General features: G+C 40.1%; 1 protein-coding gene across 1 annotated transcript; it reads right to left on the bottom strand.

Annotated features, from left to right (window-relative positions):
• Positions 1-1112: 1112 nt before the first annotated feature.
• Positions 1113-44179, bottom strand: LOC133592304 (B-cell receptor CD22). The gene is made up of 19 exons (XM_061944889.1): positions 44100-44179; positions 43930-43989; positions 39878-39976; positions 39616-39727; positions 34705-34850; positions 34464-34584; positions 34259-34395; positions 22838-22960; positions 21538-21684; positions 16509-16614; positions 16153-16316; positions 11252-11401; positions 11039-11170; positions 5913-5994; positions 4634-4682; positions 4462-4548; positions 3247-3380; positions 2884-2993; positions 1113-1477 (listed from the first exon to the last, which is right to left on the bottom strand). The coding sequence occupies exons 2-18, from the start codon at positions 43976-43978 to the stop codon at positions 2885-2887; spliced, it is 1947 nt and encodes a 648-aa protein (XP_061800873.1). The 5' UTR covers positions 43979-43989; positions 44100-44179; the 3' UTR covers positions 1113-1477; position 2884.
• Between the last annotated feature and the right edge of the window lie 27910 nt (positions 44180-72089).

Below are 72089 nucleotides of genomic sequence, written 5' to 3' on the forward strand. Positions count from 1 at the left end.
CACTGGCTCTCCACCTCCTTCTGCCCCATTGTTCTCGGCTGTCGCTCTTTTACACACTGAGAGAGGATTACTTAATTGTGCCAAGCCAGGCGATTCCCGCACCTGAGGTTCGCGGCGTCGAACCCGGCTCGCTCGCCGTCGAACCCGGCTCGCTGCCATCTTGGAGCGGGCTCCGGTGTGCCCTGCCTCGCTGTCGGACTGCCGGTCGGCCCCGGCGGGTCACTCCTTGCTGTCGGTCTGCCGGCCCCGCCTCCCCACAGTGGGTTACAGTATGTCTCTTAAGTTTTCATTTTGTTTGCTTGCTGTTGCTCAACAACATTTGGCCCGGTGTGGGTTACATACAACGCATCTGGAAAGTATTCGCAGCGCTTTACTTTTTCCACATTTTGTTATGATACAGATACTGAGTTCTCTGAGTGCCCTGGAGCAGATTTTCATCCAGGATGTCTCTGTACATCGCTGCATTTATATTTCCCTCTACTCTGACAGTAGAGGGAAATATTCAGCGCCAGTTCCTGCCGCTGAAAAACATCCCCACACCCTGATGCTAAATTTTGAGGAAAACATGAATTTATTCCATTTTGAAATAAGGCTGTAACACAAAAAATAATGGAAAAGTAAAGCTCTGTAAATACTTTCCGGATGCACTGTACTTAATATGAGTTCATCAATGACTACCTTTGCTGCACGCTTTTCAACCAGATTTGCTGTTGGTGAATGATAACCTGACACAGGTCAGACTAACCTGATTTTCTGTTGTCTAATCTGATTTGGAAAACAGGCTCAACTGTTGTGTAATGCTGACTGTTGCTTTGTCTCTCACTTTAATAGTTACTATTTGTCTCGTGTATGTGCATGTGTTGGGGTATTACACTAAAACTGATTTTATTTTTATGTAATTTAAATATTTAGACTCAAATATTTGCCATTTTGACAGTTATATTTTGGTAGCTGAAAACAACATACCACTCAACAGCATTGTGGGTAGTCAACAAATTAAACTGTAGCTTAGCTTTAAAGAGTACTTGTTTAACTGCTGAAAGGTTTCAGCAACTCACCCTTGTGCAATAACACACACACACACAACTAAACAGTATTAAGTATTTCTCACAAGTATTTATTCCCTTGGTAAACAAATGTAAACACACAGCATGTAATCTGAGTCCTAAACCATTGACTATAAGGGTGTGTGACTAAAACATAACAAAATGATTCAACATCTATTGGAGTAAAAGCAGCATCATTGTTAAAGCAACCAGTTGTGTCGTGCCTTTTGCTGTTTATTGATTTCATTGACGTGGTGCAGCTCTAAAAAGCAGCAGGAGGCACAGTGGAAGGGGTGGAAAGCTATCTTTTTTGCACTGTAGGTTTGTAGGGATCGGTGATATAGAAAGTTAGCAGCAGGACCACACCGTGGTTATTATAACACGATGAGCATGTGGTTGTGTTTACAAGTTATTGATCCCAACTGGAAACACTGTCAACAGAGGGAAAGAAAGAAACCAACTCAACACAACTGGAGAGTAATAGTCAAACAAACATCCAGTGCCCATTGACAATGTATGCGTATTGATAAACATACACAACATTATTGCCAGAAGTATTTGGCCACCTGCCTTGACTCACATATGAACTTGAAGTGCCATCCCATTCCTAACCCATAAGGTTCAATATGGTTGGTCCACTTTTTGCAGCTATTTTGCTGCTAAGGCTGTCCACAAGGTTGCGGAGTGTGTTTATAAGAATTTTCCACCATCCTTCCAAAAGCGCATTGGTGAGGTCACACACTGATGTTGGTCGAGAAGGCCTGGCTCTCAGTCTCCGTTCTAATTCATCCCAAAGGTGTTCTATCGGGTTCAGGTCACGACTCTGTGCAGGCCAGTCAAGTTCATCCACACCAGACTCTGTCATCCATGTCTTTATTAACCTTGCTTGGTGCACTGGTGCACAGTCATGTTGGAAGAGGAAGGTTCCTGCTCCGAATTGTTCCCACAAGGTTGGGAGCATGGAATTATCCAAAATGTTTTGGTATCCTGGAGCATTCAACGTTCCTTTCACTGGTACTGAGGGGCCACGCCCAACTCCATAACCATAATTCCTCCTACACCAAATTGCACAATGTAGTCCAAAATGTACCGTTCTCCTGGCAACCTCTGAACCCAGAGTCGTCCATCAGATTGCCAGATGGACAAGCATGATTCATCAGTCCAGAGAAGGCGTCTCCACTGCTCTAGAGTCCAGTGGCGACGTGCTTTAGTCTACACCACTGCATCCGACACTTTGCATTGGACTTGGTGATGTATGGCTTGGATGCAGCTGCTCGGCCATGGAAACCCATTCCATGAGGCTCTCTGCGTACTGTACGTGGGCTAATTGGAAGGTCACATGAAGTTTGGAGCTCTGTAGCAACTGACTGTGCAGAAAGTAGACAACCTCTTTGCACTATGCTCTTCAGCATCCGCTGACCCCTCTCTGTCCGTTTACGTGGCCTACCACTTCGTGGCTGAGTTGCTGTTGTTCCCAAACTCTTCCATTTTCTTATAATAAAGCCGACAGTTGACTTTGGAATATTTAGGAGCGAGGACATTTCACGACTGGATTTGTTGCACAGGTGGCATACTATGACAGTTCTACGCTGGAAATCACTGAGCTCCTGAGAGCAGCCCATTCTTTCACAAATGTTTGTAGAAACAGTCTCCATGCCTAAGTGCTTGATTTTATTCACCTGTGGCGGGGCCGAGTGATTAGGACACCTGATTCTGATCATTTGGATGGGTGGACAAATGCTTTTGGCAATATAGTGTATATTGATATGTTTCAAAACTCCATAAAATAAGACCGATACGTTGTATTACTGATAGAATAGAAATATGTATGTCATACCTCAGTGATGAGGATGGTGGGGGTGCAGCAGAGTGTAAACAACATTTGTAGAATCATTTGCTTTCTGGTCGCCCCCCAGTGGAAAGTTGTGGACCTGCACCTGCTCTCCTCTTCGCAGCATCAGAAACGAAAAGGCTTAATGAGAACATCTGAGTCACATCATCATTACTTTTCCCTTTAGCACTGAAATCTGTGAGCAGTTTCACTTTCTTCCAATAAACAGAAAGTCTGGACGAGGAGCAGGAGGAGTGGGTGCAGATAGGAGAATAATGATGTACTTGGAATATCAGCGTGTCTACAGTTCTGCTGTCAGCAGCTGAGATGGGTAAGAGGAATAATTAATAATATAGTGAAAAGATTTACCTTGATCGTTTAGAGTAGTGCACGGTGACATATTGAGAGGCGAAGCTGTGAATGTCAGCTTCTCTGATTGGAGGAGCATCCTTAAGAGGAACAATAGCAGGGTGGGAGCTGTCACTCAAGTCTTCAGGTTCCTCCTGCACATACATACCATGTGTGGGCCCCTTTATTATTTCTATGTGCGTGCTTGTGTGTGTGTATGTTCTTGTATTTCTACCCTTCTTGAGACATCAACAAGGAAAAGTACAAGTTAGGACCAAAATCATGGTCCCAATACGGAATCCATTGCATCTAATAGAGAATGTCTCATTTGCACCCCTGGTGGTGAAATCTATCAAAATTAGGGTGGTCCCAAAAAGGAGGGATTTTTCAAATTGACTGTGTGTCGGTTTTAAAAGTGCTCCCCCTCTGGTCAACATATGAAAAAACAAGTGTGTGTAAGAAATTGAAGTACTCCCCCTCTGGCCAACATATGTAATAACAAGTGTGTGTAAGAAATTGAAATGCGCCCCCTTAGCCAAAATGAATACAAATACATTTTAAAAACTGTATATAGAGACATACTGTAATAACTTGAAGTAAATAATGAAGATTAAAAAACAATTACAAACAAAAAAATTCCCCTGACTTATACTCAGGAGCGACTTATGTGTGAAATTATTAACACATTGCCGTAAAATATCAAATAATATTATTTAGCTCATTCACGTAAGAGACTAGACGTATAAGATTTCATGGGATTTAGCGATTAGGAGTGACAGATTGTTTGGTAAACGTATAGCATGTTCTATATGTTATAGTTATTTGAATGACTCTTACCATAATATGTTACGTTAACATACCAGGCACGTTCTCAGTTGGTTATTTATGCCTCATATAACGTACACTTATTCAGCCTGTTGTTCACTATTCTTTATTTATTTTAAATTGCCTTTCAAATGTCTATTCTTGGTGTTGGGTTTTATCAAATAAATGTCCCCAAAAAATGCAACTTATATATGTTTTTTTCCTTCTTTATTATGCCTTTTTGGCCGGTGCGACTTATACTCCGGAGCGACTTATACTCCGAAAAATACGGTATATATTATTAATGTTGTAAATACAAATCTTTATATATCTAGAAAGGGTGGTCCTAAAGAGGTCGGCATTTTTCGGAGGTCTCAAGAAGGTAACAGTTACAAGAATGTGTGTGTGTATGTGTGTGTGTATGTTGCTCACTGGTATGTCCGACATTAAGGCTTCTCTCTTCGGGACCAAAGGCAGAGTGGTCTCATGGAACGCAGTGTCAGCCGTCACAGAAGGCCGCTGAAACACAACACAATGTTGCAGAAGCTGCCGGGAAGTTGAGAAAGTGCACACATGATCATCAGAGGAGTCTAAAAGGCCATACCTTGGTGGCTACATCCGCTGATTCCATGTCAACTCTGTGCATGTTTTTACTGTGGACAATTCAGTGCCATCATCAGTATGTTGGAAATGAATAGTTTTTAACTTAAGAGCTACAACAGGTGTTATAAATGACAAAAAAGATTATTAAAGTGGTACCTCGGTTTTTGTTAGGAGCCTAATCCAGGGGTGTCAAACGTACGGCCTGCGGGATGAGTTTGCTAAGTATAAAAACGAGCTGAAATTTTGAAATGAAAGAAACCGCTGTTCTAAATGTGTCCTCTAGATGTCGCAATAGCAATTATTTGTATCTTTGTAGATTATATTACGTATGAAAAAAAAATTGACCACATGATGTCAGTACATCAGTCAAGGAAAATTAGCAAACGACATAAATAACATACTGTAATTTGATTTTGATAATATTTTTTTATCTTGATGGATTGGAAATCAACACCAATGAGTTGTCTGACAAACATTGTCACATAATTTATTCAGAAAGTATAAATAACAACAAATAAAGATAGAATACAATTAACTGCAACATACAAGTGTAAAAAACCCCAACAACATTATGATTTGTACAATTTCAGAATGTGCTTGTTCTATTTTTAAACAAAGAAAACAATCTGAAGTTGTCTTTATTTTTAAGTTATCGTGTCGTGATTTTACCAGTCCGGCCCACATGGGAGTAGATTTTTCTCCATGCGGCCCCCGATCTAAAATGAGTTTGACACCCCTGGCCTAATCCGTTCCAAAAAGGCATATTTTTTTAATCATTATTTTTGCTTAATTATTTATTCACTTATTGATAGATTTTTTCTTTTTTTCGTTATATTTGATTAGCTTGTTTTGTGCGTCTTAGATACTTTTTTTTTTTCATTTTCTAACATGCTTTATTGAGCATCACCAGTGCAGTACAACACATCCATCCATCCATTTTCTACCGCTTGTCTCTTTTTGGGGTCGCGGGGGTTGCTTGAGCCTATCTCAGCTGCACAGTGCATGGATAAACAAAAGTTATGCTTCCATTTTTTTTATAGTGAAATCTCCCTCAACCCACCCACCCCCGCAAGAAACATGAGTGAGGGATAACGCTTGAAAAAAAATTAATCAAAAAACAAAACCTGAAATTTTGCCAAACAAAACCAAGGCACCACGTTATTGTTTCATAATTAAAGAAGCGAATCCACTTATTTGTTATCTATTAAGCTGCAGTTGTCACATTCTACTGCGTTCCGTTTCAATGCAAAGTCAACATTGTTAATAAAAAAACATGTCACCTAATCATAATGGCCACTGTCAGAGTGATGAGGCCGGCAGACACGCCCACTGCCGACGCCAAAGCGATGGCCTTTAGGCGACCTGGTGGAGGAGATGTTTGCCATGAAATAGCTTGTGATCCAAATACTCGAGTGTGTCGTACAAACAGAAAGTAACAAGATATGGAAAAAAAGAGCTGTGCATCGTTTTTGCCAGCGTCTCGACTTGTGCCTCGGGTTTCCAAAAGGCTTCTTCAGCTGTCTAGCTTTAAATAGTCATTTTCCACAACACCTCATCTCCTCCTCGCTCATAAGCACCACGGCTTTACATGACTCACCGTGACTCATAGAAACAGATGCAACCAAAGGACTTGAACTCGTCCTTTCAAACACAAAAAAATTAAACCAGTTTGTATTTTAGTCATTTTTTTCTGTTATTTACTCATATAGAAATGATCAGCGAGGACACACCTCATCCTATTGTTCTCACTTTTGAATATGAATGTGACTCGCACACAACCTTTATATACAGTGCATCCAGAAAGTATTCACAGCGCTTCACTTTTTCCACATTTATGTTACAGCCTTATTTCAAAATGGAATAAATCCATTTTTGTCCTGAAAATTCTCCAGACAATACTCCATAATGACAATGTAAAAAGTTTTTATTTTTATTTTGCTAATTTATTAAAAAAAAACAAAAAAACACATGTACATGAGTATTCACAGCCTTTGCTCAATACTTTGTTGATGCACCTTTGGCAGCAATCACAGCCTCAAGTCTTTTTGAATACAATGCCACAAGCTTGGCACACCTATCTTTGTGCAGTTTTGCCCATTCCTTTTTGCAGCACCTCTCCAGCTCTATTAGGTTGGATGGGAATCATTGGTTTTCATCCAGGATTCCTCAGTACATTGCTGCATTCATCTTAGTCCAGTCAGGGAGGTGACCAAGAACTCTGTCAGAGCTACAGCATTCCTTTGTGGGGAGAAGACAACCTTCCAGAAGGACAACCATCTCTGCAGCAATCCACCAATCAGGCCTGTAATTTATAGTGACTAGACAGACTTCATTTCTTAGTCAAAAGTTTGCCAAAATGCACCTGGAATACTCCCAAACCATGAGAAAAAAATTATGTGGTCAGATGAGACAAATATTGAACTCTATGGCGTGATTGCCAGGCGTCATGTTTGGAGGACGCCAGGCACCGCTCATCACCAGACCAATAATATATCTACGGTGAAGCATAGTGGTGGCAGCATCATGCTCTGGGGATGTTTTTCAGTGGCAGGAACTGAGAGACCAGTCACGATAGAGGGAAATATGAATGCAGCAACGTACAGAGACATCCTGGATGAAATCCAACACTTCCCATCCATCGTGATGGAGCTAGGGAGGTGCTGCAAATGAGAACGGGGGAAACTAACCCAAAGATAGGTGTGCCAAGTTTGTGGCATTGTATTAAAAAAGACTTGAGGCTGTAATTGCTGCCAAAGGTGCATCAATGTACTGAGCAGATGCTGTGAATACTTTAAAACAGTTTTTTTTAATAAATGTGCAACATTTTAAACATTTTCACATTGTCATTAGGGGTATTGTCTGTAGAATTCTGAGGACATGTATTTATTGTATTGTGAAATAAGGCTGTAACATAAGAAAATGTGTAAAAAGTAAAGCTATTACGTCTTCGACGCATGGCTGCGATTGTTGTGTTGCCCTACAACGCAGGAAACAAGCAGGAGTAGCGTGCAGGTAAGATTAAAGTTTTTAATAAATTAAAGGCAGGACAAAAATACAAAACTGAGGACGCTAGAAAGCGTGGAGCTAAACAAAACCAAAATGTCACCAAGGGTGAAAAAATGAGGACAGCTAGACTGCACAAAAATCACTACAGCGAGGAGAAAAAACAGGAGAACGTAAATGTTGCCCACAGCAAACATTGACCCAGCAACTACTGCTGGGTGACAGGAACCTAGAAAGAGCCATCAATCTGTCAATCTTTTCCGTGTCCGGGCCAGGTAAGGGGAGTGATTAACCAAAACACCTGGTGGGAACACTAATTGCAAAACTAAGACAGGTGAGGAGAATCAGTGCCCATGGAAACCAACAGAAAACAAGGAAAGAGGGTGCACCCAGGAAACAGACTAAAATAGAAAAACTACCAAACATAAATCATGCCATGACCCGGGTAACGGATCATGACAAAAGCACTGTGAATAACTTTCAGATGCACTGTAAATTCAGCTGTAACTCTCGGTCAGATGGTTTTTTGAAACAATCAGCACGGAGCCTTTTTGCTTTCCATACGACTGTCAAAATCACAAATTTCAATACGAGTACCAAATGCTAACAATGGCAACGTCACGATGTTGCCTGTGCTTTCATATCCCTTGTTGCTCTGCAGATTTCACAGAGCTCAATTACAACCTTGTAACGGGAACTTGCATGGCTGTAGTTGGCGTGACCCCGAGATGCAGAAACAGGAGGCAAAGCAATCCAAAACAACAACACACTAAACACAAACAGTAAACAATGCACCAGCGGCACCGGCATTAAAAGCACTCCAATGCGGATAGGCCACAGGTGCATGTCCATAACAGACCAAATGAAGGCAAGTATACCGGATGGAAGACACTCGTGGTAAAGTAAAGCTTCACTTTTCCAAAATGTTTTAGTTCGATGCTTTACAATGCCACTACTGATTAGCATTAGCAATTTTACATGATTTTAACACCTCCAAATTTGTTAATGAAAACTACAACTAAAATGCACGTGAGATCCAAAAACCAAGTGTGCTCTAAATACAATACATACAGTATAAGCACTTTGTAGGACTCAACATAAGGCTATACTGACACATTCAGCTTCATGGCAAAGACTGCTTTCTAATTAGGCAACACACCTAAATAGCCTATAGCAGGGGTCGGCAACCTTTACCACTCAAAGAGCCATTTTGACCCGTTTCACAAATTAAAGAAAACAATGGGAGCCACAAAACTGTTTTGAAATTTAAAATGAAATAACACTGCATACAAAGCTTTTTTTTGCTTTGTGCTATGTATAAACCAGCGGTCTCAGACACGCGGCCCGTGAGACGTTATTTTGCAGCCCGCACCTTAATATGAAAATGTAATATTAGTGCGGCCCGCGAGTTTTATATGAATGGCGCTCGACAGCATCATACATGCCAACCTTCCCGATTTTGCAATTCCCGTAATTCAGGGCTACTATCCTTCCGTATGCCTACTGATTTTCACCCAGACAACACTAACAAGGGTGTGCCGTGATGGCACTGCCATCAGCGCCCTCTATAGCCTGTACTAACAGCGTGCCAGCTCGGTTACATGTTGTAAGCGGTCTCTGCCTGAACACGTAGGTGACTGCAAGGTATACTTGTTCAACAGCCATACAGGTTACACTGAGGGTGGTGATATAAACAACTTTAACACTCTTACTAATATGCGCTACAATGGGAACCCACACCAAACAAGAATGACAAACACATTTTGGGAGAACATCCGCACCGTAACACAACATAAACACAACAGAACAAATACCCAGAATCCCATGCATCCCTATTTGTTGTTTGGTGTGGGTTCACATTGTGGCGCATATTAGTAAGAGTGTTAAAGTTGTTTAAATCGCCACCCTCAGTGTAACCTGTATGGCAGTTGACCAAGTATGCCTTGCAGTCACTTACTTGTGTAGGCAGAAATCCCTTGCAACATGTGACTGGGCCGCCACGCAGACAGTATGGTGAAAAAAGCTGACGCGACGACGTTAAAGGCAGTGCCATCACTATTGTTGTCCTGGTGAAAATCGGAGAATGGTTACCCCGGGAGATTATCAGGAGAGGCACTGAAATTCGGAAATCTCCCGGGGTCGGCAAGTAAGCAGCTGAGCCGCATCAGAGTGATCATAGAGCTGCATGCGGCTCCGAAGCCGCTGGTTGCCGACCCCTGGCCTATACACTACTGCAGGCCCGGGCAATTATTTTGACTCTGGGGCCACATTTAGAGAAAAAAATGTGTCTGAGGGCTGGTATATCTATTTTTAGGAACACTAATACAAAACCTCACAATAGTTTGAGCAAAATTCTAATACAAAACCTCACAATAGTTTGAGCAAAATTCGATTTTTTCTATGAACGATAAAACACTGAATATTGACAAAATATGAACGTCACACCCCCTTTCGATCGACATATTTTACAATCAAGTGAAACGCAACAAAAATGCAACAAACAGTGAAATATGAACGCGAAGGGTACAAAATAAACCCACCTACAATCTGATATATCTGATACATCACTAAGCTTTAGAACTTTGTTGTGAAAATCTCCTTCCGCGTCTGTGGAAACGCTTCCTGCCCACACTGCTTGGTGCCTCGTCTGAGCTGCTGTGACGTAGATGACCATAGTAACTAATTAGATTACCATAGTAACTAATTAGATTACTATAGTAACTGGTACATCATCCATAAGTGCAGATTCCAAGCATTGAAAGACTTAGTATAGTTGAAGACTTACGGTCATTAGAAAACATGACTGCACATCATAATGGCAGCTGCACTTTACATCTTATAGATCTAAAAAAATTATTTGGGAATGTCCGGCGGGCCAGATTGAAAAGCTTAACGGGCCGCATGTGGCCCCCGGAGCTTAATTTGCCCAGGTCTCCACTACTGCCATCTGATTGCAACTACATGCACAGTATACCAAAAATACTTGCAAATTAGACTTCAAAGTGTGAGAAAACAATGTATAACATCTGGGCAGCACAATTTGCATAATCCGTCAGTGTTAAATATGAAATTTAAAAAAATATTAATTATTAAACAATTAACATTTATTAACATATAAACACACACAAAAGTACCGAAAATCAAGTACAGTTATCAATTCCCAGGAAATGAGGGAAATTGTTAATGCTTTTATAAATTCATGTAAAACTATTTAAACGGGAGGGTGCTTTCTCTGGAAAGACAAGATGGTTGATAAGTATAAGCAGTTCTGAGGCTCCCATTCTGGTGAAAGGAAAATAATTTAAATAATTTTCAGTTTTAATTAGTAGAATTTTCTTTTACAACGGAAATTAATCACGATGTCTGTTTTTGTATACCGAATTATAAATGAATTTTTTTGTACCTCTGACTCTTACTGTGAGGACAGGAGAGCTGTGGACTCCGATGCGGTTCCTGGCCTCACAGTAGTACTGACCGCTCTCTCCGGGCCCCACCTCTGAGAAAGCGAACACCGGCCCGCTACGGCTGCCCCATGCTGGGGGAGGGAGCACAAAAAATAGGGCGATGTGCTACGATGATCCTCGTGTGGAAAACAGTAAATTGTCATGATGCTGACATTGTACAGACGCCCCGTTGGTTGTTAAACGATGCCAAGTGAAGTTGTCCACGGCTGGGTTGGCCTGGCTGCTGCAGGTTAGGGTCAAAGGTCGGCCGGCATCCACCACACTGGACGGACGAGCCAGCACTGAAGTGTTCTTGGGAGGGTCTGTCAAATAAATATTTCTGTATGATGGGTCCAGATAATAATATTTAGACGTTTGTTTATTAACTACATTTTTAATTTGTTCCTTGCCATAATGATTGGAGTATAGTTTAATACATATATTAGTGCATTTCAATATACTACAAACCCCGTTTCCATATGAGTTGATAAATTGTGTTAGATGTAAATATAAACGGAATACAATGATTTGCAAATCCTTTTCAACCCATATTCAGTTGAATGCACTACAAAGACAAGATATTTGATGTTCAAACTCATAAACTTAACTTTTTTTGGGCAAATAATAATTAACTTAGAATTTCATGGCTGCAACACGTGCCAAAGTAGTTGGGAAAGGGCATGTTCACCACTGTGTTACATGGCCTTTCCTTTTAACAACACTCAGTAAACGTTTGGGAACTGAGAAGACACATTTTTTAAGCTTCTCAGGTGGAATTATTTCCCATTTTTGCTTGATGTACAGCTTAAGTTGTTCAACAGTCCGGGGGTCTCCATTGTCGTACTTTAGGCTTCATAATGCGCCACACATTTTCAATGGGAGACAGGTCTGGACTACAGGCAGGCCAGTCTAGTACCCGCACTCTTTTACTATGAAGCCACGTTGATGTAACACGTGGCTTGGCATTGTCTTGATGAAATAAGCAGGGGCGTCCATGGTAACGTTGCTTGGATGGCAACATATGTTGCTCCAAAACCTATATGTACCTATTAGCCAGGGCCGTCCCGTGGCATAGGCCGTATAGGCAAATGCTAAGGGCGCCGTCCATCAGGGGGCGCCACGCCAGTGCCACAAATGTTGGAGAAAAAAAAAAGTTGGTACTATTATTTCTAAATACAAAAAATAATCCCACGTTAATTAAAATGCAAAGTAAAGCCTATTTAATAGAAATATTATTTGTTACAACATTACGCCCCCCCGCACGGTGCGCCCCCTCCCTTCCCGTATCATGACTCTTTTTGGACGTCACCACATCAAAAAATCAACACAAGATGTCAAAACGGCCAAAACTGTCAGGTGCCCAGGGAAGAAAAAAGAGAAAAGAAGAGGAGGAGAAACGAGAAAAGACAGAGGTAGCAGGTAGGTAACGTTAGCCTACATGAAATTATTTGTCTGTTACAGAATATGATAGTAGCTGGCTTTTTAGCATTAAGCTAATGTTACATGATTCGGCAATTGCTAATCAATAAATAGCTAGTTCTGTTTTAACGTCGGGTTAATTTTGTGGAGGGGGCTAAATTGTTATGGAAAATAATAATGTAACGTTAGGTAATTACAGTACTCCCACCTTACATTCCTCAGGGACATTTGTATTAGATCTTTTAAGCAGGTGTTTTTTGTTTACATTGTTATTGCCTTCTGGTTAGCTAATGTTTGCCCTGCAGGTAATAGTCACTTTTCCACCCCTTTATATATTAGGTATAGTTGTAAGTAAAAAAAAAAAGGTCAAAGACAAAGCTATTCAGTTTCTTGTGAGTATATACACTTCACTGCCGATGTGGGGGGGGGGGGGGGGGGCGCCACCTAAAATCTTGCCTAGGGCGCCAGATTGGTTAGGGCCGGGCCTGCTATTAGCATTAATGGTGCCTTCACAGATGTGTAAGTTACCCATGTCTTGGGCACTAATACACCCCCATACCATCACAGATGCTGGCTTTTCAACTTTGCGCCTATAACAATCCGGATGGTTCTTTTCCTTTTTGGTCTGGAGGACACGATGTCCACAGTTTCCTTGCATAGGAGAGTTTTAACTTGCACTTACAGATGTAGCGACCAACTGTAGTTACTGACAGTGGGTTTCTGAAGTGTTCCTGAGCCCATGTGGTGATATCCTTTACACACTGATGTCGCTTGTTGATGCAGTACAGCCTGAGGGATCGAAGGTCACGGGCTTAGCTGCTTACGTGCAGTGATTTCTCCATATTCTCTGAACCTGTTGATGATATTACGGACCGTAGATGGTGAAATCCCTACATTCCTTGCAATAGCTGGTTGAGAAAGGTTTTTCTTAAACTGTTCAACAATTTGCTCATGCATTTGTTGACAAAGGGGTGACCCTCGCCCCATCTTTGTTTGTGAATGACTGAGCATTTCATGGAATCTACTTTTATACGCCTGGGTTCCCTCCGGGTACTCCGGCTTCTTCCCACTTCCAAAGACATGCACCTGGGGATAAGTTGATTGGCAACACTAAATTGGCCCTAGTGTGTGAATGTGAGTGTGAATGTTGTCTGTCTATCTGTGTTGGCCCTGCGATGAGGTGGCGACTTGTCCAGGGTGTACCCCGCCTTCCGCCCGATTGTAGCTGAGATAGGCTCCAGTGCCCCCCGCGACCCCCAAAGGGAATAAGCGGTAGAAAATGGATGGATGGATGGATACTTTTATACCCAATCATGGCACCCACCTGTTCCCAATTTTTCTGTTCACCTGTGGGATGTTCCAAATAAGTGTTTGATGAGCATTCCTCAACTTTATCAGTATTTATTGCCACCTTTCCCAACTTCTTTGTCACCTGTTACTGGCATCAAATTCTAAAGTTAATGATTATTTGCAAAAAAAAAAAAAGTTTATCAGTTTGAACATCAAATATGTTGTCTTTGTAGCATATTCAACTGAATATGGGTTGTAAATGATTTGCAAATCATTGTATTCCGTTTATATTTACATCTAACACAATTTCCCAACTCATATGGAAATGGGGTTTGTATAATATAGCAGTGATTCTCAAACATATTAGTGTACCATATAAGATCATCTGGGGAGCGCAGAACTTGATCCAAGTTCACCCGAACTGTTCTAAAAAATGATTTTATTTATACAAATAATGCAACTTTGTACATAGTGACAGGCAGAACAAATAAATATTTTTCCACTAGATGGCAGAAAGGACATCATTAACCTGTGTATGCAGCTGTTGCCATACACGCAACAGAGTAAGTCAAAATAAGGCTTGCAGCCTTGATTTCTCTCATGTAAAATATGTGCTTCGGGAACACTGTAAACGATTATATAATACAATAGTTATTATAAAGTATTTCTGATTCTGATTAGGCATTCGACATTTACAATAATTATGTTTTTGTGGCCTTGGGGCTGGACCTAGACAACATTGTGGGTTGTACTGAAAACAAATTTGGTTGTACTTTTTAAGTGCAGTGGTTAAAAAAAAGTTCCATTCCACAACACCAGAATAGTGGAAGTTTCAAAAGTAGGGGTGTCCCGATCCAACACGATATCGATATTGGCAGATTATTACTTTAGGCCGATATCGTCATTGATGCAATACCATATCAACACGAACAATACATACTTTTATTATTCTGTGGTCTGGAATGTTAGGAAAGGCTTGATCAAGATACATTACTCAAACAGAGAACAATAGTAGGTATGAAAAACACTAACCTATTTATGATTAACCATTAGTTATGTGAACCTTACAACATGATTATAAATATTCTAAATTCTAAATATACAGTACAGGTCAAAAGTTTGGACACACCTTCTCAATGAATGCGTTTTCTTTGTATATTGTTACTGAAGGCATCAAAACTATGAATGAACACATGTGGAGCTATGTACAAAAACAGGTGAAATAACTGAAAATATGTTTTATATTCTAGTGTCTTCTGCACACTCTTGGCATTCTCTCGATGAGCTTCAAGAGGTAGTCACCTGAAATGGTTTTCACTTCACAGGTGTCATAGTTTTGATGCCTTCAGTGACCATCTACAACATAAATAGTCATGAAAATAAAGAAAACGCATTGAAATGAGAAGGTGTGTCCAAACTTTTGGCCTGTACTGTATATATTCGATTTTTTAAAATTATAAATTGATTTAGAATCATAAATAAGAATCTTGATTTAGATGTAAATACTTTTTTGGAGCACCCCGATACACCGTCTGGAATGGATTTACGCTGTCTTTAAGTTAAAGTGGATTGGTATTTTTCTAGTGGCCACAATATTAAACTAGTTTAAGCTCTTGATGCAGTAAGTTGAATGAGGCGGACATGTTTGTTACTGGACACTTTCTAATACGATTCTGCCTTGGAGACTTTGCACCTACAAGCTAAATGCAACTGACTAAATGTTGTGTTTTAAAATGAAATATTGTTCAATTAAGGACATTTATTTCGTATGTCTAGCTCGTGTGCAACCATGTGCTTAGCTGTAGTGTCGTTGCTAGCTCTTAGTAGCCTATCGCATACCAAGTTGCTTTTGTAAACGACTTCACTAAAATGCAAGAAAATACCATTTTTGTGTGTTTTTTGGAGGGCATTTAGATTGTAACTGGCCTCCAGGTTTGCACAAGTAAACGCGCTGAATGACTGCTCGTAGCTTATATCGGAGATTTTAGATGTAAGCCGATATCATTCGATACTTTAAAAAATAATAATAATTCTGATATCAGACTGATCGGGGCACTCCTGCTCCAGAAAGGGGACACATTTCAGATCTATAGAATCCTGATGCGTTTTTTCCATATCTATATCAGCTATGTATTATGTTGCAAATAAATAAAGTGGGGGTATTAAAAGAAAGGATGTTAGCGGACAACAAGAAGAGACTGTTGGACAGGCAAATAGGGAGAGAGAGACAGGAAGCCTGCCTATAAAGTGGTGGAGGAGAGGAGACAGAGCCACAATCTGACAAGTGACACGTCATCCCCAGCTTGTCTTTGACAGTTAACAAGCATGGTTTGAGTCAAAGTTAGACCTGAGAAAAGTGACTCACACAGCACAGTGAGAGCGGCGGTCTGAGAGCTTTGGCGTCCTAATCGATTCCATGCCGTGCAGTAGTACTGACCCGAGTGGTGAGCACGCACTGCGGGGAACGTCAGGTTCTGGACACTTCCTTTGGACAACACCTGGTCACCTAGGATACAATACCAAGCATGCCTGTCGAAAGATGGTAAGAATAAAAAGGCTTCATAGGACTTTTCCATTAAAAGCCCCTAAAACATTATCATTTGTAATTGTGGAACATTAACTAATTGTTGTAATTACTATGGAAGACTAAACAAAGTGACAAAAAAAGACAATGACGATGATGATAATAGGAGTGCATAATTAATCACGATAAAATTCCACCTGGTGGCAGGAGGGTTGGCATGGCTGACACAGCTGAGATTCACGTTGGAGCCCTCTCGGGTTTCGCCAGCCGGTATCAACACCACACGGGTGTTTTTTGGAGAGTCTAAACAACAGGGAAGAAAAACACTCATAGTAAAAAAAAAAACATTTTTCATAGACTAATATATTTATAGATTTTATGCTAAAACATTGTTTTAATCCTGCAGGGTTTCTGTGTTGCTTGTAGCAGAATATTTAGGCATACATGTAATATTAATTATAATCCATTTTATTTGCAAGTGTTTGTTTATCACTCAACCTTCAAAGAGCCCCTCTATGCTGACAACATTGGCACATAGTTCTAGACCTAAAGATGGTGTCTACTAGAGATGCGCGGTTTGCGGAGACAACCGCCCGATCCGCGGATTATCCGCGGATCGGGCGGATGAAATAAAAAAAAATTAGATTTTATCCGCGGGTCGGGTCGGGCGGTTGAAATAAAAAAAATTAGATTTTAAATAGATTCAGGCGGGTGGCAGTTAAACCAATTCGGAAATATATATACATAGTTAAATGTTGTTACCCACATACGAAAAACGAGCAGGCACCTGCTGCATATGCCACAACAGAAGAAAAAAAAAAAAGAGATGGACACTTTTACGGAGCGGAGAAGGGACGCCTCGCCGGGGTCCGGGACCGAGGCCCCTTCCCCCGAGAGGGCCCCACCGGGAGCCGTAGCTGAGGCGATCCGCGAGAAGGGCCCGACGCACGTCCAGGGTCACCACCGCGCCCACCGCACCGACACCCCGCCTCGTCCGCCTTCGCCGCGGCCGGCGTCACGCGCAGCAGGTAAGCAGCTTACCTGCCCGCCACCCCCGTGGCCGGGGGCTCGTAACAGGGGTCACTCCGCGCGCTCCGCCCGCGCAGCTTACCTGCCCGCCACCCCTGTTGCCGGGGTCGCGTAACGGGGGTCACTCCGCGTGCAGTGCGCTCACGAAAGGGTTGGGGCTCACCCTGGTTGATATAGACAGCAGGACGGTGGCCATGGAAGTCGGAACCCGCTAAGGAGTGTGTAACAACCCACCTGCCGAATCAACTAGCCCTGAAAATGGATGGCGCTGGAGCGTCGGGCCCATACCCGGCCGTCGCCGGCAGCGAGACGCGCTTGGAGGTGCGCTCAGCGCGGCTCCCATATGATTGCGCACTGGTGTGCGTCTGGGTCGTGACAGCGTGGCACGCGAATGTCTGTGCTGCATTGGATCAGTCTCCTTTCTTTAACAGGCAAAAGCTTTATAACCTCACTAATGCCTTGCATCGTCTATATTAGATATATAACAACGGGCGGGTGCGGGCGGGTGCGGTTCTGATCAAATGTTAGGTCGGGTGGATGGCGGATGGTTGACGACTTTCTGATGCGGTTGCGGATGAAATAATTGCCTATCCGCGCATCTCTAGTGTCTACAGATAAAATCCCCCCCAAATAGACACAGTAGTGATTTTAGGCTTGTGTTCCGATGAGTTTCAGCACATTTAGGAATACCTACTTTTAGCTCCAAAATGTGGGCGGGCCTGCATCAGTGTGCTGGCATCACCGTCAGAAGACTAAAAGGTGATTTAATATTGTGTAGTATCTCATCCCGGACACCGGCCGAGAGTTGGTGGGCAGCCGAGGGTGGAGTCGGCTCCCTCGGTTGCTTTGTTGGGTTTGCTCCTGTCTCTGGCCATGCTCCCCCCATCCCAGCAGACGATGGCGCGGAACACCGCAGAGGCCACCACACTCTATATGTTTTTTGTTGTTGTTGTTGTTGTTGTTGTTGTTTTACTTTTGTGGCTGTGTGTAGATGTGGCTGGTTGCATCAGCTCTGCTCTTTTAATGTCTTTAATGTCCTTTGATGTTTCCCTCTTACACACATGTTTATGTGTGCCATGGCTATGAATTTTTTTTTCTTTTTTTCCTTGGCCTCAGTCTGGACCCCCTCTCCGGGGGCCCAGGCTTAGACTGAATTCCCCCCCCCCCCCCCCCAGCGTTTACCTGTTTCTCACCTTTATTTGTAAGGGGCGCCGGAAGTTGGCAGACCCATCAGTGATCCTGTTCTGTCTCCCTGTAATGTTTGTCTGGTGTAGAATGGGATTGTGCTGAAAATCTTAATTTCCCCTCGGGGATTATGAAAGTATTTGTCACGTGGGGGTTGCAGCTTGCTGCGGTTCGTTCTTTCAGTGCAAAAGACGGCTCCGGACGACAGCGTGAAGGTAGGCTTGGATTTATTAAACATAAATCATCCAAACTACCACAAACACAAACAATACAACAAAAAAAAGGCAAGTGTGCCTAAAACACAGGTGAAGCTACTACTTAGCAGAAGCTATGGCCTGGACAAGGACAAAACTTACTTGGCATGACGAGACGTAAACAGTATGACATAATCAACGAAGCCAGGCCGACTGACTGGCAAAGGTAACTTAAATAATGCCTCTGATTAGTGCTCGGGAAGCAGGTGAGCACTAATCAGAGACAGGTGAACACAATAAGTCGCCATGGTTACAAAAGCAAACAAGGAAGCCTAAACGGGAACTAAAGAAGTCCAAAACTAACAGAACATAACTAAACAAAACATGATCCGGACCACGGATCATCACAGTATTTCTGATTCTGATTCTGATCCCGAATTATAATATTTACATTCAGAATTTGAAGGAATGTTAAAATATGGCCGCCAGATGCATTGATGCAGGTTGTAGAAATACATCTAAAGAAAGGGTCCGCCTGCATACATTTCAGGGATTTTAGTATTTTTGATTCAATAAATAAGGGGTTTGTATGTTTTATATATGCAACATTATGTATTATTCTAACTGATCTTTTTTGTAAGACCGTCAATGAATGAAGTGTACTTTTGTAGTTATTTCCCCATACACAATAACTCAGATATGGTAACACTAGCGAGCAGTAGAGAATATGAAGGGATTTTTGGTCTAGAGCATGTTTTGCTTTATTCATTATTGACGTGTTTCTTGCTATTTTATGTTTTATATTTTTTACATGAGATCTCTTTCCTTTGTGAAAGAGATATTGATCCCTTGTGAAAGAGATCTTGATCTCAATGGGTTTCTTATCTGGTTAAATAAAGGTTCTAATCTTCTAATTTCCAATTCAATTTATCATCAATCATTACACCTAGAAATTTGGTTTGATTTCCTCTTTCAATTTCTATTCCGTCTATTTGTATTTGTGTTTAACATTCTCTTCTACTGTTAACAAATAGCATTATTTTTGTTTTACTGAGATTCAAAGATAGTCTGTTTTTGTCACACCATCTTTTTAATTTGTTCATTTCTTCTTATATTTGTATTAGCTTCTGTGTGTTTTCTCCTGAACAAAACGTTGTTGAATCATCCGCAAATAATACTAACTTTTAATCTTTTGTAACTTTACAAATGTCATTTATATAGAGATTGAACAATTTTGGTCCTAGTATTGATCCCTGGGGTACACCACAGGATATATTTAGCGTTGTACATGTGTGTTTGCCTTGCTTCACGTATTGTTTCCTGTTCGTTAAATAACTTCTAATCCAGTTTAAGACCAACCCTCTGATGCCATATGGTTCTAGTTTTTTGATTAAAATATATATGGAGCAACTATGTGGCAAATTATTGCAAACTTTTGACCACAAACTTTGGCACTGCATGGTGACATTCGTCTTCCCTGGCCGAGTGGTACTCTTCCCTGCCGCGGTGAATGCAGACGTGAACTAGAGTCAATACTGCCCGCCTCCAAACAATTCAGAATATGTCTCCTCTTTCTTATCTAAATGAGATGGCATTCATTTCAAGTTAACAGGTTATAGCGCTATCGTTGTAAGCGGCATTAGTACCTGTTGTATTTACGTCAGATGACTGCTACTGCGGCGTGGTTAAAAAATGTGACATTCATTTATAGTTAAATGTCTCAGCATATTGCTTGTATGTCCTCCTTTTGATGAAATAGCAACCTTGGAATTATTAAAAGTAGTGCTGTTGCAATCTTTTCTCGTAAAATGTCGGAAAAACTTCAGCTCACTTCTTTTGCCCGGGCGCCAGCTACGTTGATGTCTGACGTCACTACACATGTTGTGTGATGACGTCATCCCCACCCGGAAGAACCGTTAAGAGGATCGTTTGAAAAAATGGCAAACAATTCCAAGGAATTGATACACTGGGAACCGGCTCTGAACAAGAACCGGGTTTCGATTCCCATCCCTACTATGGCGTTAATGGAAGAGGAGATGGAAGAGCAGGGAAGTCCGTAAAAGGCGATTCTTTCATTTATTTTTTTCCTCATGATGTTAACCATATTAGTTTTGAAGTAATCATGGACCAGAGTGACAAAAACACAACATTTATTGATCAAAATAATAGTTTTACATGCCTTTATCCACACTGTCTATGCAGGCAAATGAGCTCCAGTTCTGTAGATGATGTCACACCAAGAGAAGACAACTATACTTAAGTATAGTTAGTTATCTACTGATTACTCAAAAACGAATTAATATTATGGGAAATGACTGCCAGATACATTTTCAGGAGCTAAAAATACATAAAGAGAACTTGGTAGTGAAATTTTGGTCATCTGGCCGTAACGGGTCCTGTATGCCTCTGAAAATAAAATTGAGACAACATTTTCACCTTCCTCTGTAGCCCACAATTTCCTGTTTTTAAAATTGTTATTTTATTTTATTTTATTTTATTTCATTTTTTATTTTTTATTTTTTATTTTTTATTTTTTATTTTTTATTTTTTATTTTTTATTTTTTATTTTTTATTTTTTTTTGTCCTGTCCAGCTTTTCAGGCAAATCATATAGTTGATGTAGATGCCCATGTCGGCTGTTCAGATTTACTTTACAAAAGAGAAGTGTGGGATACTTCTCTTGTTGCCTTATTTGTATTTGACTTTATTAAATGTATTTATATTATCATTTGGTGCAGCCGGGCCAGAGCAGGAGGGGATAGAAGGAGAAAAAAAAAGAAGACAGAGGGGGAAATTGTGGGGACACAATTTACACTTACACGTCACGTTGAGAAGAAGTGGTTTGGATCGGCCAGTTCCAAGTGCGTTACGAGCCACACAGAAGTATTCTCCTCTGTCTGTGTATTTGAGGGGAGAAATGTGGAGTTGAGGCCGGAAATTGTCCGGGATGCTGGCAGTGTCCATGTCTGTGGGCACAGGACATGTACTGTGAACACATCCTATGCAGTTCCTTTTAATCTGAGGAGTAAGGATTATGTTGACTGTACCAGCCAAACCGGCAGCAGAAATATTGTGCTGAAAGACACAACCATCCCATCTGTCGGCATCCCAGTGAGAGGGAACATTGTAAGTCACTGTTTTATTAAGTTCTTATTTTGTATTTCTTTTTTTGCACTTATTATTATTGTTGCTATTGAGCAATAGTGCTACATAAAGGTTAGTGTTTCACTTTAGGTGAATCTGCTTATCAACAAGCTTCTAAAACTTGTTAGTTCATCCTCTTTATATGCAAGATAAAACATATGAGGCTCTGGATCATCATTTGTTGGTTCTCATGAAGTCTGCCATGATTAGTAGTAGCAAACACAGAAAGTGCTCTCTATGTTGTTGTTGTTGACATAAGAAGCGATTGTTGCTATGCACTCTGTAGAAAGATTAAAATGACCAAAATACTGTGAATATTACCTGCTATCATGAATCTACCTGTTACTTTATGGTTATAGAATTTATATAAAATAGCTTTATAAGCGGAATTAGGGCTGGGCGGTACACCGGTATTACAGTAATACCGATATATTTTAGGAAGACATATATATTTAAGACAATACTGTCATACTGGTATCTTTTGATGTGCTTAGGCGCACAGCCGATGTGCCTGCACCGTGGCTGTAGCTGCTGGGGCGGGTCGTGGCTCATCTTTATCCACAACAGGTAACACAAGCCGATGAAAAGATTCAACAGAACAGCTGTCAGAGCCGACAATCTGCCTCTGCTAACTGTTAAAGCTAATAATTACAGTTCAGCTGAAACCCTCGCTGACGTCACATATATATCGCGATTCTGCCTAAAAATACGGGGATACCAGTTTTGGTCCATATCGCCCAGCCCTAGGCAAAATAGCTGAATCCCCATTTTCTGTATTGTTAGCCACCGAGTACTAGCAGTTATTTACTATTTAAAACAGACAAAAGAGGGAAAGACATGTGTGTTCATATCTCACATAGGGATTGTGGATGATGTAAATTCCCCTAAAAAGTGTAGTTTTCTTTCAAGTTTCAAGCTGAATAATAATAATAATCTTACAGTAAATAGACCATAAAGTTAGAAAATATGCTGTACCTTTGAACCATGCAAAGCTCTCTACAGGTGGCGCTGCTTCACTACTGCAGGTGAGAGTGACGGACCCTCCCTCTGAAAATTCCCCTACAGGAGAAACCTTTATGGAGGTAGAACGAGGAGCATCTGTTAGAGAAAAACAAAGGAGGCATAAGAGTTGTATGCTCAAAAATACACATTACAGGTGCCTATAGGTCAGGGTTCGGGAACCTTTTTGGCTGAGAGAGCCATGAAAGCCCATCCATCAATCCATTTTCTACCGCTTGTCCCTTTCGGGGTCGCGGGGGGTGCTGTAGCCTATCTCAGCTGCATTCGGGCGGAAGGCGGCGTACACCTTGGACAAGTCGCCACCTCATCGCCAAATATTTTAAAATGTATTTCCGTTAGAGCCATATAATATTTTTTAATATTATAAATACAACTAAATGCGTGCATTTTTAAGTAAAACCAATATTTTTAGATTATAATAAGTCTCTTATTCTTTATAATAACGTTGTTATTCTGAAGCTAACCAATAACAAACAAAATACTTCTTACCATTAATGCGACCCTCCTGTACCCCGAAAGACAGCAGGGATTGGCTGAGCCACCCGCAACCTTGAACAGGTGCGGTAGTAAACGCATGGATGGATTAAAATGAATGAGAATGTTTTATATTTTGAACGTTATTTTTTAACACTGTGATTACCAGCGGAATTATTCATTACTTATCGTGTTAAGCAATGTCAGCTCAGATTTATCTGAGAGCCAGATGCAGTCATCAAAAGAGCCACATCTGGCTCGCGAGTCATAGGTTCCCTACCCCTGCTATAGGTGATTAAAAGGACACATTTATTATTTTGTTGTATTTCTACTGCTTAGCCTGTTTAAGATCACTGATGAGCAGGGGCCTTTCATAGCTGACTGTAGACTATTCCGACTCACATTCACACTTTTGGACAATTTATATCATCCATCCATCTTCTTCCGCTTATCCGAGGTTGGGTCGCGGGGGCAGCAGCCTAAGCAGGGAAGCCCAGACTTTCCTCTCCCCAGCCACTTCGTCCAGCTCCTCCCGGGGGATCCCGAGGCGTTCCCAGGCCAGCCGGGAGACATAGTCTTCCCAACGTGTCCTGGGTCTTCCCCGTGGCCGGTCGGACGTGCCCTAAACACCTCCCGAGGGAGACGTTCGGGTGGCATCCTGACCAGATGCCCGAACCACCTCATCTGGCTCCTCTCGATGTGGAGGAGCAGTGGCTTTACTTTGAGCTCCCCCCGGATGGCAGAGCTTCTCACCCTATCTCTATGGGAGAGCCCCGCCACCCGGCGGAGGAAACTCATTTCGGCCGCCTGTACCCGTGATCTTGTCCTTTCGGTCACAACCCAAAGCTCATGACCATAGGTGAGGATGGGAATGTAAATCGACCGGTAAATTGAGAGCTTTGCCTCAGAGAGTATGGGGTTTCGGACTGTCTGATTGTGGCAATTTATATCACATTTATTCAAATCTTCTTCTAATTATAATGAATGGTAAGCAGACCTGCTTTGTTGGTCTAGTATATATATATTTTGCATCAAACATTGTTCAGCATATTTTGACCTAAACTATTGGTTTCAGAGTTAACTATCGACGTCGCCTATAAAGGGATTCTGATTTTTGGCTAAGGTATTGAAAAATGCAACCCATCCCATTTTACACTTTGAAAGACTTTCAAAATTATAGAGTCTAGAAAGCAATGACTGCTTTGTTTTGAGTTGTGGCCGTAATCCCAGGACCTGCTGGTGGACACCAGTGATGAGGGATGCCATCAAGCTGATGAAGGAGTCGTATCGGGTTCTTTTGGCTCATAGGACTCCGGAAGGAGCGGCGAAGTACCGAAAAGTGGCTTGGTGTGTGGCTTTGGCGGTTGCAGAGGCAAAAACTCGGACATGGGACGAGTTCGGGGAAGTCACAAAGAACCAGTTCCGGATGGCTTGGAAGCGTTTCTGGACTAACATCCTCCGCCTGAGGGCGGGGAAGTGGTGCACTGTCAACACGTGTATGGTTGGCATGGTGTGCTGCTGACATCAACTGGGCATGTTGTGGATCGGCAGAAGGAATACTTCAAAGACCTCCTTCATCCCTCCTGTGGTGGGCTCTTATTTCTTGGCCTGAGGTTGTCGAGGTAGTTAAGAAGCTCCTCGGTGGCAGAGTCCGGGGGTGGATGAGATCCGCTGAAGTTTCTCAACACTCTAGATGCTGTGGGGCTGTCGTGGTGGACAGGATTGGCAAGCCAGGGTGGTTCATATATATATATATATATATATATATATATATATATATATATATATATATATATATATATATATATATATATATATATATATATGTATGTGTGGGAAAAAATCACAAGACTACTTCATCTCTACAGGCCTGTTTCATGAGGGGTTCCCTCAATCATCAGGAGATTGAGGGAACCCCTCATGAAACAGGCCTGTAGAGATGAAGTAGTCTTGTGATTTTTTCCCACACATACATATATTGCGCTCTACTACGGTATCGAGCACTATTTTTTGGATAACCTTATTAAGACATATATATATATATATATATATATATATATATATATATATATGAACCACCCTGGCTTGCCAATATATTTATATATATATATATATATATATATATATATATATATATATATATATATATATATATATATATATATATATATATATATATATATATGTATATATATATATATATATATATATATGAACCACCCTGGCTTGCCAATCCTGTCTACCACGACAGCCCCACAGCATCTAGAGTGTTGAGAAACTTCAGCGGATCTCATCCACCATATATATACTCCGCTCCAAATTGACATTTGTTGAGCACTGTACGACGATCAGAAATGGAAAAATTCAACATCGACTACTCCACGAAGAACATTCCCATACCCGCGCAGAATGACTACAAGCTAAGGCTCATAGAAAAGACGGAACACTTCCTAAGAAGGATGCGGTGGAAAGCACATTTTTTCCTCCACCCTGAAACAAAAGGAATGCAAAAGGAAACTTACGGATTCAAATCTACCAAGAACCCACCCACAGTTGAGGAACTAAAGGATTTTGAGAACGACATGCTCAAAATGATACAATCAGTCAAATTCAAGCCAATCCGCAACCCACTCCTCACCAAGCTGAAAAATGACAAGGAGCGCATCAAGAAAGTAAACAACCTCATCATAGCTGCCGATAAAACCACAAACTTCTACAGAATGGACATACCAGAACACCACACCTTACTGGACAGAAGCATCACCAAATCATACAAAAAAGCGCAACCCAACACCTTACAGAACATCCACCTGGAAAATAAAAGGATCGCGGCTGAACTGGACATTGAGGACAGGGTGGACGCCACAGCCAACAAGGAAGCCTTCATCACATTGAAGGACCACAAACCCAACTTCGCAAATAACCCAACATGCCGACTAATAAACCCAACTAAATCTGAAATAGGAAAAATCAGCAAAATAATCCTGGACAGAGTCAACACAAAAATCAAGGACAAAACACCACTCAACCAATGGAGAAATACAGCAGCAGTAATCAAATGGTTCAACAACATCCAAGACAAACAACAGCACAACTTTATCTCCTTTGATATCGAGGAATTTTACCCTTCCATCACGCAAGACCTACTGACTCAAGCACTAGACTTCGCCTCAGACTACGACTCAATCACAGGCAACGAAAGAAACATCATCATCCACGCAAAAAACTCCATTCTCATCCACAACAGTACACCATGTCAAAAAAAGAACAATGCAACATTTGACGTCACTATGGGAAGTTTTGACGGAGCAGAAACGTGTGAACTCGTTGGGAGTTTCCTCCTCTCCCAGCTCGCTAGCCTCAATCTGAACCTTGGTATTTACCGTGATGACGGACTGGCAGTGTGTCGCGCCTCGCCAAGGAGCAGCGAGAATACCAAGAAGCGCATATGCCAAATTTTCAAAGAGAACGGCCTACGGATCACGATTGAAGCCAACAAGCAAACCGTCAACTTCCTTGACGTCACTTTCAACCTGAGAAATAACAGCTACCAACCATTCACGAAACCCAACACAACACTCCAATACGTGCACCATGACAGCAACCACCCACCCACCACCACAAAAAGAATACCTACCGGAATCAATAAAAGGCTATCGATGCTGTCATCTAGCAAAGCTGAATTTGACCAAGCAACCCCCCCGTACCAAAAAGCCCTTGATGAAAGCGGATACAATTTCACCCTCACCTATGAACCCACGCCAGGAAACCAGCCAAAAAAGAACAGAAAACGGAACGACATCATCTGGTACAACCCCCCATACAGCAAAAACGTCTCAACGAACATTGGACACAAATTCCTCAATCTGATTGACAAACACTTTCCCAAAGACAACATCCTAAGAAAAGTATTCAACAAGAACAACATTAAATTGAGCTACAGCTGCATGAACAATATACGACAAATCATCTCAAACCACAACAAAACAATCGCAAATGAGCCGTCGGCCCTCAGACAGAGCGACTCCAAAACCAACAAAGGATGTAATTGTCGAAAGAAACCTGATTGCCCTCTCAACGGGGGGTGCTTACAAACATCAGTTGTCTACCAATCTAAGGTAATACGCAAGGACATTAACACATCCGACACATATGTAGGATTAACCGAGGGAGAATTCAAAACCAGATGGAACAATCACAAGGCTTCTTTCAGGAACAAAAACCTGCGAAATACCACAGAACTCAGCAAACACATTTGGGACCTCAAAGACAATAATGTTGAATATTCAATAACATGGCAAATTCTTGCATCTAGCACACCTTACAATAGTGGTAATAAAAGATGCAACCTATGCTTGAAAGAGAAACTGTTTATTATTTACCGTCCAGACCTGTCATCCCTCAACAAGCGCAGCGAAATTGTAACAACATGCCGCCATAGACGGAAACACCTCCTAGGTAACACATGAGCCAATCACCACGCCCCTAGGCCAGCCTGTACCCACCCACTCTGTGCCCTATATAAACCATGGTATGCGAATGCTCCCATTAAAATCTCCTGACGATTGAGGGTACCCCCCCCTCATGAAACAGGCCTGTAGAGATGAAATAGTCTTGTGATTTTTTTCCCACACATACATATATATATATATATATATATATATATATATATATATATAAATATATATATATATATGAACCACCCTGGCTTGCCAATCCTGTCTACCACGACAGCCCCACAGCATCTAGAGTGTTGAGAAACTTCAGCGGATCTCATCCACCCCTGTGTATATCCATCCATTTTCTACCGCTTATTATTCCCTTTTGGGGTCGCGGGGGGCGCTGGAGCCTATCTCAGCTACAATCGTGCGGAAGGCGGGGTACACCCTGGACAAGTCGCCAGCTCATCGCAGGGCCAACACAGATAGACAGACAACATTCACACTCAAATTCACACACTAGGGCCAATTTAGTGTTGCCAATCAACTTATCCCCAGGTGCATGTCTTTGGAAGTGGGAGGAAGCCGGAGTACCCGGAGGGAACCCACGCAGTCACGGGGAGAACATGCAAACTCCACACAGAAAGATCCCGAGCCCGGGATTGAACCCAAGGCTACTCTGGACCTTCGTATTGTGAGGCAGACGCACTAACCCCTCTTCCACCGTGCTGCCCGCATTATATGTATATATGTATATATATATATATATGTATATACACACACAAACACACACATTATATATATATATATGTGATAGGCTCCAGCACCCCCGCAACCCCGAAAGGGACAAGCGGTAGAAAATGGATATATATATATATATATATATATTATATATATATTTTTTATTTATTTTATTTTATATATATATATATATATATATATATATATATATATATATATATATATATATATATATATATATATATATATATATATATATATATATATATATATATATATGTATATATATATATATGTATGTGTGGGAAAAAAATCACAAGACTATTTCATCTCTACAGGCCTGTTTCATGAGGGGGGGGTACCCTCAATCGTCAGGAGATTTTAATGGGAGCATTCGCGTACCATGGTTTATATAGGGCACAGAGTGGGTGGGTACAGGCTGGCCTAGGGGCGTGGTGATTGGCTCATGTGTTACCTAGGAGGTGTTTCCGTCTATGGCGGCATGTTGTTACAATTTCGCTGCGCTTGTTGAGGGATGACAGGTCTGGACGGTAAATAATAAACAGTTTCTCTTTCAAGCATAGGTTGCATCTTTTATTACCACTATTGTAAGGTGTGCTGGATGCAAGAATTTGCCATGTTATTGAATATTCAACATTATTGTCTTTGAGGTCCCAAATGTGTTTGCTGAGTTCTGTGGTATTTCGCAGGTTTTTGTTCCTGAAAGAAGCCTTGTGATTGTTCCATCTGGTTTTGAATTCTCCCTCGGTTAATCCTACATATGTGTCGGATGTGTTAATGTCCTTGCGTATTACCTTAGATTGGTAGACAACTGATGTTTGTAAGCACCCCCCGTTGAGAGGGCAATCAGGTTTCTTTCGACAATTACATCCTTTGTTGGTTTTGGAGTCGCTCTGTCTGAGGGCCGACGGCTCATTTGCGATTGTTTTGTTGTGGTTTGAGATGATTTGTCGTATATTGTTCATGCAGCTGTAGCTCAATTTAATGTTGTTCTTGTTGAATACTTTTCTTAGGATGTTGTCTTTGGGAAAGTGTTTGTCAATCAGATTGAGGAATTTGTGTCCAATGTTCGTTGAGACGTTTTTGCTGTATGGGGGGTTGTACCAGATGATGTCGTTCCGTTTTCTGTTCTTTTTTGGCTGGTTTCCTGGCGTGGGTTCATAGGTGAGGGTGAAATTGTATCCGCTTTCATCAAGGGCTTTTTGGTACGGGGGGGTTGCTTGGTCAAATTCAGCTATATATATATATATATATATATATATATATATATATATATATATATATATATATATATATTGCCCTCTCAACGGGGGGTGCTTACAAACATCAGTTGTCTACCAATCTAAGGTAATACGCAAGGACATTAACACATCCGACACATATGTAGGATTAACCGAGGGAGAATTCAAAACCAGATGGAACAATCACAAGGCTTCTTTCAGGAACAAAAACCTGCGAAATACCACAGAACTCAGCAAACACATTTGGGACCTCAAAGACAATAATGTTGAATATTCAATAACATGGCAAATTCTTGCATCCAGCACACCTTACAATAGTGGTAATAAAAGATGCAACCTATGCTTGAAAGAGAAACTGTTTATTATTTACCGTCCAGACCTGTCATCCCTCAACAAGCGCAGCGAAATTGTCACAGCATGCCGCCATAGACGGAAACACCTCCTAGGTAACACATGAGCCAATCACCACGCCCCTAGGCCAGCCTGTACCCACCCACTCTGTGCCCTATATAAACCATGGTATGCGAATGCTCCCATTAAAATCTCCTGACGATTGAGGGTACCCCCCCTCATGAAACAGGCCTGTAGAGATGAAATAGTCTTGTGATTTTTTTTCCCACACATACATATATTGCGCTCTACTACGGTATCGAGCACTATTTTTTGGATAACCTTATTAAGACATATACTCCGCTCCAAATTGACATTTGTTGAGCACTGTACGACGATCAGAAATGGAAAAATTCAACATCGACTACTCCACGAAGAACATTCCCATACCCGCGCAGAATCACTACAAGCTAAGGCTCATAGAAAAGACAGAACACTTCCTAAGAAGGATGCGGTGGAAAGCACATTTTTTCCTCCACCCTGAAACAAAAGGAACGCAAAAGGAAACTTACGGATTCAAATCTACCAAGAACCCACCCACAGTTGAGGAACTAAAGGATTTTGAGAACGACATGCTCAAAATGATACAATCAGTCAAATTCAAGCCAATCCGCAACCCACTCCTCACCAAGCTGAAAAATGACAAGGAGCGCATCAAGAAAGTAAACAACCTCATCATAGCTGCCGATAAAACCACAAACTTCTACAGAATGGACATACCAGAACACCACACCTTACTGGACAGAAGCATCACCAAATCATACAAAAAAGCGCAACCCAACACCTTACAGAACATCCACCTGGAAAATAAAAGGATCGCGGCTGAACTGGACATTGAGGACAGGGTGGACGCCACAGCCAACAAGGAAGCCTTCATCACATTGAAGGACCCAAACCCAACTTTGCAAATAACCCAACATGCCGACTAATAAACCCAACTAAATCTGAAATAGGAAAAATCAGCAAAATAATCCTGGACAGAGTCAACACAAAAATCAAGGACAAAACACCACTCAACCAATGGAGAAATACAGCAGCAGTAATCAAATGGTTCAACAACATCCAAGACAAACAACAGCACAACTTTATCTCCTTTGATATCGAGGAATTTTACCCTTCCATCACGCAAGACCTACTGACTCAAGCACTAGACTTCGCCTCAGACTACGACTCAATCACAGGCAACGAAAGAAACATCATCATCCACGCAAAAAACTCCATTCTCATCCACAACAGTACACCATGTCAAAAAAAGAACAATGCAACATTTGACGTCACTATGGGAAGTTTTGACGGAGCAGAAACGTGTGAACTCGTTGGGAGTTTCCTCCTCTCCCAGCTCGCTAGCCTCAATCTGAACCTTGGTATTTACCGTGATGACGGACTGGCAGTGTGTCACGCCTCGCCAAGGAGCAGCGAGAATACCAAGAAGCGCATATGCCAAATTTTCAAAGAGAACGGCCTACGGATCACGATTGAAGCCAACAAGCAAACCGTCAACTTCCTTGACGTCACTTTCAACCTGAGAAATAACAGCTACCAACCATTCACGAAACCCAACACAACACTCCAATACGTGCACCATGACAGCAACCACCCACCCACCACCACGAAAAGAATACCTACCGGAATCAATAAAAGGCTATCGATGCTGTCATCTAGCAAAGCTGAATTTGACCAAGCAACCCCCCCGTACCAAAAAGCCCTTGATGAAAGCGGATACAATTTCACCCTCACCTATGAACCCACGCCAGGAAACCAGCCAAAAAAGAACAGAAAACGAAACGACATCATCTGGTACAACCCCCCATACAGCAAAAACGTCTCAACTAACATTGGACACAAATTCCTCAATCTGATTGACAAACACTTTCCCAAAGACAACACCCTAAGAAAAGTATTCAACAAGAACAACATTAAATTGAGCTACAGCTGCATGAACAATATACGACAAATCATCTCAAACCACAACAAAACAATTGCAAATGAGCCGTCGGCCCCCAGACAGAGCGACTCCTAAGGCTGTAACTGTCGAAAGAAACCTGATTGCCCTCTCAACGGGGGGTGCTTACAAACATCAGTTGTCTACCAATCTAAGGTAATACGCAAGGACATTAACACATCCGACACATATGTAGGATTAACCGAGGGAGAATTCAAAACCAGATGGAACAATCACAAGGCTTCTTTCAGGAACAAAAACCTGCGAAATACCACAGAACTCAGCAAACACATTTGGGACCTCAAAGACAATAATGTTGAATATTCAATAACATGGCAAATTCTTGCATCCAGCACACCTTACAATAGTGGTAATAAAAGATGCAACCTATGCTTGAAAGAGAAACTGTTTATTATTTACCGTCCAGACCTGTCATCCCTCAACAAGCGCAGCGAAATTGTCACAGCATGCCGCCATAGACGGAAACACATGAGCCAATCACCACGCCCCTAGGCCAGCCTGTACCCACCCACTCTGTGCCCTATACAAACCATGGTATGCGAATGCTCCCATTAAAATCTCCTGACGATTGAGGGTACCCCCCCTCATGAAACAGGCCTGTAGAGATGAAATAGTCTTGTGATTTTTTTTCCCACACATACATATATTGCGCTCTACTACGGTATCGAGCACTATTTTTTGGATAACCTTATTAAGACATATATATATATATATATATATATATATCCAGTTCTGACGTATGTGTGCTTATATAGATATTACATAAATGTGTTATGTAACTCAATAAGCATCTACAATTTTTTTTAAATTGAAATCATTACATTAACTTCAGTTGTTTTTTATTATTATTTATTACAACTGTGTGTGCTGTCTCAGAGTGATCTGTGATCACGTTTATACAGCTGGTTTTACACATAATCTGCGATCGCAGTGCTTTAGATCTGCATATTAATTTCATACCAAACATGTAAAATTACAGTACAACCTGCAGTAAAGCCACATTTTTTAGGGTAATTGCAAATAAGCTGTTATTAGAATGCACACACACACACACACACACACACACACCCCACACACACACACGCTTACACACTTTACAAGGCTTTTTTTTGCCACGCAGCAAAGCGTTGATGGAGACGTAACAACAATCATTTGTACCAAAATAACACTTCAGTTTGCATTGATTAAAGCAAGCTATAACAAACAGAACACACACATATATATATTCCAGCCCTGTTCAAAGGATGGACAGACCAACATTTAAAGAAAACAATATGATTGGCAACCAGAAACAGGTGTGTACCGATTGCCAATCAGGAACAGATGGGGAAGTCAGTGTTCAGTGGCAGATAAGAGTAACACACAGTAGGTGGAAATTAAAAATAACAGAGCTGGAACTGAGATAACACCAAAACATGAAAAAAAAAACAACCTAACTTGTTAATACTAATGCTGTCAAACGATTAATTTCTTAAAATTAGATTAATCACACTTTTAAATGTGGATTTTTCAACAAGTAATCACAGGTTAATACTCACTTGCATAATTTAAATGAACTTAAAAAAAGACCCCAATATTTGGACACAAATTGTCAGAATGTCATCCAGGAACATTTTCAAAGGTTTTACTTTAATGTATGTCATCTGTTGTTTAAAATATCTACTAAAAGTATTTTTTTAAAAGTCCCATCAAGGTTTATTTGCCACACAAAACACTAGACTTAAACTCTTTATTAATATTTGCACTGACGTATGCATTGACCTGATGAATGACCATGTAAGAACCTGAGCCGCATTTCAGGTAAACAAAGTAAAGGAACATGTGCAGTCAAAATAGAGTGTGTGATTAATCTGCATATATATATACATACTGTATATACATGCAATATTTTTTGTGATTAATCACATGCGTTAATGCATTCAATTTGACAGTCCTAGTTAATATCCCATGTCAAAATGAAATAAATATGTGAAGTTGTACTGAAAGAAAAGAAACAAACTGAGGCAACCCTGGACTTAATTATTCTGTATTTGGTCCTTTGGGGAAAAAAAGGTTTTGACAGCCCTGCTTTTGGGGATTCATTAGAAAAATCAGCAAAATTACTTACGGCCCAGTGCCAATGAGAGGGGCGGAGACTGCACATTCTGCGGTGGGATTGGTCGACAGATGTACTTTCCCGTGTGCACAAGGTCAAAGCGTTTAATAGTCATCCATTTGTCATAGGAACCTAGGTTTAGTCCATTCCTGTGCGTAATGAACGGCATAAGGACTTCATTATTCTGACTTATAAACGAGAAGCATATTGCGCTCACCTGTACAAAGCTAGGCTCCTTCCGGTAGCAGCACATCCACTGGCCTGGCAGCCGACAAACACAGTCTCTCCAAAGCCAAACATGTTGGCTGACCTGGTTGGATGCAGCTGGACCTGGAGGTCTGACAAATGCACACACACACATACAAAAATCCAACCTTCGTGTGAATACCTGGCCGACTGCTTCCTGTATTTCCTCAGTAGTATCTATCACAGCTGATTCAGCACTGGCAAGAAGGAACCTGTTACGTCCAGAGCGATGGTGTCTGGAGAGGTCCATCTTCCTAGCGGCTGGTCTGTCTCGAACCTGAAATGGTACTGGCCCGCATCACTCAGCTTGACAGCTCGAATTTGGACCGAACAGCTGGAGTAGCTCCCGCCGATGTAGCTGCAATTCATTATGAATGTGTCAGAATTATACTGTATGGACTAAGTAATGTGACGCCTGGCCAGGACACCCACAGGAAGTGAAAATAGAACTCGAATGTTCTGCGGGCGGAGCGTAGGGCCATAAACACAGCGGTGCCTCAACTTAAGAGTGTATGCGATAAGAGCTGCCCCTCGGACAATTGTTATGCTTTAAGTTGCATGCAAAAACTTGAGTGACAAGCATTCCCGCCATTGGTTGGTGTAGCAAATGTCACAGTAAACCCTGTAAGATCCCAGCAAAACATCAGATTTTTCTTGCTAACAATAGCTTATAGCTAGGGATCGATGTAACTTTGTCTTCCAAGCATGGTAAGGAAACATGTGAGTGTGAAGGACAGTGCTGAGAAGAAGTGGATGATATTCAGTCAATGAAAGAAAGAAATCATCAAAAACATGACAGCGCATGTTGCCAACTTGGCGAAACATTTCGAGCCTATCACTGCGAGTCTGCACCATACTGAAGCACGATGAGTCTAACGCCAGCTGAGAATGTTGAAATGATATCTAAACGGCGGAGATGTAGCCGTAAAAATAGGGAAAAGCTGCTGATACTGTGTTTGACAGAGAAGCAGCTGGAAGTCCACTCTCCAATGCTGTACATTATTATTACATTACTTCAATAAACTATGTCGTTGTTTGTTGTGCATTTTATACAATATATTTTTTTTAATCTAAAAGTTAGTTTTTCTTTTTAAAAGGCATGTTCCTCTACATGTTAAAACGCCAATGCAATTGATTTTAATTCATTTCAATGGGCACCCTTGAATTGAGGTAAGAGCTTCGTCACAGAACAAATTATGTGTGTAATATGAGGTTCTACAGTGTATAGTGTGTGTAAGTTATTCAACACCAAACTCATCTAAGCATGCCTTTATAGTTTTTGATTATGTACACTAGGCCACTGATTCTTAAGGGTCGGGGCCCATTGTTGGGCCGCAGGCGTCCCCTAGTCGGCCGCCAAAAAATATCTGTTTCTCAGCTGTTGTCCTTATGAGCTGCAGCCATACACAGTTGTTATACACTTTTACACCACTTGTGGCAGTAATGCCAATCTCAAACAATCAGCGCAAAAAATTATGACTAATAATTAGGGATGTCTGATAATGGCTTTTTGCCGATATCCAATATTCCGATATTGTCCAACTCTTAATTACCGATACCGATATCAACCGATACCGATATCAACCGATACCGATATATACAGTCGTGGAATTAACACATTATTATGCCTAATTTGGACAACCAGGTATGGTGAAGATAAGGTCCTTTTTTAAAAAAATAAATAAAATAAAGTAAGATGAATAAATTAAAAACATTTTCTTGAATAAAAAAGAAAGTAAAACAATATAAAAACAGTTACATAGAAACTAGTAATTAATGAAAATGACTATAATTATCTGTTAAAGGTTAGTACTATTAGTGGACCAGCAGCACGCACAATCATGTGTGCTTACGGACTGTATCCCTTGCAGACTGTATTGATATATATTGATATTTAATGTAGGAACCAGAATATTAATAACAGAAAGAAACAACCCTTTTGTGTGAATGAGTGTAAATGGGGGAGGGAGGTTTTTTGGGTTAGTGTACTAATTGTAAGTGTATCTTTTGTTTTTTATGTTGATTTAATAAAAACAAAACAAAAAAAACCACACAAAAAAACCCGATACCGATAATAAAAAAAAACCGATACCGATATTTCCGATATTACATTAAAGCATTTATCCGCCGATATTATCGGACATCTCTACTAATAATTGACTAACGATAAGTGATGAAGCTGTATTTTATTGATAGTTTAGTTAAGAAACCTATTAATTATTAATTTAGTTCATTTAATTTAGCACAACACAATTATATGTACATATATTTTTCGTTAGTAGTGTATGAGTCCCTTCTCACGCAGTATATTTGGTTAGTACTTATTTTTCTAGTTAGACTGACCTTAGCCTTAGCTTAGGTTTATGTGTCAAAGTACCAGTAGAATGTAAACTCAACATGCCTTTATATTGAAGCTATTACCATATGATTTATGACACCAAAAGACTTACAAAGTTTGCGAGTAAATATATATGATCAAAACAGTATCAATAGTATCAGCCATTTTGAGAGTTAATGAGCAAGCCAGTCACGTGATCCGTGACGCACAGTACCTTGGGGAAAATTATGATCTAGAACCTTATATTTTTGAGGCTAAATGCAAGGTGGGAGAGCAATAAGTTTTAGAAGCCGAGTGCTAAACGAATGTAGCTTTACTAAAACACTATAGCGTCAGCAGCATTGCTAGGTGCAAAACATAAAAACTAACCATAATAAAGCAAACACTTACTGTACAATTTCCACTCGATTATGCTCACATGATCCCGTTTGGATGAAGAATCAATCACAATGCTCACGAAGGGTTAAAACAAAAGTTGCAGCAACTAGCGTCTTCTTCGCCACCTCTGGGACGTGAAAGTCAACCAGCCTGTCAGACCATGGCCACATTTGTCTACTACCAGGTGAGAGACGCATGAATTATAATCTAGAATGTACTTTTAGCAAGTTTGAGACAAAGCAGAAGCAGCCCCTCGGCTTATGTGGCAACAACAACAGCGTATGATAGCATTAGCTCATTGCTATTAATCTAAAATAGGCAGTCTGCGTTAGCACCTATAATATAAATACAGCGCATATTTGGTTAATTTTCAAGTTATGACATGTAAATGGAGTATTGTTGGCGGTTAGTGCAGAAGCGTTCCTCCAGTGACATCATGTGGCCCCAAATCTATGGAAATAGCCGAAGATGTTTTGAGTGGAATATTCAAAATGGCTGACTGAATTTGTGGCATTTGTGATGTTGAGGCGGTATTTTTACATACTTTGCCGATTGTAAATTTAAGTTAAAGTTAAAGTACCAATGATTGTCACACACACACTAGGTGTGGTGAAATTTGTCCTCTGCATTTGACCCATCCCCTTGATCACCCCCTGGGATGTGAGGGGAGCAGTGGACAGCAGCGGTGCTGCGCCCGGGAATCATTTTTGGTACAACTGGATATGGTTTAATGGATACAATGAAACACAAATAAAGCATATAAAGTCAACTTGTTTTTCCATTATACTGGTACTGTAAATCAATAATAGTCTTTGTGATTAACATTTAGTTTCATATCATTTTACAAGGTTGTAAACTGTATGTAGGTTAGATATAATTCCATCCATCCATCCATCCATTTTCTACCGCTTATTCCCTTTGGAGTCGCGGGGGGTGCTGGAGCCTATCTCAGCTACAATCGGGCGGAAGGCGGGGTACACCCTGGACAAGTCGCCACCTCATCGCAGGGCCAACACAGATAGACAGACAACATTCACACTCACATTCACACTCTAGGGCCAATTTAGTGTTGCCAATCAACCTATCCCCAGGTGCCTGTCTTTGGAAGTGGGAAGAAGCTGGAGTACCCGGAGGGAACCCACGCAGTCACGGGGAGGACATGCAAACTCCACACAGAAACATCCCGAGCCCGGGATTGAACCCAGGACTACTCAGGACCTTTGTATTGTGATGCAGACGCACTAACCCCTCTTCCACCGTGCTGCCCTGTTAGATATAATTATTGAATATAATTAAAATCAAGAGTAAGATTACTAATTTAGGGTTAATGTTTGAGGGGGCTCCGGAACCTTCGGTAGTAGAAAAGTTGGGCCCTGAGATCAAAAAGGTTAAGAACCTCTGTACTAGGGAACAGAAAGCAACCTTCCCTGCACATTTGAATACACAGAAATTCACAGAATGTCTTAGTATGATTGAACAATTAGCCCAGGAGGAATGGAGCAGTCAAAGCCCAATAAATTCAAAGATGTGTGCCAGTATTTTTACCTTTGCAGTTTTACCTCTGTTTTCATCCACCTCGGTTTTCTTACAATGTCTTGGTTATCGGCCAAACTCTATACTGGTACGGTACGGTACCAATTGGTAACAGTGTTAACTGTAAAAATGTTTGCTACATGTGTTCATGTATGAATAAATGTTAATTTGTTTAACAATAAAATCGACCAATCTTTATTTATTTAACATTAAACATCAAGCTGATAATGATAACTGTGCAATCAATTTGTTATATCTTGTTTTCTTGTACTTCTCTGTCTCATCTGTAAGTATGCATTTATTTTAGTGGTTCCAAGGTGCGTGTGTATCGATCTAGCGCATTTTGAAAAGTGGAGCCTTACTCTTGAGCACTTTCTATTAGGAACACTTGCTTTGTTGGCATGGACCATTGCAACATCACTTACAGTACTCTAGAATCCGACCATTGTTTGTCCGCCAAGTGCTTGAACCGTGTCTGCTCATAGAAATATGGTATCATTGGATTTTATGAGAATCAGTACTCAGTAGTACTGACAGAATTAGGTTGGTAGCTATAAAAGTACCAAATTTGGTACCAATCCCGAAAAAAAAGCGCCACACTTCCACTTATTGCAGCGTTCACCAACAAGTGATGTCAAATGTTAATTTGTTGTTTATATTTATTTTGCATTGTTTCCTGCATGAAAAACTATGACTACGCCCTATTTTAGTTTGGATGTTGGAACAAATTAATTGGATTTACATGACTTTTTATGGGAAAAATTGCTTCGATTTTCGCACACTTCTGTTCTTGCCTGTTTTTGTGGAAAGGATCACAAATGAAAAGCGAGATTTCATTACATGCTGTAGTGCCTGTGATTCCAAATTGTCTTACCGCGTGCGTCCACGGTAGGACAGGCTAACTTGGTTTGGATCAGAGTGATGGACGAACTCCCTTCGACCATCAGATGACACACGAAACCACATGACCCACTTCACTGTGTGACCTGTGAAGATGATGATAAAAATATGTGACAATGCTATGTCATTGCAAAGTGTATTGCAATAGAAATAACCTAGGTTGCATAGAAATGAAACCTTTATCTGATTTTTTCATCCATACTGAGGTGTGAATAGGAAAACAATTGCTACGCTACCTGATGGATAGTCATAGCGGCAAGGCAGAGTTACGGTGGTTCCTGCCCACACACAAATCTCTCTTCGTGAGAATGACACACTCCACCTGCTCTGGACCCCTGCAGCAAATAACAAAATGCCAACATTGTTAAGCAATTGTAATGACTAAAATCAAATTGTTAACAAAAGGGGGAAACACATCATTTTTGTGTTTGTGTTTGTGGAGGGAGGTGTGGCCAGCGCTGCCTGCAGGAGCGGAGGTCACCGTCTCTGTCCATGGTGCTGAGGACAGAGCACCATCAGATGGGGGCGTGGCAGTGCCGACGGCGAGACACAGCTGAACAGGGTGATTAGATCTCCCAGGTGGTACGAGTTATCAAATCACATGTTGTCTTTAACAGTAACGGCCGGGAACAGGAGAGGAGGAGGATTTGGAGTGACTGAAAAGTCACGACCTGCTGAAAAACATTTGATTAAATTGATGAACATTAAAACTCTGTTAAAAACTGCACGCCTGGCTCCTGTGACGTGTGTAACAGTGGAACTGCTAGGAAGTGACTTCCACAGTGTTTATGTTTTAGAAAAATACTTTCTGGTTCGTGTAGAATGATGAACAGACAAGTGGTAAAACCTGACCATGGTAAATTAATTTCTGCAAAGTAGGATTATTATCAATAAATCTAATATTTTCACAAATAGAGCATATAAACTGTTTGTAACCTTCTTAATATGTTTTTTTTAGCATTATTAGAGCCCTCTAAACATGAAATAACACCAATGCAGTCTTCCTTACACTCATTTCACCTAATATAGTGGCCCTTAGTGTGCTCACTGGTAGCCCAGAAGGTTTTTCATTGATTGATTGAAACTTTTATTAGTAGATTGCACAGTACAGTACATATTCCGTACAATTGACCCCTAAATGGTAGCACCCGAATAAGTTTTTCAACTTGTCCAGTCGGGCGGGGTCCACGTAAATCAATTCATGGTACAAATATATACTATCATCATAATACAGTCATCCCACAAGTTAATCATCAGAGTATATACATTGAATTATTTACATTATGTACAATATTTACAATCCGGGGGGTAGGATGAGGAGGGTTTAGCTGATATCAGCACTTCAGTCATCAACAATTGCATCATCAGAGAAATGGACATTGAAACAGTGTAGGTCTGACTTGGTAGGATATGTACAGCGAGCAGAGAACTTAGTGAGTTCAGAAAGCATAAGAACAAGTATATACATTTGATTATTTACATTTGGTTATTTACAATCCGGGGAGGTGGGATGTGGAAGGGGGAGGGTGTTCGTCAAGGATTGAGGTTGACTGGAGGTTCCAGTTGATTTTGGGTAAGCAATCCATTTCTGTTGGCATAGCTTGGCTCCAAGCTCCACATTTACGCCACCAAGTCACACCGAACTAAGTCTCTTCCTTCTGCTCCAATATTTCACTCTGTCTGGGTGCTCGTCTCTATAAGCAGAAGTTCATCCTCTGTATATTCAGCTTCAAAAAGATAAGGTTGTCAATCCTTATTTGTCCAATTTTTGAAGCTTTTCAGGCGGAATTCTTTCCCATTTTCGCTTGATGTACAGCTTAAGTTGTTCAACAGTCCGGGGTCTCCGTTGTGGTGTTTTAGGCTTCATAATGCGCCACACATTTTCAATGGGAGACAGGTCTGGACTACAGGCAGGCCAGTCTAGTACCCGCACTCTTTTACTACGAGGCCACGCTGTTGTAACACGTGGCTTGACATTGTCTTGCTGAAATAAGCATGATAACATTGCTTGGATGACAACATATGTTGCTCCAAAACCTGTATGCACCTTTCAGCATTAATGGTGCCTTCACAGATGTGTAAGTTACCCATGCCTTGGGCACTAATACACCCCCATACCATCACAGATGCTGGCTTTTGAACTTTGCGCCTATAACAATCCGGATGGTTCTTTTCCTCTTTGTTCCGGAGGACACGACGTCCACGGTTTCCAAAAACAATTTGAAATGTGGACTCGTCAGACCACAGAACACTTTTCCACTTTGCATCAGTCCATCTTAGATGAGCTTGGGCCCAGAGAAGCCGTCGCTGTTTCTGGGTGTTGTTGATGAATGACTTTCGCTTTGCATAGAAGAGTTTTAACTTGCACTTACAGATGTAGCGACGAACAGTAGTTACTGTCAGTAGTTTTCTGAAGTGTTCCTGAGCCCATGTGGTGATATCCTTTACACACTGATGTCGGTTTTTGATGCAGTACCACCTGAGGGATCGAAAGTCACGGGTTTAGCCGCTTACGTGCAGTGATTTCTCCAGATTCTATGAACCTTTTGATGATATTACAGACCGTAGATGGTGAAATCCCTAAATTCCTTGCAATAGCTCATTGAGAAATGTTGTTCTTAAACTGTTCGACAATTTGCTCACGCATTTGTTCACAAAGTGGTGACTTTTGCCCCATCCTTGTTGTACATTTCATGGAAGCTGCTTTTATACCCAATCATGGTACCCACCTGTTCCCAATTAGCCTGTTCATCTGTGGGATGTTCCAAATAAGTGATTGATGAGCATTCCTCAACTTTCTCAGTCTTTTTTGCCATTTGTGCCAGCTTTTTTAAAACATGTTGCAGGCATCAAATACCAAATTAGCTAATATTTGCAAAAAATAAAGCTTTCCTGTTCGAACATTATGTATCTTGTCTTTGCAGTCTATTCAATTGAATATAGATTGAAAATGATTAGCAAATCATTGTATTCTGTTTTTATTTACAATTTACACAACATGCCAACTTCACTGGTTTTAGGTTTTGTAGTAGAATATGCATGTAGTAGCAATTCCCAAACTTTAGATGGCAGTAGTGTATAGACTACGGTGTGACGCCATAGCCAGGAAGTAGTCTTTGCCATGTTCCAGATTTGTATTTTGTTGCGCCCTACAAGGTGTTTAAACTGTAAGTATTATATTTATTACCAGTATTGATTGTCCAGAATTTTAACGGTCCACTTGGACCGACCCAATTAGGGACAGGTACCTAAAGATACCAGTACTCGGTATACATCCCTAATTGTATGAGTTGCTGGCACAAGCATTCTGCATGCAATCATGACTGTATAAATAGATTATTAATAAAATGAGCTGAGTAAACATCTGCAACAACTTATAAGAAATTGCATGGCAATTTTATGAATTTTATTAATATGAAAAACAGTTACAGATTACTTTCAGCACTGCTGCCACCTAGCTGGAAGTGTGTGTGTTGTTCAAGCATGAATAAAGACACTAAGAGACCTCACTATTAGAGAAGTAGTGTGTGGTCCACATTATGGAGCACATTAATAACAAACAGAACATGTTCATGTTCATCATGCCAGTCACCAACACATACCAAGAAGATTGATGAAGATCTTCAGATCATGTAATTCCTGGATGCCAATTGAACACTGCACACATTTTTCTTTGCGAGAAAAATGTGCCTTTTGCTGGTTTTTGGTTTGGAATAAAGCTTTCAGAGAGGAAAGGGAAGAATTATTTCCAAAGCACACAAGTAAAAAAAATATTACTCCTTGGAGAATGAAGTGTCAAACTGCATCAAATAAAATGGAGTCAGTGAGAAATAGCCTTCATGGTGACATTCTGCGCCGCTAACAAAGCCTGCCTGGGGTGACCAGCTTGCACAAAAAGACAATCGATACTTATAAATAACCCCAAGTGTGAAGGCAAGGGCACCTGGCTGCAGAACGTTACAAAACTCATACATGACTCTTTAATCACTTTTATTTGGACTTAACACTGATTGCACACAGCTCAGCTATTATAAATGCAGAAATATATAAGTAAATATTTATCAATGTAAACACAAATGATGTCAAAAATATCCTAACTTGTAAAATCTAATATATTACACACACACACACACACACACACACACACACACACACACACACACACACACACACACACACACACACACACACACACACACACACACACACCTTGCACAAAAAGGCTATATATATATATATATATATATATATATATATACATACATACACATACACGTTTTTGACCAACCTGGTAAAGCTGTAAGGATTGTGCCCAGAAGCAATGCACCTGCCAACATCTCCGCTGACTCTAATGTCACCAGAAGAGGAGGAAATAACACAGGTGAACACGCAGAATTTCATACAACAAAATAGCAAGTAGTTTAAACAATCAATAAATAAAAATTAAAAAAATCTCACCATTTAAAGTATCGTCATTTAGCTCAGGTGGGCGATTTTCACGGCGTTGAAAGTTGCTTGATGATCACAATCATGTCAGGAGAGAAGAGGTGAAGGAAGAGGAGGAGGAGGAGGAGGAGGAAGGTGCTGAGGGAGGCGGAAGGTGATCTTTTGGATATTTCACCAGCAACTCTTGTGAGTAATGTCAGGTGACTGTGAAAGTAGGACATTGCATTGACTCTTTTAATGAGGGATATTATTTAAAGAATAAGAAAAGTATGGGCACAGTCATTGATGGAATGCATTTGTGGGTTGGGGTTTGTGGTGAGCTGTGTTTACAGGCTTGGATTACATTTGGGTCAGTCAGTCATTAGACAGATGTGCAACACAAGAACACGTCACAATTCGGAGAAAATACAAACGAAAATGTCGTTTAAAAATAAGAAGAGATGGCTAAAGTGAAAAATGTGTTTAGAAATAAATAATATACTTATCTTTGATATATAAGGGCCTTTTTGACAATAAGTTGCCTACTGGAAGGTGGAAAAAATAAAATTAATGTATGTTCCCACAAGCATATTTAGTCTTTTGTTATCTAAATAACAAAACAATTGCAACTTTATTTCTTTTTAATTGTATTGTTGTTGTATATTATTATCATTATTATATATATATATATTCTTTTAAAAAAATACAATTTTATTTCTTCATTTATTTTATTTCAATTAAGATATTTTTATATTATTATCAAGTTTTTGTATGTTTTAACTATTAAATTTACCTAAAATATGACTTATTTTATCTTTGTGGAAAATATTGGACTCAATGTGTTGACAAGCTTATGAGATGTGATGCAAGTGTAAGCCACTGTGACACTGTTGTTCATTTTTTAAATGTTTTTATTTTTTTATAAATGTCTATGATGATAATGTCAATGAGGGATTTCTAATCACTGCTATGTTTGAATTCTTATTAATATTGATACTGTTGTTGATATTCATTTTTGTTTGACTACTTTTGGATTGTTTTGTGTCATGTTTGTGTTGTCCTCTCAATTGCTCTGTTGATTGCTGTTATGGTTGTTGCTGGGCCAGGTTTGGTTTTGGGATTGGAATTGTATTGTAATGGTATTATTGTGTATTATTTTGTTGGATTGATAAATAAAAAAATGTAAAAAAGTTTTTGCATGTTTGTTTTGTTGAGGAGGTCTTCAAAGTATTCCTTCCATCGATCCACAAGATCCCCAGTCGAGGTCAGCAGCACACCGTCCCCACTATACACGGTGTTGACAGTGCACTGCTTCCCCCTCCTGAGGCGGCGGATGGTGGTCCAGAATCGCTTCTAAGCTGTCCTGAAGTCCTTCTCCATGGCTTCACCGAACTCTTCCCATATCCGAGTTTTTGCCTGTGCAACTGCCAAAGCCGCACACTGCTTGGCCTGTGGGTACCTGTCTACTGCCTCCGATGAGCCAAACGGACTCGATAGTACTCATTTTTCATTTTGACGGCATCCCTCACCGTTGGTGTCCACCAGCGGGTTCTGGAATTACTGCCAAGGCAGCCACCGACCACCTTGCAGCCAACACTCAGATCGGCTAACGACAATAGAGGAACGGAACATTGTCCAATCGGACTCAATATCTAGCACCTCCTTCGTAAGATGTTCGAAGTTCTCCCGGAGGTTGGAATTAAAACTCTCTTTGACGGGGGACTCTGCCAGACGTTCCCAGCAGACCCTCACTATACGTTTGGGCCTGCCAGGTCTGTCCGGCATCCTCCCCCGCCACCGGAGCCGACTCACCACCAGGTGGTGATCGGTTGAAAGCTCCGCTCCTCTCCTCACCCGAGTGTCCAAATCATCCATCCATCCATTTTCTACCGCTCGTCCCTTTCGGTGTCGCGGGGGCTGCTAGAGCCTATCTCAGCTGCACTCGGGCGGAAGGCGGCGTACACCCTGGACAAATCGCCACCTCATCGCAGGGCCAACACAGATAGAGAGACAACATTCACACTCACATTTTATCCCCAGGTGCATGTCTTTGGAGGTGGAAGGCAGCCGGAGTACCCAGAGAGAACTATGTAACTGCAAATCCGATGATACAACCAAAAAGTTGATCATCGAACTGCAGGCTAGGTTGTCCTGGTACTCGCTCTAGGGACTCCAAAAAGGATGGGTACTCTGAATTGCTGTTTGGTGCATAAGCACAAACAACCGTCAGGAGACGTCCCCCCACCTGGATGTGGAGGGAAGCTGCCCTTTCATCTATCGGGTTAACCTACAACATGCAGTTTCTGAGCCGCGGGGCAACAAGTGTTGCCATCCCCGCCCATCACCTCTCACTGCGGGCAACGCCAGAGTGAAAGAGATTCCAGATCCAAATCAAGAGGACTAGTTGCAGAGCCCTTGCTGTGCATCGAAGTGAGACTGACTATATCCAGCTCAGGCTCCTTCCCCCCAGCGAGGTGACGTTCTACGTCCCAAAAGCTAGCTTATACAGCCGAGGATCGGACTGCCAAGGGCCCTGCCTTTGGCTTGCGGCCCAGATCACTGTGCACCCGACTTCTATGCCACCTCCTATGGGTGATGAGTCCATTGGAGGGGGGACCCATGCTGCCTCTTTGGGCAGGCCCACCCACCAGGCGCTCGTCATCGAGCCCCACCTGCAGGCCTGGCTGCAGAGGGTGGCCCCGGTGACCCGCGTCCTGGCAAAGGAAACTTTGGTCCTCGATTTTTTGTATTCATAGGAGTCTTTGAGCTGCTCTTTGTTTGGTCCCTCAGCTCGGACCTGCTTGTCATGGGAGACCCGACTAGGGCATAGAAGCCCTGGACAACATAGCTCCTAGGATCATTGGGACATGCAAACTCCTCCACCATGGTAAGGTAGCAGCTCAGGGAGGACTTGTTTATTATTATTATTATTAAAATGTTTTTTATTTTTGAACAAAATACAATTGTATTTCTTTCTTTTTTCTTAAGTTTTGCACAATTTTTTACTAAGATACCTTTATTTTCTTATTAAGTCTATTTATATTTGTTTTAACTAAAAATAAAACATACAAATTCAGTCCAAAAATTGGTTTAATAAAATGTGTCTCGAAGGATTTCTGTTCTCTTTTTGCTTGTTTGCGTGCCCCAGAAAGCAAATGTTAGAGTTCTATCTGTTTCCATAATTAAGAAAATAGCAAACATTGTCACAGAGTGTTTAACATATAATCTATATATTTCATATTTACATCTGTTCACTTCCTGCGTTTGGGTATTACCATTTTTAATAGGGTTGGAAAGCAATAGAGAATATGTAACTGTGTAACCTCATTAGTCATAAAGAAAAAAAATTAAAAGCAAAAAATAGTGTAACAAAACCAGAGATAGAAAATGAATGCATCATAAATACAAGTTGTATTTCTTATACATACATACATATACAAGGCTTATATCAGTTGTTTTATACAATTGATATAAACATTGAATAATGTATACTAATGTGCAGGATATCAATTAGGCATATATGAAGTATAAAGTATTGTTGGATTTTATTGAAATTTGCATGCAAGATAATTGGTAATTTAGGGTTCAAATTTGTAATGACCTCTCATGACAGTTAATGTAAGTTTCTGCTGTTTTGTTTAACTTCCTGTCCAGCGCTTTTTCTTCATTTTCATTTCCTTTTTGCCTCATTTTCTACACTACTTTTGTAGTCCACGTTTTCAACCAAAAAACAGTGTTGCAATTTTTTTGGGGACTTATATTAAGGGCTTAATATTGGTGGAGGTCTGTGTTCTACTCAATGCTATTCCAGATATGTCTAAATCCTGCAACATGCATAACTAATGTTACAGTAACATCTTAACATAGTTTTTTGGATGCGAGCAACCTCACACTTGAAGGTCATATGTGTTGGTATTCTTACTGTGTGCAGTGTTGGAGTAGACTTACTGTACATCCATTAACAATACAAAACCTGATGTAGTATCTTTACTGACCTGTGAGAGGCAGCAATGTGCCACATAGTCTCCAGACTTACTGCAAAATAAAAAAGAAGAAGCTTAGCTAGCTGTTGGCTAATCTCCCAATCCAACTACATCATGCTGAGGTTTATATGACAAATTATTTTGTATCTTTTATGGTGCTAATTTTTAATGACAATTTTACTTTGAGATTTGTACTGCCAGCTGTTCTTATTTGTTGGTTTTGCTTTCATCTTTTTTCAGTTAGCTCCTTTCCTGATTGGCTAATATTTAATTGCTCGAGACAATCAGGTTTTTTGAACGCAAATATTGTACATGTTTAACATTTACGACCACAGATAATCAATACAAGACAAACGGTGAAATTAGGTATTTTTAGAATTTGGTCTCAAGGAAGGATACAGATATTGTAGCGTCCTGGAAGAGTTGGTGCTGCAGGGAATTCTGGGAATTTGGTCCGTTGTGTTTATGTTGTGTTGCGGCACAAATATTCTCTTGAAATGTGTTTGTCATTGTTGTTTACTGTGGTTTCATTATATGGCACGGCTTTATGACAGTGTTGGCGTTGTTTATACGGCCACTCTTAGTGTGACATGTATGGTTGTTGACTAAATATGCACTCCATTTGCTTGTGTGGGGGAGGCGTTAAAAACTAACATTATCATCAAAATTGGCCACGATCATACATGGTGTCAGTTTTTCTTGACATCTTCGATTTAAGACATGTATTAATGCGTCCTACGTTACGATAACATTAATAATCAAAGACTACTGTTTGCTTCAACACTTTTCTGCTTTGTAAAAAAGAATATACCACTATAGAGGTTTTGTTTTTCACATTTCCCAGAATGCATTGCCGATATCCATATTGAAGGGCGGAAGTTAGCGAAACGCTAATTGTCGGCGATAATTTATCCAATAATATTCATTATACCGACGACTAATGTGATTGTCGACTGTGAGGTGGGAGAAGTATGACGAGCTTTTATCGTATTCTAAGTGTATTTCTGAACAAAAGGATGCGGCTGGAAAGAAGAGTTAACGGCGAAGGCGAACATGGATTGCTACAATCAACCGAGATATGGCGTCATGACGACTTCGTGTTGGTTCGGATAATTTCAGGTAAAACATTTTGGAAGTAAAAAAATAATCTAAAATAAAAAACAGCCCCGCTTTGCATTAACTTAATGTGCTTGCTTTGATGGTAGTTGTATTGATGAAAATAGTACTCACTTCTCTCATCGGGCCAAAGCCTCCACATAAAACAAAAGTGAAGCGACATGAGAACAACATTCTCTAAATCCTGCCTTACAGTCACAGTGTGCTGAGATGACATTGGATTGGTTATCCATGATTATCCAGGGTGTCAAACCTGGGTCGCATCATTTGAGAGTACATTACCGTATTTTTCGGACTATAAGGCGCACTTAAAATCCTTTCCTTTTATAAAAAATCGACAGTGTGCCTTATAACCCGGTGCGCCTAATGTACGGAATAATTTTGGTTGTGCTTACCGACCTCGAAGCAATTTTATTTGTTACATGGTGTAATGATAAGTGTGACCAGTAGATGGTAGTCACACATAAGAGATACATGTACACTGGAATATGACACCAATAAACTACACCAACACTTTAAATGTTCCATTGAAGATAAAGAACATTACACACGGCACTCAAAAATCTGTCAAAATGTTTTAGTATGACTTTGAAGCCGCACCGCTTGATGGATTGTCGGCCCATTACGGCGACCGTAGTCAGAGATACAAGTATTACTATGGTGTGTGTATAAGGACCGCAAAACAGCACCCATTAGCAGACATATTATCTGGTTTTTTGTTTCAAAATATTATGCAAAATCAACTTTTCTTACCTTCTGGTAACTGCTGATGTGTATTTGAGATCTGCATAAGTCCTGAAAATGTGCGCACATCCGCCACTGTAGTCCTTGCCAATGCCGTAGTCGATAAGCTCCTTCTTTTTCACTATCTTCTTGTTATGTGACATTCACCCTCTGCTGTTGCCATTTCTAATATAAAGTAGCGTAAAGTTCTAACTTATATCTTGCTATAGAAGCGCTAAAAACTACCAGTGTAGTGGGTTTACATTATTCACACACGGAACTTTAGTTATTAGAGAGTTCCGGTCGGACGGTTTTTCACGGGACACATTTCCGGCGTTGTTGCACTAATGAGCAACGGATAAGAAGATGCTGCTCCGTTGTTGATTTAAGTAAAGTCTGAATGTCATTAAAACAGTTAGCTCCATCTTTTGACACTTCTTCCACTCCCGTCCTTGCACGCTACACCGCTGCAACAAAGATGATGGGGAGAAGACACTGTCGAAGGTGAGCCACGTAAATAAGACCACCCACAAAACGGCGCATCCTGAAGTGACTGTCAGAAAGCGTCTTGAAGATGGTCTGTAAAACATAATCTATGCAACATTTTGACCAAGGAACCACCATTACAGTCACAAGGAAATGTTTTAAATTTAGAAAAAAAATATGACCCCTTTAATGCGCCTTACAATCCGGTGCGCCTTTTGTATGAAAACAGACCTGAATAGACCCGCTCATCGGCAGTGCGCCCTATGGTCCAGAAAATACGGTACTCTCGGCTGGCTTGATGACACGATGTCCACTGGGTTTATACAGATAAACATAAACCCATCCACGAACAAAGTCGTCATAACTTTCTAGACTCTTATGATTTTGAAAGTCTTTCAAAGTGTAAAATGGGCTGGGTTGAACAACTAAGTAGTCCACAAAGTCCGGGTATAAGACGTCGGAAGAATTCGTGCATGGTCTCTGCTCCACTCAGACTTGTCGATCTTTTACGGATCTTTGCATCCAATTGAGGCTGTTTTCTCCTTATAACGACAAAGGGACATCTTATCTAATGACTCACAGCATTTATCCATCGTATCACAGCCGGTGCGATGTTATTTTCCACTGAATAGTCGGAAATATTACGTGCAGCGCTATCGTGAACGATGATGCTTGCCCTTTAAATGCATGCACTTCCGGAAAAAATCTGAACCCCTCAATATACTGTAGATGAAGTTATGTTAAGTACTGTAGACAATTCCTGTTGGAAGTACACAGCCAACTTTCAGTGCTGTCATGTATGAAAGTGTCAAAGCATTTCTTTATTTTTATAAGGTCTTTCCACTGTTGCGTGTAAGTGAGGGATGAAGTTTTCAATCAGCATGTGTCCATTTTCTTGGAAATGTACAGTCGGCTATTAATTTTGACATATTATCAGCTTTTATTCACTTTAACGCATCCACAGAGTAACATTAGCATTCAGCTGAAGTGGAGTTTCTGGTCATGCGATAATAGATATAAATAAAAAATTTACTCTCCATTTAGTTCCATTTTGTTTCTTTTCCAATCAACTCCAGTGGGATATTCACATACATATTTACATTATAAAACAGAACAAAGCTTGACATTAAGAAATCCAACATGGACTCTTTTGGTTCAGTTTTGACTCTGTAACACACAATGCTTGTGAAAAATCGTTAACATTTTCACAACATTTGTGTCATTTTTTCCTAATGACACCTTTTAAATTAGATTAGAAGTACAAAGTAACAAAATGGAGTCTGACATCTCACCAAGCGTGCAATAAATAGCAAGTACAGAAATATACAGTGAATATCTTGACATATAAACATAATGTACAAATTATTGAGATATGGACATATTTAAAAACTTTAATAAACAGCATACGGTGCATATTCTACTCATACATTAATGTTTATATCAATGTGGAGGGACATACAGTATATACAATATACAGATTATACAAAAATATGCCCCCGCGACCCGACCTCGGATAAGCGGAAGAAGATGGATGGATGGATGGATGGTTAAATTAATTTACTAAACTAATAAGCATAATATATGGGTGAATATATCTGTGCTAAATATATTCTATAATGTGCAGATTAAGGTGATATAGGAGTACTTGAATATACGTGACTGGTACACACGTAATATACAAATTAGTAACATATGATAGAGATCGAGATCAAAATGAACATACTATACAATATTTCCCTTCAGTTGTGTTTTTTGTAAACAAATGAACAGTTTTAAAAATGGCTGTTAAATATATATATATATATATATATATATATATATATATATATATATATATATATATATATATATATATATATATATATATATATATATATATATATTATTCATCTATGTTGTAAAGTATATTTGTATGAAGGCCAATAACAAAAATTATTACATTAATTATGTGTAAATCAGGCTAGAATTTAGGTTTTATAATGGCCTTTCCAAAGTCCTGACTTAAACGTGTGGACAATGCTGAAGAAACAAGTCAATGTCAGAAAACCAGCAAATTTAGCTGAACTGCACCAATTTTGTCAAGAGGAGTGGTCAAGAATTCAACCAGAAGCTTGCCAAAAGCTTGTGGATGGCTACCAAAAGCGCCTTATTGCAGTGAAACTTGCCAAGGGACATGTAACCAAATATTAACATTGCTGTATGTATACTTTTGACCCAGCAGATTTGGTCCCATTTTCAGTAGACCCATAATAAATTCATAAAAGAACCAAACTTCATGAATGTTTTTGTGACCAACAAGTATGTGCTCCAATCACTCTATCACACAAAAATAAGAGTTGTAGAAATGATTGGAAACTCAAGACAGCCATGACATTATGTTCTTTACAAGTGTATGTAAACTTTTGACCACGACTGTATATACTCTTAAATTGAGGTACAACTGTTTTAAATGTCCTGGTCCCCATTGGGTCCATGGTATGGTATGACATCCATTAACATACTTTCAATGTTTGCAGCACAGTATTGTTAACATGAACAAACACCATTAGAGGTTGGTCCGCTAACATGTAGATGACTAAATCAGGTGGTCTTTGCAATGACATTAATGCCATTTGTATTACCAAATTGATGCTTTTAATTTAGGATAAACTTAGTACTTACAGTTTCTTTAATACAAATACTTCAAGCTGTCGTCTAATGAGTCCCGTCACCCAGTGTTAAATTGAGAATGTCAGCAGAGAAATCTATCCCAAACCAGACGTGAGGAGGCGAAAGACCTTGCAGTCAACCGTGTCCACTTAGCCTGATGAGTCTAAATGACTTTAACATCCAACTCTGCCACATCTTGGCCAAAAGATGTCATCTTAGCATCATGATTGGCCTTTTCTAAGTCCATCATTGACCCAAACTGAATGGTTTAGCTCTTCAGTCAATCACGTCTCAGGCAAACAGAAAGGTGGATGGAACTTATTTAGAAAGAATATTTGCATCAACATCTGGAAATCGAAGCCCCTTGTTTGATCAGAGTGCTATACTACATTAGCATTTTAATGGTAATAAATAGAATGCGGGTCCTAAAATAGTGATGCTTTGTAAATGACATCTGCATTATGTTTAGTGAAGGGAGCTGAGCTTGACTTTGAAATGTTAGCCTAATAAGGACCAGAGATTCTTTGGTTGGAAATGTTGCCTTGGAAATATAAAAAATAGCAGGATATTAGGGTTAAATGAACATTATATCCAATTCACAGATTGCTAGGTTGGATTACGGCTCCTCTAGTCAGTCTCCACATGACAAGAGCGCTCATATAGGTTTAATGTTTCTGAACCCCAAGGGGAAAAAAGTCATTTAAACTTTAAGAACCAACTGGATTAGTTCCTCCTCTGAATACAGAACGACGTGCATAAAGTCGGAAGAGCTGGTGGGCTCTGAGCTCAACCTGTAACCACAGAATGACTTCAAAAGGATCACGAGACGCTAATAGGTCAAAGCCTGATGTAATCTTAATCGAAAGCAGGCCTGACTAAACGAATGAAGAGAACCAGATGGATGGAACTCGATTAAGTGCGAGTGACCACAAACAGAGAGAAAGAGGGTGACAGAGGGAGGAAGGAGTGAGTCTAAGGGGGGAGAAAAAGTGATGATAGGGTGTAGGACTGCAAAGGAGCAAAGCAGGAAAACTGAAATTGGTCTCAGTTGAGCACAGACGTCCGCCAAGTTTGAACTCTGTGACAATTAGGTGACAATATCTGCAATTAGCAGCATGCACTAGAGCATGAGGAAGTAAGTGGCAATTATGATTTTTATTGTGAGTGTACAACCACACATACATGATCACCGTCACAACATAAACAAAAAGCCTAGCTTGATAACATGATGTACTTGTACGTTGACAGAAATGTACACACTAAAAAATGCTGGGTTATTTTATAACCCAATCTATGAGTTGCGAGTGTTTTTGGTGTTATTTTTATGAAGAGCAATCCATTTTTGGGGTAATAAGGGTATTATTTTAACTAAATTTCTGGGTTTTCAAAACTATGAACAATTTTTGGGTTGTTTTCAATGAGTAATGCATTTTTGGATAAAAGGCTTTTTTTTTCATTAAAAAAGTACTTTCTTCTTGAAGGGAATTGTATTAAAGATTAAACAAATTTTTAATTTTGTCTTAAATAAATTCAACCCAATAGTTGGGTTATGAATCAACCAACACTGAGTTAGCATAACTCAACTTTCGGGTTAAATAATTTAACCCAATAGTTTGGTTGGGAATAATCCAACATTAAATTATCATAACTCAACTTTTTGGTTAAATAATTCAATTTTTTATAATTATATAATTCAGTTAATGTACCAATGATTATCACACACACATTCGGTGTGGTGAAATTGGTCCTCTGCATTTGACCCATCCCCTTGTTCACCCCCTGGGAGGTGAGGGGAGCAGTGGGCAGCAGCGGTGCCGCACCCGGGAATCATTTTTGCTGATTTAACCCCCAATTCCAACCATTGATGCTGAGTGCCAAGCAGGGAGGTAATGGGTCCCATTTTTATAGTCTTTGGTATGACTCAGCCGGGGTTTGAACTCACAACCTACCGATCTCAGGGCGGACACTCTAACCACTAGGCCGCTGAGTAGGTCACACATGTCCACAAGGTCTATATGCACGCTCTGTGCGTAGGACCCCGCGTTCCATGGTGGTCCCTGTTTTGCGTAAAGAATCAAGTGTAAAATGTTAATGTATGAAAGGTTGCAAGCCAGGTTTCACAAATAGTCCCCCAGTATCGCAGTGCTTGTCTTAAAAGCAATAAGTACTGAGTTTGAATCCTGTTTGAAGTTGAGTTAAGAAAAATTGTGCCATGATGTTAACATTTTTATTTTGTACCAAAAGAAATTGTATTGAACCATTCTTCCCCATGAATGTTTGTTAGTACAAAACATGAATCAAATTAAATTCAAGTTTGATTTAAAAAAAATATACAAATTATTTCACATACATGAAAAAGTTTAATAAAATGTTGGTAATCAGGGTGGCCTCCAAATAATATTTTGCGTAAATCCTTGGATTAGCCTGGGTCGACCCTGTATGTCAGTGGTGTCAAACTCGTTGTCATTGCCTTCAGAGAGCCACTTTGATCAAATAAATTGTAGTTATGGATGCCGCTGATAACCTGTGATTAATAATGATCAATCGAAATTTTAGTGTGATGTAATTAAAAAAAAAAATCCTGACATCACTAATATAAATGTATATATCTTTGATTATTTGATTTTTTTTATGTACAAATGAATGGATAACTTGCAAGCAAATGACAAGCAAAAATGGAACGATTTATTTTATACAGTATGTAACAATATAATGTTTGACATGATCAAATAATAGTAAAGTTTTAAAGGTATGCCATATTTTTTCTTAAAATTTAAAGAACGAATGCATATAGTAAAAAAAAAATATATCCACACACTAGAGATGCGCGGTTTGCGGACACAACCGCGGAGTCCGCGGATTATCCGCGGGTCGGGCGGTTGAAATAAAAGAAAATTAGATTTTATCCGCGGGTCGGGTCGGGCGGTATGAAATTTAAAAAAATTAGATTTTAAATAGATTCAGGCGGGTGGCAGTTAAACCAATTCGGAAATATATATACATAGTTAAATGTTGTTACCCACATACGAAAAACGAGCAGGCACCTGCAGCATGCCACAACAGAAGAAGAAAAAAAAAAGAGATGGCAACGCCGGCAGCAAACGTGGTATGCGACAAACTAAAAAAGGGAATACTAAAGACCAGGGGGAAAAAAGGCCAGAAAAGTTCAGCGTGGACTCGTTTTTATGAGGTTGTAAATCAGGATGATAGTAATGCTGGCTACGTGATTTGCAAGAGCTGAGACGCTGTTTATGTCTACGACAGTCACAAAACCGGGACATCTAACATGGTGCATCACATTTGTGCAAAACCCCGAATCTCCACAAACACCCTGAGCATGAGCAGTTTCGTCCGCCGTGATCCCAGAAGAGTGCCACAAGATGTTAAAACAAGATAGAACGCAGCTGCCTGCAGCAGTTTGAGTGGCGCGAGCGCGCTTGGAGGTGCGCTCAGCGCGGCTCCCAGATGATTGCGCACTAGTGTGCGTCTGGGCCGTGACAGCGTGGCACGCATTGAATGTCTCTGCTGAATTGGATCAGTCTCCTTTCTTTAACAGGCAAAAGCTTTATAACCTCACTAATGCCTTGCATCGTCTATATTAGATATATACTACTCAGTGGCCTAGTGGTTAGAGTGTCCGCCCTGAGATCGGTAGGTTGTGGGTTCAAACCCCGGCCGAGTCATACCAAAGACTATAAAAATGGGACCCATTACCTCCCTGCTTGGCACTCAGCATCAAGGGTTGGAATTGGGGGTTAAATCACCAAAAAATGATTCCCGGGCGCGGCCACCGCTGCTGCCCACTGCTCCCCTCACCTCCCAGGGGGTGATCAAGGGTGATGGGTCAAATGCAGAGAATAATCTCGCCACACCTAGTGTGTGTGTGACAATCATTGGTACTTTAACTTTAACTTTTTTATAACAACGGGCGGGTGGCGGATGGCGGGCGGGTGCGGTTTTGATTAAATGTTAGTTCGGGTGGATGGCGGATGGTGAACGACTTTTGTGATGCGGTTGCGGATGAAATAATTGCCTATCCGCGCATATCTACCACACACATTTTTTACATTCGTCAAGTTTCGTCATGATTATGTTATTTTTGAGTCTCCCTATGTCGAGCATTAAAAGATAACAGATGGTCCAAAATGCGGCTGCTAGACTTTTGACAAGAACAAAAAAGTTTGATCATATTATGCCTATACTGGCTTACCTGCACTGGCTTCCTGTGCACTTAAGATGCGACTTTAAGGTTTTACTACTCACGTATAAAATACTACACGGTCTAGCTCCATCCTATCTTGCTGATTGTATTGTACCATATGTCCCAGTCAGAAATCTGTGTTCAAAGAACTCCAGCTTATTAGTGATTCCCAGAGCCCAAAAAAAGTCTGCGGGACTATAAAGTGTTTTCTATTAGGGCTCCAGTACTCTGGAATGCCCTACCGGTAACAGTTAGAGATGCCACCTCAGTAGAAGCTAGCTGTTCAAAGTCAGGACCTGTGGTGTACCACTCATCTATGCATCAGTTGGGGACGTCTCTGTGCTGCTGACCTGTCTCTACTCAAGATGATCTCCTGCTGGCCCCACTATGGACTGGACTGTAACACTATTAAATAGATTTGCACAAGGGGGGGGAAGAGTCCCCTGAAGTCCCCTGCGCTCCCCTGCAGTCCCCTTCAAGGTTTCTCATTGTATCCCATTGGGTTGAGTTTTTTCTTTCCCTGATGTGGGATCTGAGCCGAGGATGTCGTTGTGGCTTGTGCAGCCCTTTGAGACACTTGTAATTTAGGGCTATATAAATAAACGTTGATTGATTGATTGATTGATTTTTTCCAGGTTTTGCGGGCCATATAAAATGATCTGGCCGGCCAGATCTGGCCCCCGCACTTTGAGTTTTGTCAATGTGGACTTAAGCGGGTGCTTAAGAAAAAGAAGAACATGAGTTCTTCCTCACCAATCTGGAAAAGAGGACTTGAGTTGTTTGACATAAACAGCTTGTCAATGTGATGTTATACTCAATCAAACTGCAATCAAAACCTTTCACACTTTTGTTTTTGGGCTTGGTATAGGTGAGGAATACATTGACAAAGAGCTGAATGTCTGAAACGTTGTTTTATTTGTCAAACAGAGCGGGAAGGAAAGTAAAAAAAATGTGTGGGAAGAGAGAAAATACAGGGGAGTAATGGACAAATGCATGACAGCGTATCAAACCTTTACATTTGGGGAAGGTATCCATCCCCTCACTGCAGATGAAGTGTGACCGTCTGGTGCTCGGAGTGGACTTGAAGATTTTCCACTGTTGCAAAACACTTCCTGCCTGCAGTTTTGGTGTAATGTGACCGCTCACAGTTCGCTCCCCTGCCATTCTTTAAGTTTTGCAATATGTTATTTGGCTGTTATTCCAGTGCCCACAGATTAGACTATAAGCGCTCCAGGCTCTCTGGTGTTGGAAGGAGTCCACACAAGCAAATAAGGCCTGTCCAACATGTGTTAGTCTTCACGTTGAGTGGCCCTCTCCATGGGGGAAGTCTGGGCAAGAATGATGAGGGTCGGAGCTCCAATCACTTCTGACAAGGTGATATGTTGTTTTTGTGCAGCCTTTTAGGTTCTCTACATGATGATTTGATGAGTGGGAAGTTGTCCAAGAAAATCAGGGCAGCCAGTTGGGACACACGCAGAAAAAAAATCAAGAGGAGCGTTTCCCCTTGGTTCAATGTTTATATCTTATCATTAAAACACTACACTTTTACACATCAGCCAAAGCAAACGCTTTTATCGCACCATTCTAAGAGCATCAACACCATTTGCACCCTTTTGTAAATCTATGAAATTATTCTTATCCCATTCACAAACTCTGCTGGGTTAGGTTTCATCTGCGTGTCTGCCAGGGACCTGTCTGTGGCTGCTGTGGTGTTCCACGCTGAATGAGTCATGTCTGATGCTTATTATGGGCAGGAGCAGTTGGCTGCCCCACCTCCCCGACCCCCATCTCTCACCCCGTCTAGTGGCAGGAGACTAAATTACATCTGGTACCCTCTTTTTTGAGTGTCATCTACTGTATGCTATTTCATGTCAAAAGGACATTGTTAATGTTAAAAAAAAAAGCCGTCAACAGTCTTTTATGCTCTCGCTATGCACATATTCAATTTGTAATATATAAATCCTACTTTGCGGAAATTCACTTATCACTGAAATTCACTTATCACTGCCTGGCCCGAAACCAATTAATAACGATAAAAAATAAAATAAAATAAAAAATATATATATATTCGTTGAGTCAGGAAAAAACACGGAGGCTAATTCATCCCGACAAACCTGTGATGAGGTGGCGACTTGTCCAGGGTGTACCCCGTCTACCGCCCGAATGCAGCTGAGATACCTACTCAGTGGCCTAGTGGTTAGAGTGTCCGCCCTGAGATCGGTAGGTTGTGGGTTCAAACCCCGGCCGAGTCATACCAAAGACTATAAAAATGGGACCCATTACCTCCCTGCTTGGCACTCAGTATCAAGGGTTGGAATTGGGGGTTAAATCACCAAAAATGATTCCAGGGCGCGGCCACCGCTGCTGCCCACTACTCCCCTCACCTCCCAGGGGGTGATCAAGGGTGATGGGTCAAATGCAGAGAATAATTTCGCCACACCTAGTGTGTGTGTGACAATCATTGGTACTTTAACTTTAACTTTAACTTTATAGGCTCCATCACCCCCCGTGACCCCGAAAGGGACAAGCGGTAGAAAATGGATGGATGGATGGAAGCCTGTTTCTCAGGATTCCCTGCTCTTCAGGAAAATCCCCTGAAGAGCAGGGAAACCTGCGAAACAGGCTTGTCGGTATGAAATAGCCTCCTTTTATTTTCCTGACCTAACAAATATCCCGATCTGTCCCGGTATTGAGCACTTTATATATATATATATATGAGTAGTCTTGGGTTCAATCCCGGGCTCGGGATCTTTCTGTGGAGTTTGCATGTCCTCCCCGTGACTGCGTGGGTTCCCTCCGGGTACTCCGGCTTCCTCCCACCTCCAAAGACATGCACCTGGGGATAAGTTGATTGGCAACACTAAATTGGCCCTAGTGTGTGGATGTGAGTGTGAATGTTGTCTGTCTATCTGTGTTGGCCCTGCGATGAGGTGGCGACTTGTCCAGGGTGTACCCCGCCTTCCGCCCGATTGTAGCTGAGATAGGCTCCAGCGCCCCCCGCGACCCCAAAGGGAATAAGCGGTAGAAAATGGATGGATGGATGGATATATATATATATATATATATATATATATATATATATATAATATTAAATATTAGAACAAACATAACAGACAAAACCAACAAAAATGCATTTCAATGATGTTTACATTTGGATTGTAATAAATAAAGAATCATTATTATTATTTTACAAGTTATACAAAGATTGTTATCTACTATACATAATCAGTTATGAAAAAACCTAAAAAGATGACATTGACAACTATGGTTTAGTTTAATAGTTGTGTGTTTATGTTCCAGATAATGTCCAAAGTTCATATGAAAAGCCAACAAATGAATACATAAATAAATAAATAAAAAGTTGATAGGGCCAAGGAAAAAAAAAAATGAAGTTACTCCAATTCAAAACTGCTATGAAACTTTGGCATTACTTGAAAAAGTAAACAAAACACAATAAAAGGGCCAAAATTATGAAAAAAAGTTATTTAGATATTATACATTTATGTATCTAAATAACGGTTTTATTACATATAAGGTTCGGCTACAAACTAAAAATACGACTGTAAATTTTGAATGGAGGCGGCAGGAATGCTGCTAAACCAAACTAAAACTAATGCAAACAACATGTTGACTCACTGCTGACTGAACGTTTAGCAGAGACAAAAAATAATTTTATACATGAGAGAAGTCCAGTCTTCTCTGCTTAGGCTGCTGCCCCCGTGACCTGAACTCGGATAAGCGGAAGAAGATGGATTGATGGATGGATGGATGGTAATTAAGTCCATCAAAGTAGAACAAGCAAACACCCACAGAGCACAACGACCACGTTGATGATTAGCTATGAATTTACCCGTCTCCATTATCACGTAGGCCCCTTTAGTCGTTGTGGCCCTTAGCAACCGCAAAGAGTGTTTATGCCAGGGGCCGGTTCTCATTCTAAGCAAAAGTCAACTTGGCCGGACTTGTATAACCATTCAGAAAACATCACAATAAGTTCACCAGAAATTGTTGTATTCGAATGCTATTTTATGCCAAAGCTTAAATGTACAATTGTTTCTTCTAGTATTTATGAGATCAATTTATTTGCTGCAAAACTACATAATCTTGCTTACCCTGTAATGATGCCTAAGATTTTTCATGTATTTTCCAAGGGCTGTAGACCAAAACTCACACACATCAAAAAGTTTTAGTAGAAGCAAGAATGTTGCTCAATGGAATATGTAACCAGTTTGTGCCTCATACCGCATGCCTCATTTGGCCAGCCACATTATTTTATGTGGTCCGCAAAAGTCTGGAAATAAGGCATTACATCTCCATTTTTATTTTTGAAAATAATAATAATAATAAAAATGCATGAAAATGCAGTTCGTAATGTCATGATCTCACATGTCAATTATTATTAGTTTCATATATTTAGTTTCATTTTCTGTCCTGGACTCATTTGTATTTCCACTTCCTGTTTCCTCCACTTTAGTCAGAGCGCTGGCTCCCTCACCTGTTCCGAAGCTACAATCAGGACACACCTGTCTCTTGTTGACAATCAGGCTGCTTCTTTTGCCAGTCCTCTGGACTGAACTGGATCTTTTTTTTAATGTTTTTTTCTGACTGTTTTGCCTTTTTTTTTGCACTTCCCCACTGCACGAATGACAAGGAACGTGACACTTAACTTGAAATTATTTGATACAACAAACAAGCTTTTCCAAACAGTCTTTTGTGTTTGAAACCTTTTTCAAATTTCATTCTACACTAGCTGAATTCAAATATGTGCTTGTCACTTTGGCTTCTGATTGTCATTTTGTTGGTAAAAAATCAAATCAAGGTGCAAATTTGTAATAATATCATGAAGTTGCTCTCAAAAGTTTTCCCTAAATATTCGGTGTACTGAAGTTCTAGTTTAGTTGTTACAATTTGCTGTTTTTCATTGACCTCTTGATGGAGACTATGACATTATAGCCATATTTGGGATGGTGAAACTATTTTTCCACGCTGTTTTTTTTGTATTTGACAATACCACCTGTCTTTGGTAAATATTTATAGGACCCACAGTGTCCAGTTGACCAACATTTTACTAACAAGTTCTTTTCATGTATGTCTCCCATTTTCTATAATATCAATTAGTTTTTGAGTAATCAGTAGAAAACTAACTGTACTTTGAACGACCCCTTTCCATCGCCATACCCAATATGCTGCCCACTCCTGGTGTGAAAAGATGGGCCCCGAGGTCAAAAAGGTTATGAATCCCTGGTCTTCAGAACAGGACCCCATTTCCCCGCATAGTCCGTGTGGATAAAGGCATGTAAAACTATTATTTTAGACACTTAACTGCGTGATTTTTTTGGCCCATTTTGTTCAAGTCATTTTGACCGGAGATGTAAATTTTTTCATCATACTCTCATCATTTGGATTTATATGCAGGATGGCTTCTTGAGTTGTATTGCTACAACCTGCAACAATGTATACCTGACAGCCATATTTACTAATGTCTTTGAATTTTGCATAAAAACATTGATTGATTGAGTTTAGTTTATTTTGAACATGAACACACTTCAGTATAATACATCACCAAAACGTCCTATCATTTCTTTTTACTTCATGTCTGAAAAGGAGTAGGAAGAAGCAAAGATGATTTAATCCTACTCCTTTCACACTTCAGAGCATTTACAAACAGCATATGCTCATTTACTGTCTTCTTGTTGTAATACAATTACATCAGTGAATGATTAATACAGCAGTTCTTGCAATAGACAATTAAGTCAGTCATGAATAACATACTGAGATGAGGAATATCCCGTTTTCAATAAGGTTAAAGGTATTTCACACATTACATTCTTCCTTGTACTTTGTAAGCACTTTCATTTCGAACAGCCCCTTAAACTGGATCATATGAGTACATTGTTTAATTTATTTGCTTATTCCATTCCATAATCTAATTCTACTAAAGGTCTTAACTGTTGTACGTGCATACAAATGTTTTAAGTTAGTTTTTCCTCTAAGGTTATATTTCTCCACTGTAGTTGAGAATAATTATTGTACATTCTTGGGTAGCAGGTTATAGTTTGCTTTGTACATAATTTTAGCTGTTTGCTAATTTACCAAATTTTTGAATTTCAATATTTTTGATTCAATAATTAAAGGGTTTGCATGTTCTCTATATCCAACATTATGTATTATTCTAACTAACTGATCTTTTTTGTAACAGGGTTAGTGAATGAAGCGCACCTTTGTAATTATTTCCCCATATTTCTGCACAACAATTCAGATATGGTAACACTAGCGAGCAGTAGAAAATATGGAGTGATTTTTGGTCCAGAACATATTTTGCTTTGTTCATTATTGAAATATTTCTTGCCACTTTATGTGGCATATTTTTATATGAGAGTTCATTTTATCATTTATTAAAATCCGTTTTTTTTAACCTTTCAATGTTTACTCTGTCTATTCATATTTGTGTATGATGTTCTTTTCTACTGTTACCAAATAGCATTAATTTAGTTTTACTGAGATTCAAAAATAGTCTGTTTTTGTCAAGCCATCTTTTTAATTTGTTTATTTCTTTAGTTATTTGTATTAGCTTCTGTGTGTTCTCTTCTGAACAAAAAGCAGTTGTGCAAATAATACTAACTTTTGTCATGATCCGTGATCCGGATCATGTTTTGTTATGTTCTGTTAGTTTTGGACTCCATAAGTTCCTATTTTTGTGCACCATTGTTTGTTTTAGTTACCATGGTTACTTATTATTTCCACCTGTCTCTGATTAGTGTTCGCCCGTTCACCTGCTTCCCGAGCACTAATCAAAGGCAGTATTTAAGCTTGCCTTTGCCAGTCAGTCAGGCTGACGTCATTCTGTCACGACGGGGTTTGCGCAGCTTGCTGCGGGGTTCGTTCTCCCGGGATGCAGACGGACCACTCCGGACAAAGCGTGCAGTAGTGATGGGTTGATGAGACGTCATGAAGCGTTTCGACACATTGCAAAACTGTATTGATACTGTGTCGATACTGTGTCACTAAATACTGACATCTGCTGGACATTAAAAATCCCTACAGGCAACCTATGGACCGACTGAACTGACACTGATTTTATGCCCTAGTACAGGGGTCACCAACCTTTTTGAAACCAAAAACTACTTCTTGGGTACTGATTAATGCGAAGGGCTACCAGTTTGATACACACTTAAATAAATAAATATATTGTCATTTGTAAGTTACACGTAAGTGTGATTCAAACAAGAATAGCTAAATAAATAAATTTATATATATAAAAAAAATGGGTATTTCTGTCTGTCATTCCGTTGTACATTTTTTTTTCCTTTAACGGAAGGTTTTTTCTAGAGAATAAATGATGAAAAAAACACTTAATTGAACAGTTTAAAAGAGGAGAAAACACGAAAAAAAATCAAATCAAATTTTGAAACATAGTTTATCTTTAATTTCGACTCTTTAAAATTCAAAATTCAACCGACAAAAAGAAGAGAAAAACTAGCTAATTTGAATCTTTTTGAAAAAATAAAAAAAATAATTTATGGAACATCATTAGTAATTTTTCCTGATTAAGATACATTTTAGAATTTTGATGACATGTTTTAAATTGGTTAAAATCCAATCTGCACTTTGTCAGAATATTTAACAAATTGGACCAAGATATATTTCTAACAAAGACAAATCAGTATTTCTTCTAGATTTTCCAGAACAAAAATTTTAAAAGAAATTCAAAATACTTTGAAATTAGATTTAAATTTGATTCTACAGATTTTCTAGATTTGCCAGAATAATTTTTTTGAATTTTAATCATAGTAAGTTTGAAGAAATATTTCACAAATATTCTTCGTCGAAAAAACAGAAGCTAAAATATTTATTATTCTTTACAATGAAAAAAAAATAAATTTACTTGAACATTGATTTAAATTGTCAGGAAAGAAGAGGAAGACATTTAAAAGGTAAAAAGGTATATGTGTTTAAAAATCCTAAAATCATTTTTAAGGTTGTATTTTTCCTCTAAAATTCTATTTCTAAAAGTAATAAGAAGCAAAGTAAAAAATAAATGAATTTATTTAAACAAGTGAAGACCCATCCATCCATCCATTTTCTAATGCTTATTCCAAGTGAAGACCAAGTCTTTAAAATATTTTCATGGATTTTCAAATTCTATTTGAGTTTTGTCTCTTTTAAAATTAAAAATGTCGAGCAAAGCGAGACCAGCTTGCTAATAAATAAATGACATTTAAAAAATAGAGGCAGCTCACTGGTAAGTGCTGCTCTTTGAGCTATTTTTAGAACAGGCCAGCGGGTGACTCATCTGGTCCTTACGGGCTACCTGGTGCCCGCGGGCACCGCGTTGGTGACCCCTGCCCTAGTATATACAATAATATAAACCAAGTCATTGTATTTCATTTAGGATTATTTCATATCTTCATTTAAATAAAAATATATTTGTATCTTTTTTAGATACAGTCAATAAATAATGTGAACATGTATCATAACATGGACATCTAAGAGAACGTGTTGTGGATGATTGTGGACTGGGAATTTTTTTTATTTTATTTTTTTACACATTTTTATAAAAAAAAAATAAATAAAAAAAATTTCTGACGTATTAAATTTTAGACGATTTCTCTTCTTAGTTATTATTTCTCTGGCTGTAGAAAAGACCCGCTCACAGGACACAGAGGAGGCGGCAGTGCGACACAGTTCGCGTATCGGTCACGTGACCAAAACAGCTCATGATCGGTCACGTGACTTTCTAAAAGCGGTACACGCACCGACACAGGGTTTTGCTCTATGAGCTCGACGCATGCGCCGATGCATCGGTGTTGCCGGACCCATCACTAGCGTGCAGGTAGGAACATGATTTATTCCTCAAAATATCAAAGTAGTACACAAAATGGAAAACAAGTAGCACTCAAAGCTAATGCTACTATTTAGCACGGACTATGGACAAGGAATACTCACTAACTGTGGCATGAACAAACAAAACTTACGTAGCAGGTTGCAAGAAGCAAACAATGATGCCAGGCCGACTTACTGGCAAAGGCAGGCTTAAATAATGCCTCTGATTAGTGCTCGGGAAGCAGGTGAGTGGGCGAACACTAATCAGAGACAGGTGGAAATAATAAGTAAACATGGTAACTAAAACAAACAATGGTGCACAAAAACAGGAACTATGGAGTCCAAAACTAACAGAACATAACAAAACATGATCGGGACCACGGATCATGACATCTTTAAGTCCTTTGTAACTTTACAAATGTTATTTATGTGAAGATTAAACATTTTTGGTCCCAGTATTAATCCCTGGGGTACACCACAAGATATACTGTATCTAGCTGTGTTGACATATATTCACCTACAGTATCTTATGTATTGCTTCTTGTTGATTAAATAGCTTCTTACCCAGTTCAATACTAATCTAATCCTCTTTGTGTTCAAGCTCATAAATATAAGATCCATGATCATAATTTCCCCCTAAGTAATCATTGTTGGCTCTCACAAAATCTGCTTGACTAGCATTGTTGTTGATGGGGAAGGGATTTGTGGTTAGTCCTGCTATGTCACGCGATCATGTGACTGCTTCCCCGTTATCTCTCACAATGGCACAGGAATCTCCGTGAGATTTATACTATTTTGATCATACCTATTTATTCGCAAACGTTGAAAGTCTTTAAGTGTCATAAATCATATGTATATATATGATAATAGTTTCAATATAGAAGCAACTTGTTTTTCCACTCTACTGGTACTTTTTGAAGTTTTAGTGAAATGTGGTTTTCTTCGGCTTTTTAAGCCTTCACCTCCAGGTGCAACATATTTTAGCTGTATAAGTGTGTGCACGTCCTCTGCTTTTCTCAACCCATAAGTTAGTGTCAGTGCTGTGTAGTGTTCATGTAGAAAGTGTTGGGTTGATGAGTGCAGAACCTTTCTCAGAACTAGTCAGTTTAAGAAAAAGACTGTGCATGTTGCTCTAATTTGTCCCCTTTTAAATGTACTGAGCCTGTGCAAATGGAAACAGCGGAGTACCAAGGAAATATATATATACACACTCATATCTATTTGTCTGTGTATTTATATATATATATATATATATATATATATATATACTGACACTTGCAGGCTGCTCAACACCATGTTATCAGCTAGTTAATGGGCATTTAAGGTCAACTTTGTTTTTTACTTTAGTGGATACTTCCAGTCACGAGGGCCTGCTTTTTCTAACATTCAGGATATGGTGGTTAATATATTAAATATTTTCCTGCTTTTACAGTGGAGACTTGGAGTCAATCCTGCTGCCGTGCTGAGATTTGTGTTGTTTGGTTTCCCCCACATTTTACCCAAATATGGTCTGTGCTTCTGGTGCAGCACAGAAAACATACTTTTGTTCGTGCATCAAGAGTCTTCATTTTAGTCATGGGAATGGTAAAGTGTAGCTATCTTAATAATTCCTCTCTTTCTTTCAGAAATTAATTGTGTGCGCATACAAACAATTAGATTTGTATTACAATCACTGAAGAATACTCACCAGAACCCAGATGAGCTGGTGTGTCTACTACCAGATGGACCAATAAGTATGGTCAGGTGACTTCACCGATGACATGAAGGCATTGTCTAACCAGGTGGAAATGTTAAATTGTCTAAATCAGAATGGTCCCAATGGTGCATCTATAGAAGCTTGTGAGGATCATGACGGGTTGATTCTACCCAAGTATTGGGTCAATCCGCCTAGGCCAGGTGAGGTCATTTTGATGGACAAGAAATTAGACAAAGTTCACTCTCCATCATAATTCTGGCATTCGTGTCAAGCATCATCATTTACTTTGCAGATGTTCCGAGTGCAGGTATTATCCTGAGCCTAACCTCGTCTGTGTGGGCTGATCTCTCGTTATCGTAGATTAGACCCAAAGGCTGGAAGCTGCGTGGTCCACGACATGAGCTGAATTGCATCGTTTATAGTGAAGTCAATGGATTTGAAGCTGTCCGTCATCCCACCTGGAATCTACTTTACAGGAAGTCCAGCATCCAATTGCAAAGGGAGGAGTTAAGTCCCCGGGTTCCAAGTTAAAGAACAAGCTTGGCAGGAACCCTGATATTAAATGCTGAGCTGGAGTCAATAAACGTCGTTCTCACATCCAGTAGGTGTTTGCCGATTCCAGGTGGGAGAGAGCGGTGTGCAGCGAGTGTAGAAACCTTACACACACTTTGTCTCCATGTGTGACGGTGTTAGTTCCATTTGAACGGACTCTTACAACTTTGTACTGCAGCGCTACACTCATTTAACTGTCAGTGAACAGCCTCTTTGGAGTGCTTTCAAAATCCCTGCCAAAGCATCAGTTGACAGGAAGATCAGGATAACTCGCCAGCACACCTTGTTCTGTTCTTCTGTCCACATCCTCCCAGCTGGTCTTGATCTTCAAGTCTGCAGTGGCACAAATTATTTACAGAAAAACCATTGCCCCTCTGCTTGGATTCCCGTGTTTTCAAATAAGAGTAAAAGCCATTTCCTGATAGAGACCAAAGGAGACCATGTGTGTCGTCTGCATGTGTGTATGTAAGTGAGTGGGAGTCTGTGTGTTTTGAGTGCTTGTGATGGTTTTACCATGTGTGGAGTCCCTCAATGGGACTGAATAAAGTCGGATATGAAGGAACCTGTCAGGTCTGGGCTACTGTCGGAAACCCCATTACGTCCTCCTCTGCTTCCCCTTTTTCCTCTTTGTTTGAAAAATTGAACTGAGAGGTTTTAGAGCATTTACATATATTACATTGGCAGTATTATTCAGTGAATTGTATTCTACACATTTTCTGTTGCTATCTAGAAAAACTAAAGTACTTGACTTGGAGTGTTACGAGTTAAAATATAATCCTCCCTGCAGTGAAACTGAATTCAGGCCAGTGATTATAACTGACATATGAATTTATATACGGTGTAGAAATAAATGCACAAAAGCAATATAAACCTCAGCCATAAATTCTTGTTAAAGGTCCTTCATTTGCGGTATCAGTGACCTAAAGAAAAGCGTGGTTCATTCGATACCGTCTAACCATTTAAACCGATATTAGATGATTCTTGTATACCTTTTTATTTCCTTGGCTTGTAACTTGATGATAACCACCAAAATCACTCTTGAGGTAAGACTGGCTTTAACTCAAAGCCATACATACATATGACCATGGCTGTAAATATAGAACGTCTTCTCTGTTAAACCCTCTCTACAGTATATCTCTCTCAAAGCTCAGAGGTCCCCAAACTTTTTGACTCGGGGGCCGCATTGGGTTAAAACAATGGGCTGAATATAACCATCAATCCATTTTCTACCGCTTGTCGCTTATGGGTTCGCGGGGGATGCTGAAGCCTATCCTAACTGCACACAGGCGGAAGGCGGGTTACACCCTGGACAAGTCGCCACCTCATTGCAGGGCCAACACAGGTATAAATATATATATATATATATATATATATATATATATATATATCTCTGTGTTGTGTTGCATATATATATATATGCCTGTTGGAATATATATATGTATATTCCTCGCACATTAATTGACTGAAAGAGCGCGCACTTTGCAGATGATGTCACGTTATCGATGGGAAAATGCATTTTTAGACAATATGATTTGCCTGAGCGGCTAGGAGACACCGAGAGTAACAAGCAGTAAAAAATGGATTAGAAAGGACAGATTAAAAAAAATAGTAATACAAAAAAATATATATATATATTTTATTTTTATTTTTATTTATTTTTTTACTTGGGACTTCCAGCGGGTCGGATTTTGGACACTGGCCGTAGTTTGGGGACCCCTGCTCTATAGAATAACGTATGGACACTATGGCGTTGCTTACACGGCCCGTTTTTGAACCATATGATAGACTTTATAACTTTGTATTGCTTACCCTTTTACGTTTACTATCTCAAAGTTGATGTATTTAATTAACTGGTGTTATTGTTCCAGTATAAACATTCTCTCTAAATTGAGAGACAGATTACCCCCATAGCCAAGTTCCCGACCCAAATATAAGGCAAGGACAGGGCAAGCAGTTGGCATCTGTCCTTGCCGTTGTCACACCGCGGTGAGGGATGTCTTGTCTTGGTTTTTTCTGTCTTGTGATGTGCATGTTTTAGTTTGAAAAGTAACTCTCCTCTTGTTTCAGGTCACTTGCCCTTCCTTTTGTGTCATCAGTCTGACGTCATCCCGATTCCCTAATTGTTTCCACCTGTTCCCTATTACCCTCATGTGTCTTATAAGCCCACTCCTTCCTTTGTTCTGTGCCAGATTGTTTCGTTTATTCGTACTCTCTAGCATCCATGCCCATGTCCATGTCCATGCCTTGTCTTGCCTTGCCTCGTCTTGTGCTTATGTTCTTTGATTCTGAATCCCTTTGTTGCTATTTTGAGTTTTCCTTTCTTCCTCCTCAGCAGAGTGATTTTTTGTTATTTAGTTTATTCAGCCGAAGTGGTAAGTTTCAGTTATTTTTCATTCTTTCCTCACATTTTTGAGTGACAATTTTTGTTAATACTTTATTAGATTAGATAGTATAGAATTTTTCATAGTTGTTGTTTCTTCCTCCTGTTGGAGCGTTTTTTGTTTATACATTTTATAGCATATATTAATTATAGTTCGTCTTTGCTTTTGTGTTTTCCTCCGTTCGGAGCGAATTTTGGTTGTTCCTATTTTTTGGAACCTTTTTTGCCGGTTAGTTTTTGGATAAATAGATATTGTAATCCTTGACTTTGGAGGTGAAAAGGAAGCTGTCAAAATAAAAGCCTGTCTAAGTTCCCTACTCTGCATCTGAGTCCTATCCTTTTACCAAGCCGTGACAGCCGTATAATTGGCATTTTTTTCTGCTCCATCGGCTCCGGCCTGTATAAGCCGCACCCACCTGATTTTTGGAGACATTTTTTGTACACATTGGCCACACAAGTCTATAAGCCGCAGACACTTGTTAATTTGCAAATATAACAATACAGTAGCCTACCAGACTACCCGAGACTATCCGAGAGCAAAAGTCACCAGTTAACCAAGAAGGGCTCAATTGATCATAATCAATACAAATGTACAAATAAAGGATACTACTTTCCAGAGTCTTCGGTTTTCTCCTCTGGCACGCTAAAACTGCTGAAGTCCTTTTTTCTGGCCCGTGGTTGTCCTGCCTTTCGGGGCCCGTTAGTAGTTGTGGATTTCCGTTCCGTGGGGCGTCTGTTTCCTTTTTCGATAACCGAGTCAATCGTCTTTGGCTTTGGGGCTGCGTCGTGAGCATGTATTTTTCTTCAAAGATACAAAGAAAGAATACAAAAAATACAAATGATTCGCTACAACCTGCCTTCATTCCATCTTGCTTGAAGTTCATTGATTGTGTAGTAGTTTACTCAGCTGACTTCTGTGCAGCCACCATTTGACTGGTTGCCCTTTGATTGACTGGCAATGAGTCCAGGGTGTAGTTTGTCTTTTGCACAAAGTCAGCTGATTTTAGTTGGATGGATAGATCTTATGTCAAGATGTACACAATATTGTTTTTATTAAGGCCAGATCTGTCACATTCCACATTTCCAGTGTCAAGACCTTTTTTTAGACTGTTTGTATTACCTTCTTCAATTAACTCCTTGCCCTGACCGTGCTATGCTCTAATTTTCCTTGCCTCGCTATACACCCACCACCGTCATTGGTATGTTTTGGGACTGACTCCCCTCTTATACCCAGTTGTTCACTTCAGCCATTCTCTCTAATCTTCTAAAACAATTTGTTGCTTAGTTTTGTGTTTTTTCCCTTTGTGTTGCTTTAGTTATCCTGACGTGCCCAATCGCCCTTTTTTCATTTTCTGGTATTTGGTACTTTTTTGCTGCTGTGTGTTTAATGCTCTGCTGGAGCGACATTAAAGAG

The sequence above is a fragment of the Nerophis lumbriciformis genome, linkage group LG04, assembly GCF_033978685.3.
Source record: "Nerophis lumbriciformis linkage group LG04, RoL_Nlum_v2.1, whole genome shotgun sequence".
NCBI classification, from domain to species: Eukaryota; Metazoa; Chordata; class Actinopteri; order Syngnathiformes; family Syngnathidae; genus Nerophis; species Nerophis lumbriciformis.

Bases quoted from the DNA above. Each gene is read 5' to 3' on its own strand.
- LOC133592304 (XM_061944889.1), bottom strand. From the start codon at position 43,978: ATGTTGGCAGGTGCATTGCTTCTGGGCACAATCCTTACAGCTTTACCA. The intron at 16,317-16,508 runs GTGGAATTTTAT...ATCTTTCGACAG, and splicing joins GCCAACCCTCCTGCCACCAG to GCATGCTTGGTATTGTATCC. The intron at 3,381-4,461 runs GTGAGCAACATA...ATGTATGTGCAG, and splicing joins CCTTAATGTCGGACATACCA to GAGGAACCTGAAGACTTGAG.